Here is a 71388-nt window from a genome sequence, read left to right on the forward strand (position 1 = left end):
ATAATTGCATTCCTTTCCACTCCCCGCAAGAGGCACTTTGTGAGGAGGGTGGGGCTGAGAGAACTGTGACTAGCCCAAGGTCACTTAGCAGGCTTCATGTGGAGGACTGGGGCATCAAACCCAGTTCTCCAGATTAGAGTCAAGCACTACACTATGCTGACTTCTTTACAATCCTAAGCATGAATGAGTCTGTGTGTTGTTTTCCTGCATACTACCACCACCACTGGGGGGTGGTGGGGGGTGGGCTCCCTCTGGGAATCCTACCCCCCCAGGGAAAGTGCATGCGCAATACATAGCCTCTCCTCTCCCGGTGTAGTGAACGCCGCGTGGTCACTGTCTGGCTATGCCTGGCAGATGGTCACTGCAATGGCCTCTCCTGCATTACTGCATCCGTAGCAACACCTTCTCGCTGGTCCCCCCCCGTTTTCACAGAGTTTGCTACGTCATGGTGCGACCGAATTGTCCGGCGGTATAACCGGATGGGCAGGCTGGGCCCACCAACCTCGTCAGCCTAAGAGAAGGAAAACTCTAACATCAAACCCGGGCAGATAGAGCTCGTTAATGTAACACCTACCACCTGGAGGACTCACTGCCGGCGTCCCGGCTTACTGGGCCATGGCAGATGACCCCCAGGTGAAAGGGTGGAGCCAGTACCGCGCACACTGCGCTTCACCTAAAAAATTCCTCTGCGCAGGCCTGAAGGGCATATCCACACACACAACTCACAACGCATCAAGTCCTGCAGCGATAGGCAAGGGGCGAAACGGCAGGTGGAAGGTGCCACTGGAAGCCGCAGTCCCGATCCTGCATGTAGGCGGTTCAGGATATTGGTCGCCTGATGCTAACCCGGAGACGAAAGCATCGTTCGGCAGCACCCTGAACGACCAAGCAGCCTTATCTAGGGACAGCACTGCTTGCTCCACACGGAGAGGGGCCTAGAAAAGGTGGCCTAAACAAAGCTCGTCTCCCCCACCCCAGTTGGCTAGCCGCGGTCAATGGGCATCCTTACTTGCGGTCGAAAAATAACAACAAAGAAAAGGCATGCACCTGCCTCACAAAGTGTGCAAAGACTAAAGCTTGCGTGTTGGAACATCAGAACCATGCTTGACACAGTAGGCAGTGGTCGCCCTGAACGACGCTCTGCTCTAGTTGCCCACGAACTTCTCAGGTTGAATATCGACATAGCAGCTCTCAGTGAGGTCCGTTTCCCTGAGGAAGGTAGTCTTCAAGAACACGGTGCTGGCTATACCCTCTACTGGTCGGGTAAGTCAAAGGCTGAGAGCCGCCTTTCTGGCGTTGGCTTCATGGTCAGGAACTCCATTGCCTCCAAACTCGAAAACCTTCCAACAGGTCATTCAGATCGCATCATGTCCATGCGCCTCCCACTTCAAAACAAGCAGCATGCAACACTCTTCAGTGTGTATGCCCCAACCCTTCAAGCAGATCCTGCAGAAAAGAACAAGTTCTATGCTGATCTACGCAACCTCGTACGGAAAACCCCTACAGAGGACAAGGTGATCATCCTTGGCGACTTCAATGCCAGAGTAGGTAAAGACTCGGAAGCCTGGAAAGGAGTACTTGGCAAACACGGCATTGGCAACTGCAATGACAACGGGCGCCTCCTGCTAGAATTCTGCATGGAGCACCAGCTCACCATCACCAACACTATCTTCCAGCAGAAGAACAGTCTGAAGACAACCTGGATGCACCCATGGTCCAAGCATTGGCACCTTATCGACTACATTCTGGTGCGCCAGAGAGACCTTCGAGATGTCTTACACACCCGAGTAATGCCCAGCGCAGAATGTCATACGGATCATCGTCTTGTACGCTGCAATCTCCGTCTTCACTTTAAACCCACACCCAGGAGAGGAGGTATCCCTCGGAGGAAGTTTCAGGTTGGCAGCCTCCAGTCAGCCGAAGTTAAAGCTGCCTTCCAGGCAAAACTCCAGTCAAGAACTGAGGACCTCAGTTGCCCCACAGACCCTTCTCCAGAAGCACTCTGGGAACACCTAAAAACTACCGTCCTGCAGATCTCTGAAGAAGTCCTCAGGTTCTCCACAAGGAAGAACAAGGACTGGTTTGATGAGAACAATCAAGAGATCCAAGAATTACTGGCAAAAAAGAGATCTGCCTACCAAGCACATCTTGCTCAGCCCTCCTGTCCTGGGAAAAAAGCAACCTTTCGCGCTGTATGTAGCAACCTCCAGCGCAAGCTTCGAGACATTCAGAACGAGTGGTGGACCAAGCTTGCAGAGAGAACCCAGCTGTGTGCAGACATTGGTGATTTAAGAGGGTTCTACGAAGCCCTGAAGGCAGTATATGGTCCATCATATCAGGCTCAGAGTCCCTTGCATAGTGCAGACGGCCAAGTGCTCCTCACGGACAAGGCATCCATACTGAACCGGTGGTCAGAGTATTTTCAGGTTCTCTTCAGTGCCAACCGCGTAGTTCAAGATTCAGCAATCCACCTCACCCCACTTCAACCGGTGAAAACAGAGTTGGATGAGATCCCCACCCTAGAAGAGACTGTTAAAGCCATCAAGCAACTGAAAAGTGGCAAGGCAGCAGGAGTTGATGGAATTCCACCAGAGATCTGGAAGCATGGGGGCACAGTACTACATAGCTCACTTCACAAAGTACTTGTCACCTGCTGGGAACAAGGCAAATTACCACAGGACTTTCGCGATGCAATCATCATCACCCTATACAAGAACAAAGGGGAAAAGTCAGACTGCTCCAACTACCGGGGGATAACCCTGCTCTCCATCGCAGGCAAAATCCTTGCCAGAATACTCCTGAACAGACTGGTGCCCACCATTGCAGAAGAACTCCTCCCAGAGAGCCAGTGCGGCTTCAGAGCTAACAGGAGCACCACCGACATGGTATTTGTTCTCAGGCAGCTCCAAGAGAAATGCAGGGAACAGAACAAGGGTCTGTATGTGACTTTTGTCGACCTTACCAAAGCTTTCGATACCGTTAGCAGGAAAGGCCTGTGGCAAATCTTGGAACGTTTAGGATGTCCCCCAAGGTTCCTCAGCATGATCATCCAGCTACACGAAGACCAGCGAGGCCAAGTCAGACACTGCAACGACCTCTCGGAGCCCTTCCCAATAGGCACAGGTGTAAAGCAAGGCTGCGTTCTCGCGCCAACTCTCTTTACGATCTTCTTTAGCATGATGCTTCAAAGAGCCGCAGTAGATCTAGATGAGGACGATGGTGTCTACATCCGCTATCGCACCGATGGCAGCCTGTTCAACCTGAGGCGACTAAAGGCACACTCCAAGACAATGGAAAAACTCATCCGAGAGCTACTGTTTGCTGATGATGCTGCACTCGTCTCCCACTCGGTATCAGCTCTGCAGCATATGACGTCCTGCTTTGCAGAGGCTGCCAAGCTATTCGGCCTAGAAGTTAGTCTGAAGAAGACAGAAGTTCTCCACCAGCCTGCACCCCAGGAAGATTATCACCCTCCCTGCATCACTGTGGGTGAATCAGTTCTGAAGACAGTCCAGCAGTTCAGCTACCTGGGGTGCATCATCTCCTCAGATGCCAAGATCGACAAGGAGATTGACAACAGGCTGGCAAAGGCAAACCGTGCATTTGGCCGACTGCACAAAAGAGTGTGGAGCAACAAGCATCTGAAAAAAGGCACAAAGATCAATGTTTACAAAGCGGTTGTGATGACAACCCTCATCTATGGCTCCGAATCGTGGGTTTTATACCGTCATCACCTGCGACTCCTTGAGCGCTTTCATCAGCGCTGCCTTCGCACCATCCTCAACATCCACTGGAGTGACTTTGTGACCAACACTGAAGTCCTCAAGCGGGCAGAGGTTACCAGCATCGAGGTACTGCTGTTGAAGACGCAGCTGCGCTGGGCAGGGCATATTTCTAGGATGGAAAACCACCGCCTTCCCAAGATTGCCCTGTATAGTGAACTCTCCACCGGCCATCGAAATAGAGGGGCACCAAAGAAGAGGTACAAGGACTCCTTGAAGAAATCCCTTAGCACCTGTCACATCAACCATCACCAGTGGTCTGACCTAGCCTCAGATCGCAAAGCATGGAGGCACACCATCCACCAGGCTGTCTCTTCCTTTGAGAACACACGCATAGCTGGTCTTGAGGACAAAAGGAGATTGAGGAAGAATCGCACTGCTACAGGACCAACCCTAAATCAGACTTTTCCCTGCAGCCGCTGTGGCCGGACCTGCCTGTCCCACATTGGTCTTGTCAGCCACCAGCGAGCCTGCAGCAAACGTGGACTATTGCACCCTTCTTAAATCTTCGTTCGCGAAGCCAAGCCGAGAGAGAGAGACCACTAGAAAAATATTCCTGAAGACAAAGTTGTAAAAGTGATTTCAGACTCACAGTCTTCTCTTCCAAAGGACCAATGGAGCTTCATCTACACTTAACTAACAAGGCATACAGGTAACAGAACATCCCACTAGATTGTGCCTTTGGGTGATTAAGCTCTTGATACACTCATAAACACTGACCAAATTAGACAGTACAAGAGATATGAGACATGTGACACAACATCATCAGACTTTCCCTGACCAAGCCTAATTTCATTGACCACTGCTTGCAGGTGAAGGCAGGAAAGTTCTGAGCACAATAATATCATATATAGGCATCTTCTTTCAAGAGATGTTACTAGGTAGGTTCAGGGATAAAATGAAGGGCTACTGCTCTTAGTGCCAACAACATATCCCTTGTAATGTGTAGTTTGCCCCTTAAACTTCCATATGTTCTGCAATGGAGGATCCCCATGCCTACCCATGAGTTAAGGACGTCTCAAGTAAGAGCAGAAATACTTTTCTTGCTAAGCAGTTAGGCAATAGTGTCAGATTGTGGAATAAGGGGGGGGGGGGGAACCAGGTCAGAGAGGCCAATGCAGTCAATTCCAGAAAGGCAAAAGAATCAGGTGCAGAGAAAGAAGTGTCATGGAGCTAATGAGACCCACCGGAAGAAAGGTTGCAGGCTTAGAGGTAGAAGAACCAATAAGGGAGCAGAGCTTACCAGTGTATTTGAGACTTGCACAAAGCAGATTTTGTTGTTGTTCAGTCACACAGTCAAGTCTGACTTTTTGTGACCCCATGGACAAAGTCACGCCAGGCCCTCCTGTCTTCCACCATCCTCCAAAGTCTGCTCAAATTCGTGTTTGTTACATCCAGCCATCTCATCTTTTGCTGTCCCCTTCTTCTTTTGCCTTCTGGCACAAAGCACATACTCAGTGGTAAGGATGAAAGTCTGCTAACAAAAATAAGCTTGTATAGCAGGGCAGCCAGCTTTGGGCTGGGAAATGCCTGGAGATTTGGGGGTGCAGCTTGAGGACATTGGGGAGGGACCTCAATGGGGTAGAATGCTATACAGCCATTTTCTCCAGGGGGACTCATCTCTGTTGTCTAAAGATCAGTTGTAATTCTGGGAGCTCTCCAGGCTCCACCTGGAGGTTGGCAACCATATGATAAGGGAAGGGCAGTGGCTAGCCACACTGCAGAGTGGAGTAAGGTAAGATACCTGGATCCCCAGGAGGCCTATCATTATAGAAACTAACCAGCTCAGGGGAAAGGATTCTCAAGTATTACCCTGGTATTATATCAATTATGAGTTTTTAGTAATTGGTTTTCAGAAAATAAATGGTGATAATTATTAGTAATAAGTTAGTGTTCCGCTGCTTTCTAGCCTGAATATACTTATTCAGTATCCATATTAGTCTTCAGTGACTAGTTAGATTTTCTTTTATTATTCCAGTCATGCAGTGTGTAAAATAGTTCCTGGCCATTGGCAGCTTAAATGAAACTGTTACTTTACAGTTGGCAGCAACGTATGGTAAACTGTTTTGTGTAAGGCAGCTGCACATGGAACTGCTGTACTGAGGACAACTCTATTCAGAGAGGCAAGAGAAAGGATAAGTGGATTTACAATGTTTGGGGGAAAGTATTAGAAGACATTTCTCACGCTGCCACCAAACCCTGAAAACAAACACATCAATGCGCTCTCTTATCCATAGCCATCAAGCTGCATTTTTAAGACCATTTCAAAGCCCAGAGCATTCTGCAGAAATCTTTCCATCAACCACAGATGGCTATTGGACCAGACCTATATTAGCTACAGGTTCAGAATTGGAGGGATCTGGATTGTGTGTATGTACTTAGTTTAATTGAAAATAGGATCCAGTCTTCTGTGTGGGCATGTAGGACATTATACTTCACAAACAACTAATCACATATAGTTCCAAAATTGGGTTTTTTTGAATAATCAGTTACACAACCAGTTCAGCATGAATTCAGGGCTCAACTCCTAGTGCTTAGGCTGCAATCCTAAGAACATTTTCTTGGGAGTAAGTCACATTGAATATAATGGGACTTACTTCTGAGTAGATCTGGTTAGGCTTGCTTCCTTAATAACCTTCATGACAATATACAGAGTTGTATGAAAACAGTCCTGAGAAGGAGGCGGGTTATGTCCCCAAGGTTCAGTTTTGCATGGTAGAATGACAGGAGAGTGGGAGCTTTCCTGAGCTCCTCAACCAGACAAGATACATGTATGAGCACTTGTTCATCTTGCCCATTTGCAGTATGGCAACTGCAGACACTGTTGTGGCAGAACATAGGCGGGGGGAGACCAGTGAGAAACCTATGTACAGGGGGATGGCGGTAGTCTAGTCTTGATGTTACCATGGCATGAATCCAGGTGGCCAGATCAGCTGAGTCAAGGTAGGAAGCCATCTTCCAGGCCAAGCCAAGTTGGAACAATCAGGGTTTTTTTCCAGTTGTGCTAACTTGCTTCTCCAGCAGTAATGCTGGATCCAGTATAACCCCTAGGCTCTTAACTGAGTCAGGAAGGGTCAGCTGAACCTCACTTTCTTTGTGGGATATAAGAACTCTGAGATCTCCATTCCAACCCCTCTTGAAAGTTTATTGGTCTCTAAGGTGCTACTAGAATTGAATCTCAACATTTCCACCTTCCTAACCAGCCGTACCTCTGTCTTGTCAGGGTTTAGTGTCAATTTGTTCTCCCTTTAATCACAGCAGACAGGCAGCAATTTTGTGGTAACATATGAACCTGCACCGAGAACAAGAAGAAGAAAAAACTCCTCATAAGGAACATTAGCAAAAAAAAAACCCAGATGCTTGTATATTGACCACAGACCAACCATGTAGATTCTGCAACATTTGAAGGATACTTTTGCCTCTTGACAAAACAGGCAATAAACAGTCCAAGACTGTCAGCAATTCACATTGTTTACTACCTGGTTTCAATCATACTATTCTTGTTCAAATGTTACTAGTTAAGATGCAATCTTCCAGGTCAGTTCTCTGGCTGAAAAGTAACTTTATTTCCAGGCTGGCATTCTGTCTAACCTCCCTAAAAGAAAACTAGACTTCTAGACCAGAGGTGGCCAATGGTAGCTCTCCAGATGTTTTTGCCTACAACTCCCATCAGCCCCAGCCTTTGGCCATGCTGATGGGAGTTGTAGGCAAAAACATCTGGAGAGCTACCATTGGCCACCCCTGTTCTAGACTAAAAGTTCTGAACTTTTGTCATTCTCCCCAAATCCAACCTTTTAAAAATAACATAAGTAAGTCCACATGTGTAGATTTGTGAGTGACTGGGGCTCAGACTTGGTATGTAAGTGCATGCTGTCAAGTTGCAACAGACTTACAGTGACCCCAGCAAGGCAAGTGAGAAGCAGAGGTGGTTTGCCATTGCCTTCCTCTGCAAAGGTTATCTGCAGAGGTTGTCTTCCTTGGTTGTCTCCCATCCAAGCATCAATCCTCTTCTTCCGAGACTTCTGAGATCTGAGGAAATCAGGCTACACCATGCTACCTTCCCTCTGCTCTGACTTTAAGGGTGACATTTATTTTATTTATTTGTTTAATACATTTTAATTCTGCCATTCCTACAAAGAGTTCTCTCCCCTCCTCCCTCTGAGTTGGTTTAGTTTGACAGAGGGCTCCAGTGAATTTTATGTTAAGTAGAGATTTGATCCTGGATATTTCTGGTCCTAAACTAACACTCTAACCACTACATCACATTGGCTAGCCACACACTAAAGGAAGCATCCTCCATTCTGATGGCCCGTATGGATTAGCACAAACATCTATTGAATGTATAGCACACATGAAATGCCTGAATGCTCCCATCATGCATCACATTTCTGTATCTGCCTGCCCTGCACATTCACCATGCTTTGCTACTTTACAGCTCCTTGAAATATTGGTGCACAAGAATCTGACAAGCATGTGGAAAAGATTGTTTCAAAGACACTGAGCTCCCTTTCAGGTAGGCACAACTTTGCCCAACAGCCAACTTCAACTTCTGCTATAAACTGACCATTTTAATGGAATTTTTGCCTTCTCAATTTTATTTATTTCCTTATTTAGAACATTTTAATACCACCTTTCCAGCAACTTAGAGTCTACAAGATGGTAAACAATCAGAACCATTAAACAAGTTTTTTTTAAAAAAATACACCTTATAAAACAAGTATAACAACAATTTTAAAAACACATAAACAAAATGCACACTAGTGGGTGAAATTATTATTCTAATCCATAGCAGTGACTATAAAAATAAGGTAGCTATTCTAAGTAACACAGAATTCAGGGGGTTTATGTGATATATGAGTTTGTCAATCAGTGAAAATAGCAGCTGAACATTTGTGTCTCTGTATGTGATAAGCAATAAATAGATGAGTGTATATGTTAACAGAATGGCTTCATGCATGCGATTCTCATGCCTGGGTGAATCTGCACTCCCCAGGTTTGTAGTGAGACTTAGCGAATTTACTGGTGGACATGCATGCGGTAAGTGTACCGGGATGAGTGCACTCTGCTGGCGTGTGTCAAGAAAAGGACAGGAGGGCCCAGACAGGGTCAGGGGCTAGGGTGCACACAGAGGCCAGGCAGCTCTGCTGCTCCAAAGAGAAGATCAGATTGCAAGAAAGACATGGAGCCAGGGGGCTGCAGGGGGACAGGAGGTGGTCTCTACTGGGCTGTTTGCATTTCCTCAGCAGGCAGCAGAAGTCAGGTTTAAAAGAATATCCTTCCATTTAGGAGGTTGTTTATTGTTCTTAACTAAGCAGCTCAGACAGGCAGCCTGGCAGACCTGCATCCACATGGATTTCCCAGGGAGGGGATCAGAAGGGAGGCAGCTTTCCAAGCTGGGGCACAAAGCAATTTCTGTGCAGGCTGTGCCTGGAAAGGGGGAGGGGTGTAAAATGTCCATAAAACCTCTTCCAGAAGAGATGGATGAAAGGAAGCTCTACACCTCAGATGTGAGAAGGCACAGCTAATAAATTTGTCATCCTTTTAAAAGAAAAATTCCCCTGAGAACATTAATCTTCAAACCACTGCTCAGCATGGAGTTCCACTGGTTAACTGAAGGCTGCCAGCCAGGTAATTCTACCTGCTGATATCCAACATCCTGGATTTAGTTTTGCTCTTGAACTGTCGGGACAGATAAATCTCATGGGTCTTATATGTCCCTATTAAATTCTCTTTCAGCTGTCCTTGCACCATGCATGTATAGACATATAAATATATCACATTTATCCACGTCACATATAATAATAACGAGTGTGGCATTTGCATAGTGTCCTCCAAGCACTTCACAAACATTATCTCTGTAACCCTTACAACAGCCTGTCAAGGTAGGCTACTATTGATATCTTCATTTTACAGGTGGGGATTGAAGCTTGCCTAAGGCTGCCAAGCGACTTCATGTCAGAGATAAGATCTAAAGTTCTAAACCAAGAATGTATTGATTCAAAGCTCAATGGTGTAGTAATACATATTGTAGTAACCCTGATATGCCTAATTCCCTTGTTTCTATAAACTCATATGTCCTATATTATTCTTTACATCAAACAAGAGTACTATTCAGACATTACATCTGGTTATGTTATCCAGCCATGCATTCCAGAAGTGTACCCTACCCATAATCCTCCTAATCCGCATGGTTGCCATTTTGTCTAAATAGAGCAACAAACGTATTTTCCAGCTTCAATTAATTATAGAACCTGCCTCCCCCTTTTTAAGGGTTTGTATTCACACATACCAAGGCAGATACATTCAGACACAATGGCGATCACACACAACAGGAGAATTGCAGGAAGTGTGCACTCTTGGTATGCACAGTTGTTGGATATCCTGGAATGTAACATCTGAAAAAGACTTAGGTCATTGTGTAATCACAATCTTACCATATTTTATATACATCAACCAGCTAGCATCTCAGAAGCAATGTGTTAGGATGTGCCATTGTAACAGAGCAGGCACATCCATTCAAAAGTGTAAAAGCGTTTTCTATACATATAAATGCACTTCTTAGTGTGACTGGCAGGGTTTCCAATCATGAGGAGAAAGCCCTGGGTGCATGCATCCTATACACCTCTTCCACTGAATGTGCTTATGCTGAGGTGGATCTTCCTGCTACTATGCTGTTTCCCTCTGCCCTGTGCTTATTTGGTATCCCCAGACTGTTATATGAATGTGTCCAAACTGGGGCATATGTTTAATTAAAGACAAATACATTAGAAATCCCATAGGAACCAGCCAACAGCTAGGTGCCAGTACACATGTAAGTGGCAGACAGATAAAGTTATCCACCTTCTGCATACATGTGTACTGGCACCTAGCTGTTGGCAGGTTCCTATGAGATGTCTCCCCCCAATTGTCTCTATGTTGGAAAAAGTGCTTATACCATTGTGTGTGAAATGATGCACAAGAGTTTACTTGTATACCATTGTGCATGAAATGATGCATGAGAGTTTACTTTGCCACAATTACGCAAATTGAGCAGCAGATGTCTGAAGCAATTTATGATAGTCCTGATAAACACACACACCCTGGCATACATGAAAGTGTGTGCATCCTCCTCACAGTTGTACATGTGTGCTCATGCTGTCATGAAAATGAGGTTAAGAAGGGTCATTCTGCTCAACAGTATTAATCAAGTTGAGAAGGAGAACACTGGGGAGATGAAGCCTCCAGAGAGCTCACCAGTGGGTAGGCAAAGAAGGGTGGGCTGTGGGGAAAAGGAGAACCTTTAATGAGATGGAAAGAGCCGCGTGAAGGGAGAAAGAAAATAACGGTAAATGAAACCAGCCAGATTGCGGCAGCCAAAACAGGAGACAGGAAACACTGGCTTTTGGATTATTTATCCTAAACTCTAACCTATGGGCCACACGCTGGCTCTCTAAATAGGGGAAGGCTGGTCCACACCCAGCCTGCTACAGCCAACCTCACCCTCACTTGATTAGAGCACAACAATTCTCACTTCTGTTAGCAATTTGTTGCCAATAATAAACATCCTGCTGCCGAGTGGCCGGCGGGAAGAGCCGCCTCATTCCTGCATGCAGGGCGCTCCCACTTGGAGACCTGGTAAATAACACTGTAGAGCAGACAGGCCTCATTTCACCATCTCAGCTTCTTTCTTTCACCACCTCTGTCCCTCACTGCTCCTTCTCTATCTAATATTCCCCACCTCCATATTTTCCTCTTTAGTCTCCTTAAGCACCATTTCTTGACAAAGGAGATTTTTGTCTTTCTAATTTTCACAAACGTGCACGTGCACACACACAATATGTCTAAATTTATCCCAAGTCTTTGGAAGTATGTACGATGGAAATAGTCCTTTTCACACAAAGACACCTCTGAGTGTCTCACACACAATCAGTATCAATCTGTTGTTCAGCTGCCACAGATGACTCAAGTGTGCGTCTCCACTAATATTGCTTTTACATTCCTGTTTCAGGCTGATTTAAGGAAAAGCGGATTGGAGCCTTACATACATCCTTATTCCCTGGTAAATGTGACAACTGGGCTGTAAACTCATCATATTTGTAATCTCTCCCTCACAGAGCAGGAGGAATTGGTCTCAGTGTATGCCTTTTAGTCTCAGATCCAATTGGTTCTGAGATTCTAGGGCTATTTAGAATAAACACCTCCCCTGTTTAGGGAGAAGACTCTTTTTCCTGCTTCCTAATGTTTTCCATATGAAGAAGCTTTTCTGAAGCTGCACACTGCCCTGCCGGTGAGTCTTAGGCGGGTTAGAGAGACCCTGGGAGCTTTTAATCCTCTCTTTCTCTTTCATCCTCAGCCACAGCTGGACGCCCCATTGATGTGGAACAGACCAAACACCAGGCCTCTCACTAAGCTGCTGCTGACTGCTCTGGGGCCTCTCTTGCTTTACAATACAGCCAAGACCACTGTTCACATATCTTTGCATGCTCACTGTCCTGTATACCCAGAGCCCCACCACACACCCAGCCTATGCTGCAACCATAACCCCTGAAAACACACACAGCTTGTTCCCCACTCCTACTTCATGCTTGTCCGTTCTGAATAATTTTCCAGATATAGGCCCATTATGCACAGGTGTTTTGCCTCACTTTTACTGTGCATTTCCATCAGGTTTTCTTTTTCATTCTGCATTTTGTTTCTGCCCTTCAGTGCTCAGTTCTCTTTGCTTCCAAACCAAGGTGAGCTAAGAGCATACAGATTCCCTTGGATTCCCCACCCACCCTGTCCCCACCCCTCATATGCCACTCCCCTGCCTGCATTTTAAATTTTTGTTTTCAAGCATAAGCCTACTGAAAAGAGACCATTGCTAGTCTCATGCCACTTGTAAAAAAAATCAATTACTCCCCGCTGGGCTGCCCTCTTCTGTTGCCCAGTTTAAACTGGATGGCACAAGAAGGCAGTGACAAGCTGCACCAGCTGGGAGCCATCAGCTCCCTGCACATACAGTGAGCCTGGCTGGGCTATCCTCTCCTGCTGCCCGATTTCAACCAGGCAGCAGGAGGAGGCAGCACCAAGGTGCACTAACCAAGAGCCATCAGCTCTCTGTGTGCATTCTTCCCCATTCCTGGTAAGTGTACCACCCACCCCCACTGGCTGCTCCAACCCTATCACTATTTTTCACATCACTGTTTTTTCACAAAAGATACAAACTTCTGCATGATATAGTTTCCTTGTATTTGTTACATTTTTGCATTCATTCCTTGGATGATAAAGTGTGTGCTCTCTGCATGTCCTGCAATTAGAGAGTTTCCTGGCCTTATTCTAGGCATTCCTGTTAATTCTGCCACTCTCCCATAATGCCAAGGGGCTGATCTGTGAGTCTGAAGAGACCCAGTTTTGTGTAGTGGTTAAGTGCATGGACTCTTATCTGGGAGAACTGGGTTTGATTCTCCACACCTCCACGTGCAGCTGTTGGAGTGACCTTGAGTTAGTCATAATAACTCTCTCAGAGCTGTTCCTCTCAAGAGCAGTTTCTGTCAAAGCTCTCTCAGTCCCACCTACCTCACAGGGCATCTGTTGTGGGAAGTGGACGGGAAAGGAGATTGTAAAATGCTCTGAGACTCTGAAAGAAGGGCAGAGTATAAATTCAGTCTTCTCCTTCTCCTCCTCCTCTTCTTCTTCAGTCTGCAGCTCACTCAGTATCACTCTGATTCACCTTCCTCTGGGTAGGTGAAGAGGAGTTATGGAAGAAACAGTTGTCTTGGCAAGTATGACTTGAAGCTTTCTCAATATAATATTAATTAGTAGACATTGTAAAGAGGGTAATGACTGAGTGCCATCTAGTGTTCATGGGTTGTATTATAGGCCTCTTACTCTCTTGACAGTACATTAAGACCATCAGTGTTTCTCACCAACAAAGTACACATAATACGTCTCAAACCTAACATACGATTCGGAGTAAATGTTGATGATGAATTAAAAGGATCATGCTTAAAACTGAAAGAATCCAGCTCTGATTCTAAAAGGAAAAATCATCCCCTTCCATTACTGCCCTAATTGAGGCTTTGTTAATCACCTGCCAATTATATTAATTCCTGGTCCTTGCCTGCCCTCTAGCGGCTTCCAAGATATGCTCCAGTTGATTTTGGGAACATTCCCAAGCAGGTGTGCTCAAAAGTAAGTCTCCTTTTATTTGGTGAGGCTTGCTCCCAGGAAAGCAGGATTACAGCCTCTGTGTGTGTGTTAAGTGCTGCCATAAGTGACATGGCAACACTTACCAAACACACACATGTGAATAACCTCCCAAACGTCTTATTGTTAACAACCTTGTTCAGGTCTTGTGAACTGAGAGCTGTGGTTTCCTGGATTGAGTCAATCCATCTCACGTTGGGTCTTCCTCTTTTCCTGCTGCCTTCAACTCTTCATAGCACTCGTGTCTTTTCCAGTGACTTTTGTCTTCTTATAGGGTGCTTTCACATGGTGTTTGCGGTAGATTTTGATGTTCTTAGTGTGTGTGAACGCACCCATAGTGTGATCAAAATACAATGGCCTCAGTTTAGTCATTTTATCAGATAGACATTTCAGCAGCAGCCGTCCAGCAGTTTTCTCTTTAAACTAGAAACTAAAAAGGTTTTAAATTTCTCCAGATTAAGGGCAAGGACAGGAGCCAGATGATATCATACACATCATCTGAATACTCCCATTTACTTGGGGGGGGGGGCTGTTACTTCCTTCCAGGGAAAACCTCTTGCATGGAAACAGCCACAGTCCAGCATCATCCTTAAGAAGAATAAACAGATGATATGACTTTTTGGCTTCACCCAAGTCAAATTTCATTGTTCATCTCAAGGTGCCCTGTAATTAGCAGAGGAGTTTAGAGCCCTGCTAGATACTTTTCAAGGAGACAGGTTGGGATGCTCAGCTTTATTAAAGACAGGAAGAGCTAGAGCAAACTGTTCTAGATTTATCAAGCAAAGAAGAATGCTGTGTTATGTAAGACAAGATGGGTTTTGTTTTGTTTGTAGAGTAATGATGCCTGCAATTTTCTCCAGTTTGGTGTAGTGGTTAAGTGTGCGGACTCTTATCTGGGAGAACCGGGTTTGATTCCCCACTCCTCCACTTGCACCTGCTGCCATGGCCTTGGGTCAGCCATAGCTCTGGCAGAGGTTGTCCTTGAAAGGGCAGCTGCTGTGAGAGTCCTCTCAGCCCCACCCACCTCACAGGGTGTCTGTTGTGGGGAGGGAGATAAAGGAGATTGTGAGACGCTCTGAGACTCTTGAGTGGAGGGCAGAATATAAATCCAATGTCTTCTTCTTCTCCCTCATGTAGTTTTGCTATATGCCTGTTAAAATTAGAGCATGTTACCGTACTGGACATTATAAGCAGGAAACAGTCATAGATCATCCATGGGCTGGGGAGGGGTTTGAGCAGGGTTATCCAAACATTAGAAAATGTCTGGGTGCTTCCTGTTAACCCCATGTCATGTTATCTGAAAACTTTTAGGGTTAATTCTAGGTGTGTATGCAAAACAGGCTCTAACTAGTACCTTAACGACTAACAACATGTATGCTAGCATAAGCTTTTGTGAGTCAGCACTCACTTAACAGATACACTGAAGATTGCTTAATTTATTTTGTATGGTATCAGTGCAAGACAATTCAATAACTTGGCCGAAAATTGCAAAATTGTATTTTGAAGGAACAAATGCTTTTCATTTGGGAAGGAAGAAAGAAGGGCCCTATATTAAACTTGTATGAAAGCCTTGATTATGAGGTTTGATACTTGAGCAAGAAAAGCTACTTGTATAAGAAAAGAACAACGTTAAGTGCTATTATTATAACATTTATTTATTTAAAACAACTCAGTGCTGCCTTTCTCCCCAGCATAGATTCCCCAAGACATGAACAATAAAAAAAGTAAAACAAGCTTTTGGAAAACAATTAAATAAACTTTATTGAGTATAAATCTTCAAAGCAATTCAGGCTAATGAATGTTATGAACAGTTGTCAACATCTTTTTTTTTTTTACTGGTACTTTAAGAATTTATATTCAGTAAAGTTGGTGTCCGTGATTAGTGTCTAATAAAGAGTGCTGATCAAAACTTTGACAAGCTTTGACAAGCAACGTCTGTACAGTCGTCAAGCGGATGGTGTTCTTGGACAGTCTTCAAATGGACGGCATTCATGGGCTGATCAGTATGTCTTCATTGATCACCTGAATGCACTCGTGCACAGTCTCAGACTCTTCCTCAAAGGGAAATAAAGTTGCAGGGGGTAAATGGGCACTATTTTAAATGTCAAGTCTCTTCACCCCTGCAACAGGGCTTCATATTTGGCCAATCAATAATTTGTTAGTCCCTGGACCTCCCTTTGCTACAACAAAATGTCTGTACTGTGAGGGCAGAGCACATGTAAAGGCTATCCCAAAGTAAATTTCCTAGCCTCTTCTATAACTACATTCGCTCTGCCAGATCCATCAAAGACATGTGAACTGTATGTCCACAAACAGGTGGAATAGCCTCAGGAGTTCTTACTCAAAAATTGGGCTCATCCCCCAGCCCAGAAGTTCTCATTTGTAGGGTCGTGACCCGGTACCAGGCCATGGAAGCCTCAATACCAGGTCATGAGAAAAGCCAAAGTTAGCCCCGCCCCCAGCAAAGCATGAGCTCTGCTCTGCTTCCTTCCTTTCCCGTCTCTCTGTTATGCAGAGAAAAGCTTGAAGACTGACACAGGCTGCAAAGCCTGAGCCCCATTTTCCTTCCTTCCGTCCCCCAGCATCTCTGTGTTGTACAGAAAGGGGCTGGGCTGCCTCTCCTTCCTTCTCCCCTCCCCTCCCAGTGTTTGAGAGAAAAGCTGGAGTCCACTGGCACTTTAGATCCATGAACTGTTCTTCAAGCTTTCATGTTCCTTGCAGTATCTTTTGGGAAGATTTCCCCAGGAGGCCTGAGCGGAAAAGAAGGGGGGAGGTTTTTTTCAGCCCGGAGGGGTGGGGAGTCAGCATTCCAGTAGTTTTGGGGGGGTTTTATCAAATGACCCCTGGGCAGAATTGTTGCTTGCTGGGGTCATCTGATGGTGAGTAAGGCTTTTTTTTTTCTTTGTTCTCCCCCCTCCCCTTCATTCTTTCTTTCTTTCCCTGCAAAGGATGCTCTGTCTGTATTCTTGGTGCTGGGGGGGGGGGCAGGGTGAAGCAACAGTGGGAGGGCTTCTAGTGCCTTGGCCCCACTGGTGGACATTCTGGTGCTTTTTGGCACTATGTGCAGTCTCTTGTTCAGAGAAAGGTCCTGCTTTTCCTTCTCTTCCAGCTTTCCATCTCCAAAATGGCCCCTTCACAGGGTAAGGGATCTTAATATTGATTTTTGTCTTTGCAGGGTCAAAATTCTTTGGGATCAGTTAGAGATGGAAAGCTGGTTGGAAAGAAAAACCTAGAATTCCCACCCACCCCCCCCCCAAAAAAAAACATCCACTGGAGATTGCTCCTATGCAGCTGTTTCAAATAAAAAAATCTTTAGGAAGAAAGCTATATGTGGTTAACATTATGTGTCCCAAAGCAGGAAATAAGCCTTAGAGCAAATGTGCCAAATTTGTCTGTTGGTTATACTGCAGCAGTGAAAAGACTAATTCACTGTTAGGGATGGTTAGGAAAAGGGCTACAGTAACAGCTATTACACAGAAGACTATTAATAGTAGTAATATACTTTGGGAAACTACAGGTTGGATCCAGACTAAGTTTTCCACTAATTGAAGGGGAGGTGTCATTTCTGCCATTTCCCCTTCCAACTGCAGACCTCCAGTTTGCTGTGTCTGAGAGTCCTCCCTCTCTGCACACACAGCATTTCAGGAAGATCAGTGGATTGAAGCAGGGAGGCAGGAAATTCCTGTTCTTCCAGAAGTTCCTTCTATTAGTGGAAAATTTAGTTTGGATCCAAATACCCAGCTCTGAATTCCCACCCTGCCCTTGAAGTGCACTGGGTGACCCTGGGCCAGTCACTCTTCCAGCATAACTTAGGGTGGCTTTTAGGATACTGTTATGTATGTGGACACAAGGGAAGACTTTGGGTGTTCCTGCCTGGCTCATTGGTGTCCTGAACCAATCACAAGCCCCAACCGGTTTGAATGACCCAATAACGTGCTTGCATGGGAACACAGAGATGTATATAAGTTTGACTCCGTTGGCCCCGGCCCAGTCATGCAATGTAGCCTTATACTATGCTACTTCTATTAAAGAGCTTGTTATCACTCATCCTGCGACTCCTCCATGCATAAAACCAACTATACAATAGATACATTGGTGGAGACAATATTGCAAGAAACTTCAGATCCCAAGCAGTGTTCCCTCTAAACTGAGTTAGCATGACCTAGCTCACAGATTTTTAGCCTCCAGCTCACACATTTTTGTCTTAGCTCAGGAAGGATGACCCCAGAGCACACTTATTTATGCAGTAGCTCACTACTTTAATACCAGTAGCTCCCAAAGTAGAATTTTTGCTCACAAGACTCTGCAGTTTAGCAGGATCATTAATCCCAAGTAAGGATTATAAATATCTAAATACTTGATTCAAAGTGGATGAATGTGTGCAGCTTCAAGCCATCCCAAAGAGAGCCGACCACAAATGGAGCACCCCAGAACTTCTGGATGGCGCTCAGAAAAGGGGTGGGCCATCTGGAACGCTCCCCAGGCACTCTCCAGGCACTTCCTGGCTTTCCAGATGGCTGGGGAGGTGCCTCAGAGGCACCACAGCAAAAAGGGACCACTTTGAAAGTGGTGCCTTTTTGAGCTGGCTCCCGACAAGCCGGGACCAGGGTGGGACAGGGGGCAGATGTGCGCACATGGATGCGCTTTTTTGGTCCGCCTGCCTCCCATCCCCCGGGTGGCTTTAAACACCCATCTGGTATCACCCTTGGGGAGGTTTATTTTAAAAGGAATTAATGTACTGAATAAAACAAGAACTACATGACTATACATTTATTCTGCAGCCACATCCACACTATGTACTGTTTTAGTCATTCTGAGATGCAGGAGAAAACATCTGATGTGATGTGTTTGTGGTTTTTGCAAAGAAAGAATATATAGATCAGTGCCTTAGCTGTTACATGATCCCAAGGAAAACTCTGTCTCAAAAGCATATGAAAGGCCTTGCTGGATCAGATGATGATTCACCCAGTACACATCTGGCTATAAGAATCCCAGCAGTCAGCTGGCACTGTGTGATTCAACAGGGGTTGGCCATTGAACTGTGGTTATAACAATCCTGGAGGAAAATGTCCTGTCCCTTTTTATTTTTAGTTCATCTTTCTGACTGGTACCTGCTTTAATGTGTAGAAATGGGCTGTTTAAATGTTTTGTTTTGTGGCATGGAGGCAAATAGCCTTTGTAAACAACAACCCATAAAACCTGTTTTAAAGAGGCAGGACTGTTAGCAATCCTAATCTCAGTCTGCCTTTCACCTGCTGCTGGTTTAGAGCATGTTCAGTGAGGGCAGGGTTTTAAATTTAAGGGGGAAAGATTATTAAAAACTATAAAATGATGAAGAGAGTGGAGAAACTTGATGTTCTTTGTTCTATCCTAAGTTACAGCTGAATCAATGATCAGCAGTCAGCTCCAGAGATTCCATTGGTAGTACTTCTTCAACCAATGTACAGTTAATGGTATTTCCTATCTTATGACAGCCTCCAGTTTATACCCATTTTTGTAGGCATGATGAGGAAGAGTGATGTCAGTGGCAGGCCTTGCCTTTGCCCACCTTGCATGTATGAGTTGGAATGTCCACCTATGGGTTCTGTGTGTGTGAACTTCTCATGAAGGCAACACCTGTGCAGATATTCTCATCAATACATGGAGGTAAAACATGCAGAGAAAGAAGGACCTGGTACTATAATTCCCTTCAGGCATATACATAGTTTTGAAAAAGATCAAACAAGCTGATGAAGCACACATATCTCTCATTAATTTGTAGCTACTGCAATTAAACAGAATCTTAGATTCAGAAGCAGTATACCTCAGGCCGCCAGATGTTGGGTATAAGAAATGGAGTGTGGTTATTGTCTTCCAGTTGACTTGTGAGATTCCATGACCCACTGGGCTCACCCACTGTTAGAGATGGGGTGCTGGGCTAATATGTAGAAGAAGCTAGACAGGTTCAAAAGGAAACAGGTACGGTAAATTGTCTGAAGGAGGCTCCAATCTTTGCAGGACTATTAGAAGAAGGAGGCGGTATTGCAGTGAGAGCCAGCTGTAGTTTAAATATTAAAGTAGCTGTTCCTTAAACCCAAGAAGGTGAGAGAAAGTGGAACAGGAGGTAGTTAAGACAGGAAAAGAATTCAAACAGGGTTGCTGTGAAATGGGAGGAATACTTAAACTTTCCAAAGGAAACAAAAAGGAGGGAGGAAAGGGGTCCTCAACCAACCCAAAGCAGAGAAAGAAACAGAGATTGAGGAGGAAAAAACTACTATCAGCTAGCTATAAAGACATAACAAATTGGTTACTACATCATTTTTTTCAACTAGAACTGCAGAATACAAATTGCAATTTGACCCTAATTTAGCAAAGCCTTTTCAAATCTAACATTTAACAAAGCTAAGATCTATTAAAATTCAGTACAAACAAGTCAAATGTGTTTTGACCAATGGATCTTAAGCAGCGACAACAGCATTTGAGAAAAATGCATACATGGAGTATGAAACTATCTACATCTCTAAGAATTATTACAAAAAATAATCAAAAAATAAAAATGACTAACACTTTTTTCATTTTCTCCCCCACATTTCTATTTCTTTTGCTGTGTTAAAAACTTTCCACTCTGAGCAGCTGTGAAAACAGCTAGCCAAGAAGAAGTAGCAAGAATGCAGAGAATATTTACAGATAGAAGCAGACAGGAGGAATTGCTAAGCTAAGCAAATAGACAGTGAAGTCAAGAGGAGGAGAGAGAGGAACTAGAAGTACAGTGTGCTGAGGGTGTGTTTCAAGATCAGTTGGGCAGACCAAAATATTCAAAGGAAAGAGCTGTTGCCAAGAATATAGGGATGCTGGGTGTCATGAAGCATGAGCCAAAGGTGTGATGGGGTTTTTAAAGGGAAGGAAACCACTGGACTGGTGATATAGACACAGGCAGCATTCATTCTGTGTGCTTAGTTAATAGAGGCTGAAATATGAAGAACACTTTCCTTGGAGCAAGTCCCATTGAATAGCTTTGGACAGGTTGGGATTGCTCCCCCTGTTACTATGGTTAACCAATCTCACATAAAGTGAGAAATTTCTTCATGTTAGTTTCCTACATGAAACCCTCTGCTTCCCTGTTCCAGAGATTTAAGGCAGATTACAGTGTAAATCAATATAATCAACAGACTGGGACATACACTAAATAATGCATTATGATTAGGATTACAGAAATCTGAAACCAAACTGAAATCTGAAACAGAGCTGAAATAAATCTTAAGACATGTTAAATGATATAGCAACAGTATGTACTATACATTGCAGTAAAGTCCGCAGTCCCTATCCCTTGATTAAAGCACTTTTTTTTAACCATTCTTATAGCTCTATTACCTGTGTAAAAATGTTCTCCAGAATATGTATGATAAACTGGCTTATTTCCAAAAAGCCCACACATTCAGCTACACATAGCTAAGTTTTGTTATTGATTTTAATGATAGCATTAAAGAGCATGTTGATGCCTTATTCTTTTTTAAAAAATAATTGCTAGATGTCAGGATCTCATAAATGAAATGCCACTCGGCATCTCAGCATAAGTCATTTTGGGGTTCACTACTTAGACACTGACTTGCTCTTCACTGCAGAATTAACTAAAATATATTGGGATGTACTCATATCAACTCCCTGTTATGTGAGAAATGGTATATTTGCTATATAGTCTGTCCCTCCTTTCCAAGCGTACAAACCATGTGTCCCATAAGTGGACCAAGCATGATGACTATGGCATACATCATATGTTACATTTTTGTAATCTATGAAGGACCTTTCTGAAACCAATGTAAGCCAAAATGCCCTCAAAAGAGGTTGGGGAATTGACAGGTGGGCACCTTTGGCTTAAAAAGGATCTAGAATATGTATACAGGATTCCACTTCCAGAAATTATTGCTAAATTTACCAAGGACACTAATTAAGTAAAACAATCATAAATTTATTACAGAAAAATATAGAACACACACATACAAGATATACATACAGACCTAATAAAAATAGAGAGAAATGCATAGAGGTAACATAAGGATGGACAAACAGGGTGATAATTACCGATCGTAGTCTTCAAGGAAGGCTCCAATGGTGACAAACGAGGACGATGGGGAAGGGGACCCTCAACTGGCCAAGAATCGAGGATGTATCTAAGCAGCAGGAATGGAGTACTGCTAGATGCACACCTGTGGGGAGTTGGGAGTGTGGTTATAAGGACTACCTTGAGCCCTTAGGGAATGGGAGGTACAGGGGTGGATGACAGGTGGTCAGCTGGTACAAGACCTCAGAAAAAGGGGAGGCTCTGCAATGACCATAAGGGCTGGACTTATGTGGTAGCCAATAGCCAGTTTATTGGGGGCACCTGATTGGATGCCCATACCTGGCCAATGAGCAAACCTTGTCCTGGTTACCTGATTAGACTTTCAGGTAACAATGGGCCAAAGGTGGAGCCTCCAGGATGACCATTAAGGAAAAGAATGGGTGAAATTATTGGGGTGGAGGTGATTAAAGGCTATCAAAACTTATCTAAAAGGTGACAATAGATGGCCAAATTGCTACCTAAGGTAACACTTGATCTATACAAAGAAACTTGGCTCTGGGTGAAGATGTTCTTCCTCTTCTTCATTCCTCTACTGGCACCATCCTTTGTCTTGGGTTGCATTTAGGCAGTCTGACAGGATCCACGCCTAAGATAAGCTTGATTGCCTTATGCATAGGTGACTTCTGTTGAGTACGTGAGCCTCCCACTTCGCTGTAATGAAGTCTGGCGTTGCAGGAAGATAGTTGCTGGTGATGTTAGCCTTCCCATATGGATTCTATGGTCAAGACTGGAATCCGCTTGCCTGGATAGTTCCTGGCAGCGCAACTTCTTCAGCTGCAACGGCTGAGATGGTGAGCGCACAGAGCGACTGGAAACCCATCTTTCCTCCTGGTTAGTACTCTTCCAGAGACACGGAGTGCTGCTGCAATGTTGTGGCTGTTAGTACTCACATAAGTCCCTTACAGTCTGGTAGACAAAACCCACGTTTTCCTGGCAGATGTGTGTGAGCTTAGTCTCCAGGTACCCTGGCAACCAAACGGGTGACTACGATGTTCTGAAATTAGGGGTCTTTTTCTCACACCAGAGATAGAGGTAGCTTAATAGGACTAGTCTGGGGTGCATAGGTAATGCTTGCTCATCAGCACCTAATTTCACTAGTTCCATTTCTGATATAGCAGTTCCCCTTCCCTTTCATGGGTTAGACCCAGGCTTGTGAAACATGTCACTGCTGATGCCCACTTTTTCCAGCCAGTGTGAGACTTTACTGGTGTGTTGCTTAACCCAAAACAGAGAACAGCAGAAGTTCCTGTTCTGATTCGTTACGCACAGTAAGGCAAAAGTTCTGTCCTTGTGCAGACCAGCTTTTCCTTTTCCATTGGAAACATTCTTTTTTGATCTGCTAGAGCCAGATGGAGAGGTTTGTACAACTTGTCATCTTAGTGTCCTTGTCAGGTAAGAAATTAAAGCCCCTTTGGGTTAGATGACTGGGAGCTTCAGATGTTCAGAAGAGATTATGATGCCATATACAGTATGAATAGTCTGGACTGACCTGTATGCATGATTCTAAGGACAGGAGACAGTTGATCCTGCCCAAGCATAGCCATCTGGATGTAAAGTTTTTTCCAAGCTTATTTCTTACCTTTCCAAGCACTTCCGGTGTGGTATATCTTGCTTATTTCTGCTGTATGCTTGTGGCACTATGTAAACTGCATGCCATTAAACAGGATAACCTGCTAGTGATATTATGCATGGGGAGTTATGTCTCAGCTTCAGGGACTGAGTAGATGACCACCAAAACCATTCCAGCTGTGCAGTCCTAGCATTCTGTATTTCTGCACATAGATCTAAGTGGGCAGCCATGTTGGTCTGAAGTAGTTGGACAAAGCAGGAGTCAAATATATACTTAACCCATTTTCATTTTATGTATTCTTGTATGTTTTCTAACGGCAGACTAAAATGATGTTTATAATGTATAGATTGATGTTGATAAGTAAATTAGGTGGACTACAACTAAGAAATACACGTCCTTTTGTGATTCACCTAGATTTACAGAAACACCAATTGGCAGAGGACTTTATTACCTTTTATGGCTATCCAGACCAAATAGCCAAGCCACATGGTTTACCATGTGATCAGTCTGCATACTTAATCAACAAACTGCTTGTATTTCAGCCCACAATACCTGATTGCCTCGTCTGATGAAGTGTGCTTAGAGAGCACACAAAAGCTTACATTCCGAATAAAACTAGGTTGGTTTTAAAGGTGCAACTTAACTCCTGCTTTGTTCATATATTTCTGTATATAAGATGAAAGGTTATGAACCTCAGATCCTGCAGAAGCAGTCATCGCTGGGCTTTTCTCTGTGCCAGTTCATTCATGCATGCCCATCAGGTGATAACTTGCATGTGTGAATGAGACACCACTGATTAAACACATCAAATCAACTCAAATACAATATTTTCAAGGCAAACAACCCAATACACAGCTGATTTCCAGGCCAAGTATTAAGAGCTGGGTTGCCACCACAACTCATACACACATACTTACACAGAGAGAGAGAGAGAAAGAGAGGGAGAGAGAGAGAGAGAGAGAAAGAGAGAGAGAGAGAGGCTGAAGCTATCTAAAGTGCAGTATCAGTTATAAGTAGAACTGCTCCCCTTGCTTGTTCCCTCCCCCAAACAGATTAAAGGGGAAAGCCATCAGTGGTAGAGGGTGCATCAAACTGCCCTTCCTGCCTGCTAATAATAATTGTGTGATCAAGTTCCAACCAAAATCAGAATGACTCCAGGACCATGAGATCTTCAAGGCAAGAGATGAGCAGAGGTGGTTTGTCATTGCCTTCCTATGCATAGCAAACCCACTCTTTATTGGAGGTCTTTCATCTAAATACTATGGCCAACCCCTGCTTAACTTCCAAGCTCTGACAAGAGAGGGCTATTCAGGCTGTTGCTAGCCCTCTGATATAGTGCATTAAATAGCCCCCCCCAACCCCCTGCTTGTATTCAGCACACTGAGTTGGACCATGCTACTGTAAAATCAGGTTTGTTCTTGAGTCATCAAGTCCTGAATAAACCCAAGGTATCTTCTCATCTTAGTTTCTTGTCCCAGAAAGAGCTCAGATGAGGTTATCTTGGGAGGCAGAAGAGGAGATACCCTGGATGAGAAAGTCCTTTAGTAATGGCATAATCCTCACTACCTTCAAGTTGCTCGCAGTCAACAGGTCTGCTGTATGGGCTTTAGATGGGAAAGAAGCCTTGAGAACACATTTCTGGTTTCCGCTACACAAAGCAGCATACATCTCTAGTGAATTTGCAAAGTCCATATATATCAGTATGGAGGATTCAGATTTTGCCTAAACTTGGCCTCTGTAGCAGGTCGGAGCAGGAGCAGGATACATAATATATCAAAATGTCAGCAGAATTGGTTAGAAAGTTTTAGAAAGCATTCTGTAGGATGGAAGTGTGATTAATGTTAAATCATTGGCCAAGGTGTTCTGTTTCCTGCCCCAGACTAGACATGACCACACAGTCATCTATAGCTTTCTCATAAAAAGAAAAAATCAGCATGAGGCTGTGAATTTAAAAGGAAGAATTGTGGAGGATGGTCTCCCTATGGGCTCTGACCGCTTTATTCCTCAGTGCCACCTTGTTTTTCTTATGTATGACTGCATAGTCCATTACTGGCCTGACTTTAGAAAGTTTTGTACTTGGCACTAGGCTAACTGCAGGCAGGAAAATGGAATCTGCAGCCTGAAGCAACTGTTTTCAGGTTGCTTTGTCTCTCACCACTCCTGTGGTGTTTATTAAAGCTGTGATCACTAGTGCATCTTCCTTCACGTTTTAGCAATCAGTCTGAAGCTTAAGCTGCTCCTACCCAGCCTCAACAGAGGTAATATACATGATCAAGGTAAGTTCTAATATAAGCCAATTCTGTCAATAATGCCTATGATGCAACTGATTGATCCTCTACACCAGGAGTCATTTTGTAGAAAAATAGGTGGTGGAGCTTATCCAGGGATTGTTATGCAGCTGCACCTACTATTCAATGGACAAGGTAGGTAAGTGGGGAGGAAGAGGGGGAACCCTCAGAAAGGTTCAGGAGCTGTGCTCCTGTGAGCTCCTGCTGAATTCAAGGACTGCTCCATGCTAATGAGATTTTGGGGGATTCAGGTCTGATACAAGATGAACTCTCATAAGAACAATGCATATGCAAATTAAATGGCTTGGATCTATACCCTGCATGTAAGGTATCATCTCCCAAAGTGTGTGTATAAACTGTGCAGGACATTTTGAGGGAAAAATAAATCGTACAAACAACAGATGATGTTGGTCATGGACTATACTCTGGTCAATTCCTCCATTTTGTAATTACAACTGTTCTCTATTTCCTAGATGCCTATGCAGCATATCATGTTGCAATCATGTATGGGATTGAAGGGGAGTCCATCTCTATCAACTGCAGCTATAATCCAAAGGAGAATCAGTGGAGAGAAAAGAGTTGGTGCAGGCACATCAGCATGACTGTATGTCAGCATGTTGTCAGTGCCAAGCGCTTCTGGATGCCATTCCTCAAGAGGAGGAACGGCACCACTTCCATTGCTGATGACATCCAAAATGGGATCCTCACAGTGACCATCAACCCACTGAAGAAGGAGGATGCCGGATTGTATCAGTATAAGGCAGACTTCTTGGGGAGCATGAGTATCCTGTGCAAGGTGAAGCTGAAGGTTCTGCAAGGTAAGTCTATTTGTTTTGCTTGAGTGCTGTCTTTTTAAATACTGAGATCTGTGTTACGATACACTTCAAGAGCATTGTTCTTACTATACTGCAACTAAAATCATAGCACCATTGGACAGAGATGTAATGACAGGGAGAAAGTGTGCATATCATAAGACATAAAAGCTGAGCAAGTGTGTTTTTCCCTCTTGGATAGTCATTCCTATTTCCACAAAAATTATAAACTTCAGGCTACAGATCAGGGACTGTTAATCCCATTGTCATGTTTTCTCTCCATCTTTCTATTACTATTTGTGATAATGGACTGCCTCTTACAATGTCAAAGTGTAATAATTTTTGACCACTAAAGTGCTGTATTTCTGCCAGCAGACAAATGGGAGACTGAGGCACCAGAGGAGCCCAGAGCAGTACACAGCATCTCCAGGTAAAACTGTACATTCATTTGCATCTTGTTCTTTGCACCAGTGCCTGTGGGATGTACCCTACTAAGTTTAGGTACTCTGGCCTATCAGCACGGATAGCTGTATTCCTAATGAGACCCAGACAGAACACAACAGATAGAAAAGAGAGTCTGGCAGCTCTCACTACAGCATCCAGATGTTGATAAGGCTGGGGCATATACATTGCAAATTATTAAAAACAGTGATTATGATTAAGGTTGATAGCTGCAGAAGCCTAACGAATGATAGTGGTGCTTATCTTTAACTTGACAATGAATCTGTAAGCAGAGTATACCCCTCAATGAACTTAGAGGGATGTGACTCTGCTTAGGATTGCTGCTGTTAGAGTCCATCTTGCCTTTGATCCACAGCTTTGTTGCCAGAGGAACCATGTGACGGAACCGGCCCGATTCTGCCTTCAGACCCGGTCCCGTCAACTCCCTATTGAGTCGCCAACTCCTGGAGGGAGCTATTTCTCCTCCGGCCACTTGGGCTCGCTGCCACCACCTGCTCAGTCTAGGGGTTCAGATTGAGAGGAACAGGACTCCCAATCCCCCTCTCCTGCTATGAGGCCAGGCCTCAAGGTCCTCTGCCACCCTGTACTTGGGTATCACAGAGACCTCAGCACTTCTTTGGGGAACCCCTGGAGGATTGGCACCTTATCCAACTGCATGCCTTAAGAACATAAGAACATAAGAACATAAGAGAAGCCATGTTGGATCAGGCCAACGGCCCATCAAGTCCAACACTCTGTGTCACACAGTGGCAAAAATGTTATATACACACATACACTGTGGCTAATAGCCACTGATGGACCTGTGCTCCATACACTGTGGCTAATAGCCACTGATGGACCTGTGCTCCATACACTGTGGCTAATAGCCACTGATGGACCTGTGCTCCATATTTTTATCTAAACCCCTCTTGAAGGTGGCTATACTTGTGGCCGCCACCACCTCCTGTGGCAGTGAATTCCACATGTTAATCACCCTTCCCCCTTCCCCCTTCCCCCTTCCCCGGGGCCCCCTTCATAAAGCAGCGTGGTCTAAACGGTCGGGATCTATGTGGTACAGAGTTTGACTGCCCGCATTCAAAACAGCAAAAATATTTATTTAAAAGAGAAAAAGAAAAGAAAAGCACAACGAAAACAGTTGCATGTAAAAGGTTAACACAGCACAGCACCCACACAGCAAACAGCATGACAAAGAAAATGTGGTTATAAACACATCCTACTTTCCCTGGTCTAAACTTGCCCTGCTTTGTGGATGACTTACTTGGTCTGACTGCCTGGGGGCCTCCTTTTCCTGAGTAGGCCTATCCCACAGTCAGGAGCCCCCATGCTCACAACCTCCTCCTTTGAGCACCAGCTGAGGACTGCTTCTCTTCCTCCCTAACTCACATACCAAGAACAAAAGAACTTCCTGCAGCTCTAGGAGGCTTTCCCCCTAGAGTTGTTGGTTTGGCTCTGGAAGGGAGGGGGGGTTGGAGGGAGGCTAGGCTAAAGCCTGCTTAGCAGTTTCATGTTCACTCCCAACTAAGATGGCATTTCTCCACAAACCATAATAGGAAACACATTCCCAGCACTGTGGCTCAGTTTCAGTAGTAGCTACCAGGTATATGAAACATTGCTAAAGTTTTCACATTCTATCCCAAAAGACAGGGACACTTGACAAATAGAGCACCTGACATCTCTGGAAAGGAATCAGGTAGCAGACTGGAGACCATTTTTGCCTGAAATCTTGAACAGTCACTGACAGGAAGAGTACTAATGAAGTTGATGGACCAGTAAGGGTAGATGGATCAGTAAGAGTACTACCGGAGTAGATGAACTAATAATGATCTAATCAAACTCAGTTTAAAGTAGCTTCATATATTCATATTAGATGGGTTGTATAAGTGGATTATAAGGGTTTCTGGTGGAATAGGCCTATCAGTGGGTATCAGCAATGACAACTATACAGTACTTTTATGTCTTGGTGGTATTACATTTCTGAATACCATCTTCAGGAGATCTACAGTCCTCATGCCCTGTTTGTGGATTTCTCAGGAGCATCCGATTGGACACTTTTGAAAACAGGATGTTGGTCTATATAAAGCCTTGGTCTCATCTAACACAGTGTTTTTCTTATGTTGTTACAATGACTAAAAACTGTACTATCAAAATGTATCCTGTGTATGGGACTGAGATGTTGAGAAGTTCATGAACAAGGCTGGAATTTAATATCCAGCACAGAGAGTTATATTCATTCTACATACCTACAGTTTAAGAGCTGAAAGCTGGGGGTTATACGTAGCATGTCCAGACAATAGCTTTATACATAAGTGAAAGCATGAAAATTGACCCAGACAAAGGCAGGTACATAAGAAAAGAAGCGCTCAGCTGGATCAGAGTTGTGGTCCATATAGTCCAGCATCCTATTGCACACAAAGGTCAATATTGCCTACTCTGACTGGCAGCAGCTCTCCAGGGTTTTAGGCAGAGGTCTTTTGCATAACTTAGGAGCAGATCATTTCCATTGGAGATGCTGTGGATTGGACTTGTGACCTTCTTTATGCAAAGCATATTTTCTACCACTGAGCTGTGGGCTATCCACCTTTAAAGCCAGTTAAGTTAGTTCAAGATGCGTAGCCATGTTAGTCTGTCCATAGCAGTAGAAAAGAGCAAGAATCCAGTAGCACCTTAAAGGCTTACAAAATTGGTGGCAGGGTATGAGCTTTCATGAGTCACTGTTCATTGTGACCCATGAAAGCTCATACCTGTGAGACACTTACCCTGCCACAAATTTTGTTAGTCTCTAAGGTGCTACTGGACTCTTGCTCTTTTATGTAGTCAATTTAGTGACTGCTATAGCCTCAGTTTTCACAAGTTAATTTTTGCCCATGACACATACATGCAAACTATGGAAGCCAAGAAAGCAGACTACATGCCACACCATGCTAAGCCTGTGCCAGTTCTGTCACTGCCTCTCTGAAGAGGAACTATCAAAGGATTTTTTTAAAAACCCACATGACTGGATTGGAACAGACTGTGGAGGTATTTGAAAACTTCCTATCACTGAAATTAAATTTCTAGCCACACTCTGAGAAACTTATAAATTCACATCCCAGAGTCACCTGATCATCATCCTTTTTTGTGCTGCAGAAGGGGGAAAATGAATTCTGGGTCCTGTTGAATTTGATACCTCCTTAGAGACTTTCATCTCAGCTTCAGTTCTTCTTAACTGCAGCATTTCACCAGGGATATATACAAGATTGTTCTGGCAGAAATTACCAAATTTTATCGCAGCTCCCACAGGTGCTATCAAATCACAATGAGTGGGTACAAGTCTAACTGCTACAATAGGATTTAATAGATTGCCCCTCTAGGGTTCTCTAGCTGTGCCATTGTGGAGGGTAATACAATTTAAATTTGCATTGTCAAGCATACAAATAGACAGGATAGCAACACAACACAAACTAGGTATTGCTGAAGCCTTATAAAGCAAAAGAGCAGAAAAGAAAATGGCACAGGAGGTTAAATATGAATTCATCCTATGCCTCTTTGGTTTTGTCCTGGGCCAGGGTTGCCAACCTTCAAGTGGAGTCTGGAGATCTCCAGGAATTCCAGCTGATCTCCAGATGACAGAGATCTATTTCCCTGGACAAAATGTTTGATTTGGAGGGTGGACTCTGATGATTATACCTTACTTAGGACCCTCTCCTCCCCAAACCCCACCTTCTCCAGGAATCTCCAAAAATTTTCCAAGAGATGATAACCCTAGCAGAAATTATTTCTGGCCACAGGCCTCCACTAGGAGGGCAAAAGCGTTAAAATGTATTTTCAGGATAAAAATCATGGATGGGGAAGGCTTTAACTTTTCTAAGAATTTGGCAGTAATCCATTCTAACATTCAAATATGGATCAGACACACCAGTATATTTCATATTTGAAATAGTAGATTGGAATGCAACTAATATAATATAATTTGGAATGGTAGATTAGAATGTATTTCTCTGGTCTCAGGACAGAGAAGATACACTGCACAGCCAATTGCCCCACCTCAAAGAAGAGGATGCTGTAAGGTTACCTCCAAACTTGAGAGGAGCAGAGGTGGAATTCTAGCAAAGCTCCTTTGCATATTAGGCCACACACTCCTGATGTAGCCAATCCTCCAAGAGCTTACAAGACTCTTTTTTGTAAGCTCCAGGAGGATTGGCTACATCAGGAGTATGTGGTCTAATATGCAAAGGAGCTCCTGCTAGAATTCCACCCCTGGAGAGGAGACAGAGCGTGATAGCAGGGTCTCAGTTCATTACTCTCAGCATTCCACAGTTCCACAAGGGTACATCTGCCTATCAGTCTCCAAGCTTGATATATTTATTTCATTCACTATGTTTCCCCCCAGAATTAGACCCAGACAAAGGGTAACTATATAAACTAAGCTTGTTATTCCAGTTTAGTCCTTGCATCTGTCAAACAACTTTAATATGCTGTATGTTAATTTGCTGCTCACACTCTACCTATATGTATGGACTGGTAACTTCGATTTCAATGTATCTGAAGAAGTGGGTGTGCACACAAAACTAATGCTCAAACATTAGCAACCATAAATAAACCTTCGTTGGTCTTAATGGTGCTGCTGGACTCAGACTTTGTTCTGCTGCTTCAGACCAACATGGCTACCCACATGAATCAGCCTATTTATAGTTTCTGTAGGGAGATTTTGAACTCTTTGCCATACTCCAGTATGGACTGCAAATTCTTGGCAGCAAAAGGGATTTTACTCTTGCCACGAATAATGTTGAGCAAGAGCAAATATAATATGACAAGAGCAAAATTTCAAAATACAATGAACTGTGAAAGAAGGAAGAGCTGCAACTCTTTTCAGGACTGATTCCACATTAGCCTTTATCCCAGTCTCATTCTGTATCAAGCAAACTCAGGACTCATTCTTCGCTCCTGAATTTGCACATGGCAGGGAGCAAGCATAGCCCTGCTCCAGAGACACCGATGCAGAATCTGGGAAAAAGAGCCACCATAAGAAGCCCCACACAGAAGGGAGACAAGTGCTAAATGCAGAATCAGTGGGATTATTGTGTATGTAAAAACCTGGATTTTTCTTGTTCTGGTATTTCTACAGTTATTTATCATATTTCATGTATGTTTGTGTTTTGTACAAAGACCCATGTCACCCACATGTCTGAAATAGCCCCAAGGAATCCCTGTTGGCCCCATTAAGGACACTTAATTGTAGTTCATCAATACAGATAAATTTCCCCAACAGGGCTAACAGTGGCTCCCTGGTAGAAAAACAGGCTGTTCTAAAGTCTGTTAGCTTTTAGAATGGAACAGGACCAGATCTACATGTTTTTTGGGGGGGGAGGGCAAAATTAAAAAATGATACCCCCTTATGGGCCCATTCTATCTTATGAGCCCATAGAATAGAATGGATTCCATACCCAATTTGGCACATACCCCCACCGTCAGCGCCCGGAGCAAGCACCCCCCTCTGCCCCTCCCCCAAGATCCAGCCCAGGAATGGAGTGTAAGCATATAAAATGGCAGCAGCTGAATCAAGCAAACTCAGGGCTATCTATTGAAAACTAATTCCCATCTTCATTTTAAAATACCTTTCCACACTTCTCTGCTTAATACTCTCCTGCATTATATGCCTTTCCAAAGCACCATAGGAAATGCTGGAGTCAACCTGCACTTCATTGTGGCTGGATTCCTGGGTTTCAAATGTCTAGCTGTTATATTCCTCTTGATCGTTGCTTGGAGGCAGAAGATCAAAAGACTGGAAGATGGCAGCAGAAGAGAAAATGAGCACTAGCTCTTCTCAGCCCCAGGTGACATCACTGGTACAGGTGGGGTCAGTAGAAGTTTGGGTTTGCAACCTTAGATAAAGCAGGCCTGGTGCTAGGTAGACAGTGTTTTATATCAGTGTAGGAAAAACAAGGTAAGGGCATCCCCTCCCAACCTAAGAATATCTCCGTTCCGCAGGGCCTGCAAGACCGCCCTTTTTAGGCAAGCTTATAACGACACTGACTGCTGAGTTGCCTGGTGTAAGAACCGCCATCTATAAGACTACCTAAACTGGCAGAACCAGCGCCATAACAGCTCAATCGCTGCCAGATACACTCATATATATCTAGGCTAACGGAAATCATGTATTTTAACTTAACTGACTGGTTTTTATGCTTAATTTTAATTGTTAAATTTAAAGTTTTATCATTTATGTTAATGTCTAAGTTGTTGTTAGCCGCCCTGAGCCGCCTAGGCGGGGAGGGCGGGATAGAAATAAAAGTTATTATTATTATTATTATTATTATATACACCACAGGTCATTCTGGTGTCCATATTTAGTTTTCACCAGGACAGAAAATAATAAAAGTACCATGGGAGCACAGATGGCATATTGCTTTCAGCCTCAACTGTAATACTGGTACCTGGAGGAGTCCCTGAATTTAGTGTGGCACAGGGCCACTGCTATAGGATTCTGGGTTACATTATCAGTCACTTTAAGGACAGGGCATGCTTGATGCAGTCTGCACACAGATTACTGTACTGCTTTCATAATCATTGACCTCTCTTTGCATTGTGCTGGTGTATGCAGCCATTTACTCTGTCTTCATTGTGGAGCCAGCCCTGAATGAGGGATAATTGGTAAAATAATTTTATGGCATTTCTCACATAATTCTACACATTTTAATCTTGTAAACAGAATTGCAGCTTCAGGTTGGGAAATATCAGGAGATTTTTTTGAAGAGGGAAGCCTGGGGAGGACAGAGTTTGTGGAGAGGAAGGACCTCAGTGGCATCTAATGCCATACAGTCCATCCTCCAAAGCAGCCATTTTTCCAGAGGAGCTAATCTCTGCAGCCTGGAGATCATTTGTGATTCTGGGAGATGTGGACCCATTCACAGGTTGGCAACCCTACTTTCAGGGGGGTTTTTTAGTAGGAACACACAGGAATGCAATTCCATCTGGGTTGGCATCAGGGAGTGTGTGGCCTAATATGCAAATGAGTTCCTGCTGGGCTTTTTCTACCCAAAAAAAGTCCTGCCTACTTGTAAAAATGCTCAAAATGCTTGTGAGACAGGCTGTCCCCCAGTCTCAGGTTAGAAGAATGGGAAGAGATAATGTTTCACATCATGAGGGATGTGGTTTTCTTTTGTTTTGTTTCTAACCCTTTAGGATATATTGCTATTTGATTTTTCAAATTTTGTCCATAATCATGTTAGAAACTCACTTTGCTTAAAAAGAAAAGTTCAGCCACTGCCAAGAACAAAAGAGAACTCAAGCTGCAGCAGTGGCCAAAGGCTGTATTTATTTCATGACTTCGTTTCATTTTATAATTTGAATGCTTCTTCCTGTTTCCAGCCTAACAAGAAAAGTTTGTTGTAACTAGATGTGATGGAAAGAAGGCAAAGAACAAGTAAGAACTCTCTGATAGGAGCCTGGCACAGCTCCTGCAGATACAGACAACGTAAGAAAGACCTGCTTGCTTTATCCTTTCACCTCATGCCCAGCACAAGGACTGCTGTGGTTTCACTTGCAAAGCCAACAAGACAGACAGAGACAACTGCTTTGCTATCACACATAAAAGAGATATGGCCTGGAGAGTATAATAACTGTAAGGGATCTTCTCTTTAACACTTTGCAAAATGTAGCTAATAATAGTTGTTAAAAAACAAAAATAAAATTTTGTTGTGATACAAATCAACGGAAATGCTTGTTGGAATGAAGAGATCCCTGTGGATGGACTGGAGAGAAGACCATAATACACAGTAAGAAGTTATCTTGGAGAGAAGGCATGCACTGATTATTTCTATATAATTAAAGTACTATATAAAATGTGTATAAAGTGACTTTTTCACCTAAATAACACAGGAACCACACAGAATGCTTTCATAGGGTAAGCATAATAACTCACACACATGTCTTAGAGCCTGATTGCTTGGGTTGCTCCCTCTTGTCTTGGACACCAGGCATTACTCTTTAAGTCTGCAGATGATGAAGAAGAAAAGGCAGATCCCCTGCAGCTCATCTTACTATTCCCCTTGCAGACCTATCATCTTCTCTTTATTCTATAGGTGATGTAGCAACAGGTCTCCAGCTGTGCCACACAACAGGTAAGAATTGCAGCTGGAATGTGGAAAAAATGTGGAACCACAGCTGTCTTTTTTTTTTAACTTCAGCTGTAGATTTAAGGGGGCAAGACCTCCAATGCCTGGGGTAAGAAGCGAAAACCATAATTATTAATGTGAAGTGGTAATTTAGGTAAAAGATGATGCTCTTATGTTTCTGTGCATGCATGTTCACATTTTTTGTATGAAAGGCAAGATGTATCCTTGCTGAAGACTGGGGATTTGGAATAATGTTGTTAACTCTTGCAACTTTCACTACTTTTTGAAACACAGCATTCCCAAAATGTAAAAATAGGGCTGATTTACCAGGGGAACATAACAGAAAGGCAGACCTATCCCTGGTAAGTTGGAAAAGTTGTAGCACATGGTCTGCATAATAATTTTGCAGAACTGCTGAAACCCTTCAATAAATGTTATAAAATAAACAGCCCTTGTGCACAGTCTAAGAAGCCTAGAATGCAAACCTCTATCAACAGTGTCAAATTCAAGGAGACTGAAAGTTCAAGTCCATTTCACAGGGTAGACAGAATTATTGCTGAGGAATGCTTGGAAAGATATTATTAACTGAATGTAAATAAAACTGCTGAACAAGCATAAGGCCTCTGGAAGTCAGATCTCAATTCAGATTCTATTGTGCAACCAGGAAATCAGCATGCTACAAAAATAGGGCAACCAAGATGGCACCCTTTACTGTGGTTTATCACTTCCCATTTTTCAATATCATCTCTCTAGCACGTGACTCCTATATCCCACAAGCACTGGAACTGATTTTTCTAGGTTAAAGAGCTATCTGCACAATGGAAAATCTTGGTCATTGGATATTTTTTGTTGATACAGCAAAGCAACAAGAAAGCCTAATGGAAATATCATGTTCCAGATGTTTGCTAAATTCTAAAGCTGGATTTTGATAGGGATTTACTACAGCCAAACTTTAGGATTTTTTCAATACCACTATCTAAGTGAGGTTCACTTGATCAGACTGATTGTAGCATAAACTTCCACATTCATCAATCAGCCCAAAGTGCTGGCATCAATAATATGATACCATGTTCATTTAAAAACTTTTGCTATCCTAAAGGATTCCTACAATGATGGAAGAGTCTTCACCCATCAGATGTTTAAATACCCCACATCCACACATTATCCTGTTTTCTAAATGCAACAGTGAATGAAGACTTAGATAAAAAGACAATGTCTCTAATTCTCAATGTGTCCCCATCTATGAATACTTAAATCTTGAGACTGAGGCCATGAACAGACTAGTCAGATTTCTGACAAACCTGATAAAAGCTTCATGTTCACAAAAAAAAAATTCTGAAACTTAAACAAAAAATACACTAGAGATTTTAAAAACCTCAAAATAATAGAAGCAGGGCCTATAACTTTAAGAAACAAATGCCTTTTGAGACATCAATAGCTATTGCTAGGTATCTATTACATTATTGTTGTGGTGGTAGATGGAGAACCCATGTCAAGGCTGTGTTGCGGAATTTTGGGTTGGGTCTCTTATGAAAGACACTAACACCTTAAGTTTCTATATTTCTATTTGAGTTGGCTTTCATAATTATTTTAGATGCAGTTATGAAATTTGGCCACCAGAGGTCTCAGTCTTTCAGAACCATAGAACTGAGCTGTCTAAAGGCTTAAGTAGGTTACTGGGTGAGAGTTTATTCAGGATAGGGGGAAAACAAGATGGAAGGAGGCAGCCATTTGCAAAAACCCAGAAACTGGGTTAAAGGTAATGGTTGCCTGAGGACGCACTCGGCCATGATTGTTTTGGTTAGCTCTGATTGTTGATAGTTGGCCGTGAAAATGTTTACAGCTGAGTGACACAAGTAGCTGTGTGTATGAGGTCACTAGAGTCTATATAAGCTGTGGATTTTTTGGCTCACGTTGTTGATCTGGACCAGAGTGCAGCTAGACTGCCTCTTTGTCAGATTACACCACACTAACTGGGACTTAGCTTCTGGGGCTGCTCTGCAGAGACAATTCTTCTGCTGAACAGCCTTTGCTGATTTAAACCATCTTATGTTTGGGGCCTCAAACAATAGCTTACTGCTCAACCTTAGATTCCGGGTTATGACTTAGGTTTTCGTTGAATTAACTCTCTTTAACAGGTGTTAGATTATATTACAAGGGTAAGCGTAGCTGTGGGAGAGTGTGTAGAGTTCATTTGATTATTACCATGCATAATCGTCTAACCAAACTGCTGATATTTTGTTATGCCTTCTGAATGTCCTTAAGCCTTCTGTCTGTCTGGAGTCGAGTGAAATAAAGTTTATCTGCATTGTTTTTCTGTGACTGAGTTATTGGGTACCAGGGAAGGTATAATTCCCGCGTCAGGCTGTTGTGATCTTTGAAGGAGGACTCACTGGGGCCTTTGAAGGAGGCTGCTTGTCAGAACTGGGATGAACTTCAGACGATTCCAAGACTTGTTGCAAAGTATAGAATCTTTATTAGAGAACTGCAGTGCTAGAGCTACGAGATAACAGTAATGCCGAGCCCGGCATTTGGTTACATTTTATGCCTTCAGCAAAAGTATAATAAAACGATTATTCACACGGGTTACAGACAAGCGTCTCCTTTCCCAGCCTTGTTATCAGGAGGGAGGATGCTCTCCCATCTCGAAGGCCAAACGGCCCGGCTTCAAAGGGCACCTGGGGTTGTTGACCAGAGCCTATCTGTTCCCCTTCAGTGAGCACAGAGTATTTGGAATATTTGCAAGGCACTTGTGTTAATTGCTTAGGCTATATATTCTGGGTTAGGGTTAGGTTACAATATGGAGTCAGTTTGGCTAACAATAGGCAGAGAAAGTTACAAGTTCTGACACTACTCATTACTGTTAAACAACCACCAAAAGAATGCCAATGTAATACAGTGGTTAGAGTTTGAGATGTGTTCAAATCTTTGCTCTGTCATGGAAATTCGCTGGATGACTTTAAGGCAGTTATTCTCTCTCAACCTAACCTACCTCACAGGGTTGTTGTGAAGGTAAAATGGAAGAGAATTATATAAGCTGCTTTTGGTCCTCACTGTGGGAAAAGATGGGGTATAAATTTAAATGAATAATAAATGTAGCAAACCATGGAAGGACATAAAAGCCTTGCTGGCTGGTGAATGGGAAGAAAAGAAGGAAGCAGGGAAAGGGGACAGGATATGAGGACTGCCAGCATTAGTGAAAGAGAAAATAGGGTGGGGAGGAGATACAAGGGAAAGAAAGGTCCCTTCCCCCCACAAAGAAGTCCTTATGGCCACTGTGCAACTGGGCCAAGCCTAGCAGTCAGCACCACACAACTGGACTTGATAGCTGGCACCATGCAACTCAAACAAACACTGTCCTAGGCAGTGAAGGAGGGAAAGCTGAAGACGTTGGTTGGTGAGTAGAAAAGGTATGTTAGTGGGTGGGTGGGTGAGTGGGTGTGAAGGAAAGAAACAAGCAGGAAAAGGAAGAATGCTATGAGGACTTTCAGGGAAAGAATAAGTAGTGAGGGAGAGAAAAATCAGACATCTCACAACTCCTTGTAGATTCCATGCTTGTTTGAATCTAGAATGTAATTAATATATTAGTACAATAGCTTCCAATCTTTCTCTAATAATTCAATAGGCTATATTATTTTGATATTCTTACCAACATTCAGATACTTTACTTCCTTATTTTAAAAAGCAACCCTGTTAGAAATGAACAGTAAGCTTCATTTACTAATAACAGGGTAAAATTAAGATGAAGAAACAAACTGGTGTAGAGGGAAATAGAATCTTTAATATTTGTACAACCCCTATGCATTCTGCATGCAGCTTCATCAGGGGGAATCTACTGAAATATTTTAAAATGTAAGGTCATATTTGATATGTCATATTAGACAAACTAATAAAACACTGGACAATTTCATAGACATGTACAGAGTGCAATTCATACTTAGTTGTTAATATTAAGACAACCAGCATTAACATACACTACATATTACATGTTTATAAAGGAATCACAATTTAAATTATTTGTTATACAATTTAAATTGTTTGTTAAAAACCATACTAACCTTTCAGATTCTTCTTGGTTCTGTTCCCATACATACACTTAAACAGAGTGAGCTGTCCAGGCTAATCCTGCCTGGTTCAATTTTCTTAATATTAACAACTAATTATTAATTGCACTCTGTACATGCTCTGTAAAATTGTCCTGTGTTTTATTAATTTTTTTTAAATGATGTGTCAAATATGTCCTTACACTTTTATTATTTCAGTAAATTCCCCCAAAAGAAGCTATATGCAAAATGCATAAAGGTTGTGCAGTTATTAATGAGTCTTTTTCCCTCTGTACCAATTTGTTTCTTCATCTTCATTTTGCCTTTGTATGGCCCCCTTTTCTCCTCACTAATAACACTCTCTTACAGCTTTGTGCCTTTCCTATGTATAGCTTCTTTAGTTCCAAGCCAATCTGGTGATCCTAGAGCTTACCATGTGGAGTCACTGACTGCCTGGGGGATTAATTCTTTGTTAACACTAAAAGTTATGTCACAATCACCAAATGCCACATGTGCACCATGGCCATAGCACAGCCTAATCATACCAAGATGGGATGTTGCCATTGCCAGTGACAGCACAGCCAGTGCCTTATCACTTAAGGACACATGCCCACAGCAGCTTCCTACACTTACAAAATGACATTAAGATCTTGTTTAAACATCTTCCCACAATGTCAAACCAACGCTAGTGATCTTCAACACCAAATGACAGATGATGATAATGGGTATTTTGGTTCCTTCCTGCAAAGCCAAACTGACATTCTCACTACTCTGCTCTACTCTCTAAGCAATATTTGGTTGCAGAATGAAGCAACTCTCCAGTTTCCTTCTCATGTTGGTTCTAACAGGTAAGGCACAAAGAAATGTTCTTGATTTGTGGTCATCAACATCTGTTTGTTTGTTTGTTTATTAAAGCATTAATATCCCATCTCTCTGTTATAAATAATACCATACTCAGTGTAAAACACACCAGAATGGTATTGAATTAATTACATAATTAGACTCTAGTTGTTTGCTTTTGCAATTATCATGTCTGAAAGCTACAAACAGGCAGCAGCCTCCTCTTTCGAAAGGAGGAAACAATTCTAGCTACCATTGAGAAAGCTAAACAAATGATGAATGCCAGCTTTATATCCTGTGTTTTGCAAGAGGTTAATTGCAATCACACTGTTTTGAGCCCCAAAAGTCCAGTTTATCTCTCTTCTATCACTCCATTTGTTTATATAATATGAATCAAGGCTAGATACTATGAATGGCATAGAGTATGAATGAGTGAATAAATATTTATTTACAGTCAAATACCATTATTTACAAGCCACAGGTGATTAACTATAATACATCCTCGCAGACAGAGTATGTGTTAAAGTGAATAGAAAGGAAGCTGTTGCAATTATGAAGGGAAAACACTTCATTGTGGCTGCAGATCTATGCAACACTTACTTGGGAGTACATTCAATTGGTTAAGTGGTACTTCTCAGTAAGCATAGGATAGCAGCCACTTGTGCCATCTGTGGATCAAGTAGTCCAGACATGGTTAGGATCTGCACCCCTTGTGCCAATTCTTTATCATTTTCTTTTATGGTGCTGGATTCACCACAATAACCATTCAGCAGATGGTTCTTTACATCCTGGATCAGGCATGCTTTCTTCTAAATTTCCAGTGAGGGTGTCACTTGAATGCTACACCAGAAGCTTCAGAACTTATCAAAGTAGGGCTCCTACCTCATGCATTTACTGCCATGTGGACTTTGCACAATGCCATAGCAGGAATTTTATTCTTGGGAGGCAGGCAGTGGGTAGTTTAACATGGTGGAGCTTACTTCTGAGGAAACCAGCTAAGCGGATCATGCTGTACAAAGTAATGGAGAAGCTGCTCTTGTTTTGTTTTGACTGAGAAGCCAGTGTGTCTATTCCAGGACAGGGCTCACAAACAAACATTTATAGCAAACTTCATATTAACTTTACTTGTGGAGTATTTTTGGAGGTCTATATTGTTCAAAATTGTCACCTTCATTTAAAAAAATAGTTTTCTCATAGTCTCCAGTCTCACCCAGGTAGTGAATTCTTTTCAGCCCAACAACATTTTAGAAATGCTAATGACTTCCCTGGCTAGTCTATTCACCCACAAAAGAGGGGGTTTTTTATCTGTCTTTACCAGAGCAGACCAGGCACAATCAATCTTCTAGCTGGACTGGACAAATTGGGGAGGGGGCTTTGCCTGGTGAGAGCCCTCTTGTAGCTACGGGCCAGATTTCACAGTTCTTGCAAGTCCCATGTGTGCTGCCACCTGAAGTGTGGGCAGGACGTTAGGATATGTAGGAACTGCAGGAAAAGTTGAGCCGTGAATGTACCTTAGCCTCCTTTCAATGTCCCATTTTGGACCTGCTCAGATTCTCCTACTTCACACTGGATGAGCATTCAGCCCATTTTAGGCAAGAGGAAGTTTTGTGCCTCCCCATTTTCAGCTGCTAGTTTGAGAACAGAGATCATATATTTGGTGATAGATCAAGATATTTAGCTGCATTAATTTGTCTGTAGCAGTATAAAAGAGTAAGAGTAGTCCTTTAAAGACTAACAAAATTTGTGGCAGAATATGAGCTTTCATGAGTCACTGCTCACTTCTTCAGACACAGCTAGAATGCGAGTTCATCTGTCCTATATATTGGAAAGTGGAGTGATTTCAGATGCTGAATGAAATTTGCAGGCAAATGACAATAGAGAGTGTAATTGAATTAGGTATGGTATGCAGAGATTTAATAGGTGTGGAGAAATCAGCACTGGTAATGAGACAGGAAACTTAGGTTTTGATTCAGTCCAGGTGGATGCATTGTCTGGAGCTTTGTTATCAGTTGCAATTCAGCAGTCTCTCTTTCTAATCCCTCTTTGAAATTCCTTTATAAGATAATAGCTTTATCTGAAGAAAAGGGCAGTAACTCACATATTTGGTGAAGCCCTTAACCTAAAAGGTCAAATAAGTTTCGCTTGTAAGTTATCTACAATTGCACTTTTACTGTTTTTGCCCAAGGTTCTTTTGTGCTGAGTAAGACTCATTCACCTACAACACCTATAATTCCTTTCTTTGAGAGACCAAATGAAGCAGGAAGGAATCAAGAGCTGAATATATTACAAGGGGAATCCCTCCGCATATATCTCTTCTGTGACCAGGAACATTTAAACACAGCGAAAGTATGGTGCAAAGAAGAACCGCTGAAAGGATGTCTCCTCCGTACAAATCCTGTGATCTTCTCAGAGCCAGAATGGAAGGTTCTAACTATGGCATCAAATCAAAAAGTCAAACTGGGGGATTCAAGGAAAAGCTGTGCTTCTGTACACATGACAACTGTTGAAGTAGAGGATTCAGGGCTTTTCTGGTTTGGACTACTGCATGGCCAGAAAATTAACTATTTGTCTCCAATTAAAATAGTGGTTCATAAAGGTGAGCAGGAGAACTACAATGGGAAGGTTCTGAGGTAACTCTATGAGTGCATAAAAATTACAAAAAGCCCAGCAGGAACTTATTTGCATGTTAGGCCGCGCCCCTGATGCTAAGCCAGCTGGAACTGTATTCCCGTGCTCAAAAAAAGCCGTTTAGATGTATCAGAAAGGTATGTTTTTGTAAACATATTAATTTTATACCAACTTAACTGTCATTACTTTCCCCAAGACAGCCTTGGAAACTGAAGATGGTTAGAGTAATACAAATTATTTAGGCTAGATCATTGGACTTTCCCTGCTAACAGAATTGCAGTTTCCAGGACTATTAAATCCATGTTTAATAGCAGTTATCTGTCCCATGGCACAGAGTGCTAAAGCTGCAGTACTGCAGTCTGAGCTTTCTGCTCACAACCTGAATTCTATCCCAGCGGAAGCTGGGTTCAGGTAGTCGGCTCAAGGTTGACTCAGCTTTCCATCCTTCCAAGGTCGGTAAAATGAGTACCCAGCTTGCTGGTGGGAAAGTGTAGATGACTGGGGAAGGCAATGGCAAACCACCCCATAAAAAGTCTGCTGTGAAAGTGTTGTAATGCGACACGGAAACTATTGGTGCTTGCACAGGGGACTACCCTTACCTTTATCTTCTTGTTAAGAACAGAATTCAGCCACCTGAGTAGTGCTCTAGGGTTTATACTACTGCCTAGGCCAGCAGAGGCAGGATTAGCAGGAATCAGGAAGTAAAAGAAGAAGCAACTAAATAGAGATTGGCATCCATATGATCACTTCAGAGCATCTTAACATTTGCAAAATCTGATACCTTCAATCCTGATTCAAAGGCAGTGACTTAGCATTCACTCCATGCATCATGGAGACTGGTTGTGTTGCAAATTGGTATATTTGATGAGAAAGGCAAACTCAGTCATGCTGAAATTTCTTTCCTTTTTAAAGCAGACTGAATGAAGTGTGCAAAAAAGAAAACGTTTATCTAGCAAAGACAGTAATATTTGGCATTACCGAGAAAGAGCTTGTATGGGACTGATGTTAACTAGCCTTGATTTAGGGAAATTTGGAGAAAGATATGATAGTAATGCTTCAAAAGCAAATACTAGTACAATCTCAAAGAGACAATATTTCATCATGAACAACAACAAATATGATTGCCAGTTAGATATTGTTTTAATACAATGTATAAAGTCAAGAAGTATTTCAGAATGGGGCATTCTTCATCAAGGGATATCTGAAGAATGAAAATGGAGATATAGCTTTAAATGATGACACAAAAATTAGACCTACTTAAAGAGGTACACAAAATAATAATGACAAGAATGTTTAAAATTAGATACACACAAATAATAAGCTTTTTTGTAGCAGGAACTCCTTTGCCTATTAGGCCACATCCCCCTGATGTAGCCAATCCTCGAAGAGCTTACAGGGCCCTTAGTACACGGCCTACTGTAAGCTCCAGTAGGATTGGCTACATCAGAGGAATGTGGCCTAATATGCAAAGGAGTTCCTGCTACAAAAAAAAGCCCTGTATAAAATAATTTTTAAAAACCCTTTATGTGAGCATCTGAGTGACTGGAAGGAATCTTATAGCCTACCCAACTACTTCTAAAATTCTATTGCTGAGAAGACAAAACTTTTTCTCCATCAGTTCTAAGTAAGTATTGAGTAAGTACTAGGGGCCATACTATTGTTGCTTATTTTTAAAACCTCGAGGCAAAGCATAAAGCCTTTCTGCATGTTAGGTGAACTTGAAAAGGGGCTTTGCCAATCATGACATTTTGCAGCCTCCTTAAGTTTTTACAAGCTGAGCAATGGAGTCATAACTTTGAGGGACTCATGCCCTGATTATCAGTGAGTTTACACTTAATAACATGCTTTGCAACTGGATTTTTACTATGTAAGAAAATAGCAAGATCCACTTGCAAACAGTCGCCATGTGAAAGCACCCAGTGATGTTATGGACTCTTTCTAATAGGGTACAATCGCATCCGCATTCCAGGCAGTATTTAGGACAGCGGTGGTCTTGAGCCAATGTGTATTTTTTTTGTTCTAAAATGTGATCTTCAGATAAATGTATCGTACATGAGGCTAGAGCAGCCCTGGCAGCTAATTTCTTTAGGATGGTGCTCCTCATTCTGGCATGAGTATGTATGAGCTTCCCACCACAATGGACAAAGGAAAAAATCAAATAGCCTCCTCCTCTGCTTGGGAATGAGGGGTGGAGCACGTCTTCAGCCAGAACACAAATACAGGGAACTTTTGGGTTTTTCTCTGCTTCTGAGTTTCTCTCATGTTTTTAAAATAAACTATAGTTCACACAGTGGGGTGGACACACAGAGGATGTGATTCAGAGCAGGCAGGAAGAACTCAGGAAAAAGAAAGGGAACGCTTACATACTGGGTTGGATCTAACCAGTTTCTCCACTTGTGAAAAAGGGAGGAAAGGGTCCTCTTTAACCACTAAAAGGGTTCTATTGAGCAACATGGGATCTGCCTGGGCAAAATGGGGGATGTAGTAAGGAGGAGAATTAGGTGAGTGAAAAGTTGGCTGGATCCAACTTCAGCTGAAAGAGATACTTTTATGATATAGATATAGATCTATATGCCACTTTTAAAACAATAGTTAACCTGTCCTCAAAGGAAACTTGCTGATGAGCTCTTAGAGAGCCCTTGGTGTCTCCCAACTTTGTATGATAGCTCAGTGATAGAGACCATGACTTGCATGAAGAAGGTCCTAGATTCCAAGTCTCCATGTAAAAAAGCAGGAAAAGATCTCAGAGACCCACTGTTCTGAGCAAGAGGGATCAATGATCTGATTCACTGTATAAGGCAGGTTACAAACACTTGTCTTGAAAACTATGTGTTTTTTACTGTTTCCCCACCACTGCAGGTCTTTCAGTACCTAGTACAACAGACTCATCTCCTACATTTAGAACACCTTCCTTTGAAAGTTCAAGCAAAATAGAATGGAAACCAGTAAAGGTGACAGTAACACAAGGTGAGCCCCTCAGCATAGTGGGCTTCTGTGGACAGCAGCATCTGAAAACAAAGAAAGTCTGGTGCAAAGAAGAACTGCTAAAAGAATGTAATCTCAAAACCCATGGACAGCTCTTGGGACCAGGGTAGAAGTACCTAACAACTGAATCGAATCAAAGGTTCATAATAAGAGGTTCTACGAATGGCTGCATTTCTTTATTCGTGACAGATCTGCAGTGGGAAGAGTGCTGAGTTGAGTTTCATTATAACAGTCGTAGACCAGATAAAAAGCACAAATCTATCAGAAATAAAAAGTAAAATGTGCAAATCTATCAGAGGTTTACTACTCCTTCCTTGTGTCAAGCATGCTATTTCTGGGCTTTGAACCATACAGTTATTAAAGTTAGTTTCCTTTCTTCTTACTGTACGGAGGGACGGTGGCTCAGTGGTAGAGCATCTGCTTGGGAAGCAGAAGGTCCCAGGTTCAATCCCTGGCATCTCCAAAAAAGGGTCCAGGCAAATAGGTGTGAAAAACCTCAGCTTGAGACCCTGGAGAGCCGCTGCCAGTCTGAGAAAACAATACTGACTTTGATGGACCGAGGGTCTGATTCAGTATAAGGCAGCTTCATATGTTCATATGTTCAAACCGTTCCCTTCTCCCTTAGTTACATTTCAAAGAGTACTGTCACCTCACCCCCCTCTGTCTTTTCGCGCCTGGCTATACTTTCCCACCTTAGGGTAGAATTGTAGGGATTGCAAGTAACTTTGATGATAGAAGAAAGGAGGCGCCTCCCCCAACTAATTCCCATTCATCCTGCTTGTCAAAGAATGTCTGGGAACCAGGGAAGACTTAACCGCATGATAGTATTCTTTGCATATTTGTAGCAATTCACAGGCACGTGTTATGACCTATAGCTATCTCAAGTGTTACCTTTGAAGTATCCTTTAAAACACTATGCTTTCTAACTCTTTGTATCATTCTCAAGGTGCCGTACCTTGAGACAGTACTGGATTATCAATAAAATGAGCAATTGTATCAACTTTGAATCGTTTGATTGAAATACCAATGCTTGACACCTTGAAGGTTTTGGCTGTCCTTCCTTGGAGGTTTTTAAACAGAGGCTAGATGGCCATCTGACAGCAATGAAGATCCTGTGAATTTAGGGAAAGGTGTTTGTGAGGTTTCCTGCATTGTGCAGGGGGTTGGCCTAGATGACCCTGAAGGTTCCTTCCAACTCTATGATTCTATGATTGTACTAAAAACATGTCCATATAATACAGCAGTGTTAAAATGTAGATAAATTTTAGTATATAGCTGTAGTCATTTGTAATAGATCCACAAAGTCTACACCAAAAGTAAAAGCTCCTATTATTTAAAATTATTCCTCTTTTTGATCACTTGCGCGCAAAACCTAGCTGTCACTCTAGTGACTGCAAGGATATACTGGTTTGGGTTTCTTGATGGTTGGAATATTGTACCTTTTTTAAAAAATCACAGTGATAATTCAAGAAGGTGAGTAGTTCCTAGTAATGTTGTTAATGCCTGTTGTATACAAAAGGAGTTCCTAAAGACAGTCTACAGATGCAGAAAAATCACATAGGCCTTTCTGGAATTGTACCAGTTTAGACAGCAAATGTGACATCTCTCATGTTCAAAGGGCATATCAGGAATAAGGGCCATAGCCTAGCTTTTTCAGCTTTTGCTACCCATTTTTATATCTGGGGGGGGGGGGGGGGGAGGAGCTAACCTGGAAAAACTTACAGCCAAAAACCTATAACATGAATGATCCGAGAAATATTCAAAATCATTGTCCTCAAAATGGAATTTATTTATATTTTCAGTCTCTCTAATATTAGATAAAAGATCACCTAGATTAACTTGTAGATAGTATTTGAATTTTTTGAAGTGTCCATCCATTAATTTTTTTTTAAAGTTATTGGTTAGAAATGAGAACCAGTGGAATACCCACTTTTCCTAAAGTGTTCTAAACACTTTTCACAGAGTATTCTAAAGATCTATGATGGGGCCAATGTTACTTAACACAGTCTTGATAGTAGGGTGATAAAGCAATCAGAATAGCTACATCCAGAGAAGACTGTGAAGAGTGACAGAAACACGATCAAACGTCTAATTCTTTATTTTCTTTATTTTTAATTTTCAGAACAGAAAAACAATGGCAATATGACAGTAACTAACAAGAATAAACCAAGGTACCAAAATTAAATATATAATTAGAATAATTGGAATGAGGGATTTCTGTTTGCTAGCAGATCTGCTTTTTCTATCTTCCTATCTGTTTTCCTGCTTTGTAGTTCAAATTTGATGCAAGCAGATTACTTAAGCAAAAGTGCAGCTATAGACTTTAGCTTTTAAAGTCCTTCCAAATTTCCATTTGAAGAACCATAAATGCCATGGTTTGCTGAATTTAACAATTTGGCTTAACATACATTCTTCATGTTGCAAAAGCATGCTGCTAATCAAATTACCTTAATCATCTGATGAAGATGTTAAGCCTTCAGATTCACCAACAGAATAATCTGAAGTGACTATGGCAATACCAGCTTTTCTCATCTGGGAAATAAGACTCTGAGACTAGACAGTCTTTTTCCTGAATTTTATCAAAATTATGCTAACATTCTGGGTTTTGTAAGGATACAACATTAACTACTTCTGATAAAACAGTTAGTCTATACTATAAAATACTGTCACATATCAGATTTTAGATTCATAATTCATAAATATGTTAATCCAGATCAATCTGCCTTTATTACAAGACCTCAGATCACATTAAACCTAAGCACGATTTTGAATTTATTAGAATATATAAAAAAACATAAAACCCCATCTGGGTTTTTTGTCTTTACAAGTAGAAAAAAGCAGTTGACAGATTAGAGCATAGTTATTTGGTATCTGGGGATAATTAAATAATAAATACTACAGTGAGTATATGGCAGAAGTTCAACAGTAGAACTGTACCAGTAATCTCCTCTTTTTCTTCAGTTATAAGAGGTGTACAGTTAAAGTCTGATATTGTTAGTTTTAAAGAACTGCGGGGATATGGTTGTTTTAAGCTGATAAATAATAATTAGGTTATGCATTATGAAAAAAATCACTGTATTGCAAATAAGAATTTTTTTTATCTGTACAAATGAGGAAAGGAAATACTGAGAAAAAAGACATTTTAGGAAACTATTGATAGGTAGATGGGAAACTCTTCTCCAATATTTACTTTCTGATAACAGAAATAGCAAGACTGTTGAAAATAGAGAGAGAGATGGTCAAAGAAGTTAGAATGTAAAGTAACATATCAGCCTAAAATTTTTTTTTGTTTTGCAAATGGCTCCACCTTTTCTATCAATCTAAGTATATGAGAAAATATTGTAAAAATGGCCAATCAATGGCATTTATCCACTACTGGACTGACAAAAATAGATGAGAAAAGATAGTATTGTCATGCAGAAAATGCAACATCTTTTCATTTGTGGTGGAAACACAGTGGAAATGCCTGAGAGTTGTTCAATTTGGAAAATAGGAACATTGTCATTTGGTATAATTGTCAACTTTCTTGCATACAAAAAATATGTTTATTGAATTATCTAGGAAAAATCCCTTACAAGATTTTGTACTAAACACAATCACTACAGTACATTTAGTTTTTGTACATTTCTGAAAAAAAGATTTTTGTCCCAAGTAAAAAGGAGTGGATAGTGGATAGATCAATTAAAAGATTTATTTCTCATGATGAAAATGACTATCCTGATAAAGAAAGAAAAATGATTTTTTTTCCTATATGGGAATCAATGTCATTTAATATTGAAAATCTTGATTAAGCTGTAATATGGATTTAAAATGAATAATAATTTTAAAAATCTTGAGCTATTTGTATGCCTGTAACTTCGAATGAAAATGGGTGAAGGTCAAGTTTGAAGTCTAATTGTGTCCTTTCAAATATACCAGGTAATCAGTAGTTTTAAGAGCAGGACTAATAAATGTGTTATATATTCTTACAGCATTTACCATGTTGTCCTGGTTGTGGGCTCCACTGTGACTGGCATATTAATTATTACATTCATCACTATTCTGCTTGTCATGATGTTCATTAACTGTAATGTGAGAGGTATGTTTCATCTCTTCTTTTTAAAAAATTGTTTTAAAAAAAAAAACACCTATCTTCAGCCTTAGAAAGCACTTGATCAATACATTAATTAATGGATATGGATGTAGTAAACTCTGCTCTTGAATTCTTTGCAACTTGGAATCATTTTAGCAACCTGTGTGTTCTTAAATCCTGTTCGTTTGTTTGCTTATTGGATTTTTGGCCGCCCTTCCTGATAACCAGGTTCTGAGTGGTTAACAACAAAAGTACATTTTACAAACAATAAAATCAAAATAAATAGCCATAAGACATTTCAGTTTCCAAAAGAGATGGCATCAGAATCCTGATGCTGGTGCTATCTTGCAGGGAGGGAGTGAACAGGGGAGTGCCAAAATGGAACTGTCACTGCCCACAATCAAATACCTGGCAGAATATCTTTCCTTATAGGCCCTGCAGAATAGTAATAAATTCCACAGGAATTTGGCAGAGAGTTCCACAAGGTTGGGGCCAGGGCAGAAAAGGCCTTGGCCCTGGTCAAGGACAGACAGGTTTTTTTTGCTTTTTGTCATTAACTTCTTGATATTCCTGCAGAATAGTAATAAATCCCACAGAGTCAGATGGAATTTGGCAGAGAGTTCCATAAGGTTGGGGCCAGGGCAGAAAAGGCTTTGGCCCTGGTCAAGGACGGACAGATTTTTCTGCTTTTTGTCATTAACTTCTTGATATTTTAAGAAAAGTCAGTCAAGTTAAAAAAAATGTTCACAAGTATCAATGGGCTGTTAGTATAGTCAATGTATCATGAGCGGGTACTACACTGTATTATACAGTATTTTTGCTCTAGCATGTTGTCAGTCCCTATTAATAAATAACCAGCTGAAAGCCAGTATCTCCTGCCAATACTTGGTAGGTCAGTATTTGGCCTCTCCTCCTCTGTTGGGGTTTTGGCCTGCTCATTATAGTTTATTATTGTCAAAAGGGTGGTGTGTTTGAGGAGCAGAAGAGTTGGGGATGGGGGGAAGATGGTGAGCTATGTGCAGTGATTCTGAAGATATGCAGTACAAGAAAAAAGGCAATGGTATTAGAGCATGCCACTACAGGGAAGGAAAGTAGAAACACTCAGGGCTATGTTATCCCCCTTCTCCCCCATCATCTCCACAACAGAAGTTATATGGGTAGAAATAGTGGGCCCTAAGGGTTACTTAAAAGTGGGGGTGTACTATCACCCACCTGATCTAACAGTTGAGGGTGATCTTGAGATGGAGGAGATAAGGGAGGTGACTAAAGTGGATGATATTGTGATACTGGGAGACTTCAACTAGTCTCATGTTGACTGGGTAAACATGTGCTCAAGTCATGCTGTAGAAATAAGATTCCTAGACATCATAAATGACTGTGCAGTGGAACAGCTGGTCACAGAGCCAACCAGAGGGATAGTGATCTTGGACTTTGTTTTGAGTAGGGCTCAAGACCTGGTGAGAGATGTTCAGGTTGTTGCACCAACTGGGAAAAGTGACCGCAATGCTATTAGTTCAGCATTCAGGTCAATGGAAAGTTACCCCAAAGTCTAAAACTGTAACATTTGATTTTAAAAGAGGGAACTGTACAAAAATGAGGGGACTAGTGAAAAGGAAGCTGAAGGGGAAAAACAAGAAAGTCAAACCCCTAGAGGATGCTTGGACTGTTTAAAAACACCCTAATTGAAGTCCAAATAGAATTCATTCCACAGGTTAGGAAGGCACTGCCAAGTCTAAAAGAAGGCCTGAGTGGTTAACAATGCAAGTCAAGGAACAATAAAAAGAAGTGTCTTTTACAAAGTGAAAGGTCTGTGCCCCATTGATTTGAACAGTAGGGACCAAAGGGTCTGGCAAAAGAAATGGAAGTCAATACTTAGGCATGCAAAAAGAGATTTTTGGGATCAGGTTGCTACAAACAACAAGAAAAATAATGTTTAAAAAAATATATATCTAGAGCAGGGGTCCCACCGGGCTGTGGACCGGTACCGGTCCATGGCCTGCTAGCAACCGGGCCACGGAGCAAGGCAGAGGTGTCACACCTCCCCCACCCATCCAAGACCCAGGCAGACGAAAGAGGCAGAGCGGCCTTGCTCCGAGGCAGGGAGGCAGCCTCAGAGCAAGGCAGAGCAGCCCCACCACCCCTTCCACCCTCCTGGAACCCAATCAGCTGACCAGCGGGGGTCTTTAAATGGGAAGGGGAGGCAGATTGGCCTCCTGCTGCCTGGCCACCTAGTGGGGAGGTGGCAGTAATAGCCCCAGTCTCTCCCCCCCCATTCAAAGACTCCCATGGGGGCAGGGATGGGGTGAGGGCTGGGAGGCAGCCTGGGGTGGCAAAAACCCCAGTGCTGCCCCCCCCCATCCCCAGTCCATGGAAAAATTGTCTTCCATGAAACTGGTCCCTGGTGCCAAAAAGATTGGGAGCCACTGATCTAGAGCACTTAACCACCCAGAGAAACTGATACCTTTGGATGATAAAGGCATAAAGGGATTGCTAAAGGAAGATGAAAAGATGCCAGAGAAGCTCAATTAATTTTTTGCTTCTGTATTCACTGCAGAAAGTGTGGGGCATGTACTCATACCACAGTCCCTATTTTCAGGAAGGAAGTCTGAAGAACTGAGCCAAACAAAGGTGACCAAGGATGAAGTTCTAGACCAGTGAAGTCAAATGTCCAGCCCACAGGCCAGAACCAGCCTGCCCAGGGCTTTAATTAAGCCATAGCTCCTTTCTCGTCCCTCCTCCCCCTCCTGTCCTCACCCTTTGAAGCTCCAAGTCTGCCGAAGTTTGCAGTTACTTTTGCCTTTGCCAGCTGCAGCAGGAAGCTCTTCTGAGCTTGCAAAGCTGCAAAGAAAATGTGGAATGGATTTTCCATTACATCTCTGTGCCCAGATAATTTATCTGGGTGCATAGACCTTAATACAAAAATCCATTTCACATTTTCTTTGCAACTTTGTCTGTGCTGCAATGTGTTTCAATGGAGTGGAGCTCAGTTTCACTTTCCAGTGTTCCTATGGCCAGCTGAAACTATTGCTTCCTAGAGTTGTGTCCTTGCAAATAAAGGCTTGATGCTTTGAACCAGTTTGTCTCTGCTCAATGGACCTGAGAATTGGTGCCTACTGAGTACTCTAACCTGGCAACCCCAGCCACAGGGGGGATATTACACTGGAGAGCCATTGCCAATCTGAGTAGACCAGTGTAGGTATAAGTTTGAAGTTCCCAGCCATTTCATGTTTTCCTAGGTTCAGAGCACTTTATATTTTTAGTTTCTGCTGTGATTCTTGTGCTTTTTCTTGATGTTTTGTTTTTAAAATTGCATTGCTAAATCCCACTATTCCCCCACCTTTCCATTTAAAACAAAATACTGCAATACTTTTAAGCATGTTTGTATTTTAAGTAAAAAACTATCTTTAATTGTGTTTGTCTGTGCCCTTTATAAAGTCTGTATCTCCACTGCCTGGCATTACGTTTTATGACATACATGGCCCGGCCCCACAGAGTCCCATTTCTGTCAGAGCTGGTCCTCATAACAAATGAGTTTGACATCCCTGCTCTACACCTATTGTGGAATTGGGGAAATTAAAAATTAATGTTTCCAGGTCCTGATGGCATACTCCTGAGAGTTCTTAAAGAACTCAGAGGCAGCCCAAGAGCGAAGAGGAGGTCCCACGCCGGCTCTTTCCCCCGCCAAAGACTCAGGCGGAGGAAAGAGGTGCCTGAAGGTTGGAGGGGAGCTTGCATAGAGGGCTCCTCTCCCTGCAAACAGCACTGGGGCCCCTCCCCCACTGGAGGGGGGTGGAGTCTGCTGCCCTTCCAGACTTTGCCGGGGTCTCCTGAGGCTCGGGAGTCCTCGGCAAAGGGGGGGACAGTGATGTAATTGTGATGTCACTGGTGCGCACACTTCAGGCACGCTAAGATAACAGGGGGGGGGGGCGGAGGATTGCAGTCCAGCCTAGGGGCGCAGGTATCCCTAGCACCGGGCCTGTGAGTGGATGACAATGTGGCAAATGAAATTCAATGTTGGTATGTGTGATACACACTGGGACAAAAAATCCCAACTTCAAGTATAGGCTAATATGGTCTAAAATTGCTGATACTGAGGGGGAAAAGATCTGGAGGTCATAGTGGATAGCTCAATGGAAGAGTCAACCTAGTGTGCTGCAGTAGAGAAAAAGGCAAACTCAGTGTTAGGGATTACTAGGAAAGGGATTTGGAATAAAATGGCCGATATTATACTGCCCCTGTATAGCTCTATGGTGCCACATTTGAAATGCTGTGTACAGTTCTGGTCATCATATCTCCAAAATGCATTGCGGAGCTGGAAAAGGTACACAGGAGAGCAACCAAGATGATTAGGGGTTGGAGTACCTTCCCTATGAGGAAAAGCTGAAGAGTCTGGGACTTCTCTATTTAGAAAAGAGACAACTAAGGGGAAATATTATAGAGGTTTATAAAATTATACATGGAGTGAAGACAGTTGACAAAGAGAATTTTTTCTCCCTTTCCCAAAATTCTAAAACTTAAGGGCATCCAATGAAGCTGATAGGCAGCAGGATTCAGGACAGAATAAATGAAATATTTACTTTACACAGAAAGTGATTAAAATGTGGAGTTTGCTGCCAGAGGATGTTTGTTTGTTTATATCCTGCCCTACCCCACAGATGGGCTCAGGAAAGCTCACAGCACACTAGCAACAATAAAAACCAATGATAAAAATAGTTAAACAATTTAAACAAGATGGCTTTACAATACAAGTAATCAAAGGTCTCCTGTAACATTTTGACAGGCAATGGTAGATGGTCTGAATTATAAGTTTGTGATCAGATGGCAGGATGTAGTGATGGCCACAGGAACAAACATCTTTAAAAGTGGATCATGGAATATAAATATATATATATTTAAAGTTCCTTAAATCATGTCTGCTGCAATTGTATCCCGCTTTCCAGATGTTCTATCCAACAATCATGATTTCAAATGTATTCCCTGATGGTAGGTCTGTGAGACAGGCTGGGGATTCCAGTCTGTCCTAACTCAAAGTCAGGAAACCAACAGATTCTCATCCTATACAACCTGAATTCCAAGACTTTACAATTATTTATATTTTGTAGGAGGCCCCATATCACAAAATCATGCAGTCAAACCCCTCTGCTGGTTCAGAGGCTGCCCACTCCACTCTTCTGGAACCAGCAGACCTTCCTATTATTTCCTTGATACCTTTGGAAACTCTGTATAGTCTCCCACCCTGAATCTCTGGATTGTCAACAATGTACCCTACCCATCTCAGCAGACTGAGGATTGTAGACTCCTTTTCCATTCACTCATTTTTTTCTTAAAAGCTCTTTCCCCTTCTTTAAGTCCTTCCTTCTCCTTGTGGCCATTCCTGGTGTAGAATTCCCTCTCTGCCAGAAGCTTGGCTATTTCTTACTTTATCTCCTCTTATGTAACTCTTCACATGTCCCTCTGAAATTGCACTGTTCTTATGCCTGAGAACCTTTTTAATTCTTGTACCACTGTATTTCCTTCAATACATTCTAAACCTTACTTTGGAAAGATTTGGTTGTTAGTCACTGGTAGCCTATTAGAGGCACTGTGAGCTTGCTTGTTCCACAATCCAGGTAAAGTTCCTTAAATCATGTTCTTCTTCCCCTTAATTGGTGTATCCTTTTCTAAGCTAGTCAGGCTGTGGAAACAAAAAGAGGTTTTTCTCTGACACTGAGTTTAATTTGTATGGGTGTGAATACTCAACAGTGTAATTAGTAAGACATCAGCAGAGAATGGCATTAAATGTCTGACATCACAACTTGTTCTAGAAATTTTTAGTCCAACTTCAAGATCTCAAAGTATGTAGAGCCTTTAGGGTTGGGATGCCAAACGGTTGGGTCAGGGGATGGAACTAGCTGTCCAGGGCTCTTATCCAGCCCATGAGCAACTGGTGTGAGGGAAGAAGGCTCAGGAGGGCACATGGCGAGGTGTATGGCGTTGAAGCTATCAAGAAAGGGAATGAAATGGCTAGGGGGATGGGTATGGTATCCCTTGGGGGGGGACTAGTCTTGTATATGATTTAATACATTTACGGGGGCTTTTGTGGATTCCCCAGTAAAGCAATTCCTTTCACTCCTGGGAAACAACTGTTTTTGCTTGTATTTCGAATAAAACAATACTATTAACTGGGTTTGCATCTGTCATTTACAAAGTTTGTATCTCCGGTACTCAGTATTACATTTTATGGCAGACATGGCCTGGCCTGACAAAGTGACATCTATGTGAGATCCAGCCCTTGTAACAAAAGAGTTTGACACCACTGCTTTAGGGCATAGGAAACTAGTGAAAAGGCAACTGGAGCAAAATTATAAGATCGTCTCTGAGGAGATGGATTGCAGACATGGAGAAGAGAGGCAGAAAACTAATAAATGGGTTTTGAAATGTATTTTCAGAATTACAGAACACCTATTTAAGAATCTGCAGTGTACAGATACAGAGGGGCTCCAGTTGAAAGAAGATTAATTCAGAGAAACCCTACATAAAACACAAAGCTATACAGACTGAACAAAGCAAAACTAAGCCTGTAAACCAAGTAATCAGTATTTTATTATTAGTAAAGCCTCTGGGGCTTCCCCATGGTGCTCTTGATATACAAGGCACGTACATTCTGCCAGTTTTTCTTGAGCAATGACACAAGGAAATTGATAGCCAAGTGAATGTTGTACACTAATTCATCTTCTGCCATTTTCACATGACCAACAGCTACAGCCAGGCACAGCACCTGAAAAGAGAAAATTGCATACTAATTTAATCTAGCTTTCTAATATTACAAATGATCACAAATAATAATATATCAAGTTATTTGTTGTATCAACAAGGGAAGACTAAGCAGCTGATTCTAGACAGGCAAGTCAATGGCACCATTCTTTTGTTGCATAGGTACAGCATTTCTCAAACTGGGGGCCATAAACCCCTTAGGGAGCCACAAGTCATTTGCAAGGATAGAGGTTGAGCCTTTCCAACACCCATACAGCTAACATGAAAACAAAACCTTCTAAGCTTTATAGGAATGTGGGCAAGTACTCTCTGCCTCATAAGACAGAATTGGAAAGGAAGCATTTTGCTATCTCTATGAGAACGGGTTTTGAGTGTGGCCCTATGAAAATATGCTATCCTCTGAGAAACAACCTTGTAGGTAATAAAATACACTCTACATGTCTCTCCCCACATGTTCCCCAGAGAGTACTGAGATCGGAATCTCAAAATCTGCTTGTTATCCCTGGGCCAAAGGAGGCCCACCTGAAATCCACCCGGGACAGGGCCTTCTCTGTAACGGCTCCTTTCTGGTGGAACCAGCTGCCGGAAGAGGTGAGGGCCCTGCGGGACCTTGGCCAGTTCTGCAGGGCCTGTAGGACAGCCTCTTCCGGCTGGCCTATAACTAACTGTCATTGGAAACTGAATGTAGTTTTGATAGACCGCTGTTATATGTTTTATTATTTTACTGTTTTAACTGTGTAAGATGTTTTAAATTCAAAATTTATGTTAGATGTTATATGCTGTGAGCCGCCCTGAGCCACTTCGGTGGGAATGGCGGAATATAAATTGAAATAAACTTAAACTCTATGTAAACTTGCTTTCAAAGCGCAGCTGATGTGGTTCTCACTGTATCTTTGGAGGACTCTAGAGGACAGAGCTCTCCATGTCAACTCATTACCATGCCATGCACTTTGAAAGGGACTGTCCAGCACATGGCAAACTTCTCTGAAGGAGGAGGGCTGACTCTGAGATTCATATTTTAAAATCAAAATTGGGGTTGTCTAGTAGTCTACATAATTAGATATGGATCACATCTGCAGCCATAATTCCCTCAATTAACACCTTTAGTCATGGCTATTAAGATATAAATATTTCATGCAAGTTCCATCACTGGCATCTTTATCAATTTTGTTTACCTTTTTCATTTGAAACTTGATAGTGGACTTGACCTCATCAACTTTGGCCACCATGTTCTCATTGTGAGTGAGAAGAGAAGGAAACTTGCCAGCTTTGTTCAACCCTGGGCCCAGGATTCGAGGAATCTGCTTGATCAGGGACTCTGAGGCCAGGAAAGCATCATACTTCTTTGCTGTAGAAAATAATCATGTGTTTTTATTTATTTGATTTGATTTTTAGCCCGCCTTTCCCATAAAACAGGTTCAGGGCAGATTACATAATAAAAACAATCAACAGTTAAAACAATTAAAATATATAAAATCTAAAGTTACAGAATAACAATGATGAATAAAAGGGGGGCGATAACAAGTGACATATAAAACAAGTTTTATATATATTTGTACATCCTCAAATCTAGGGCAGAGCTTAACTGTTTCCATAAATAAGTTTTCCCTTTCTTTCTCACAATAAGCCAACACAAGTAGTATAAAGCAGGGATACCATGCAACTGCAAAATGATGCATATGTAGAAATGAAACATGGAAATTTCAGGAAGATGAGATAACATGCAACTATTTTATATGAAGGTTTTCTCATTGCCAACACATGTGCTCAAAAGTCACAGTCAAATTTAGCTTATTGGCACATGTACAACCAATCAAAATTAAAACCTTAAGTTGCAAGCTATACAAAAAGGTGAGAACCAAGGTCTGCCAAATTATACACACTGAATGTGAACCAGAAAGTATGTGACTTTCGACAGTCTATGTCACCAAATCCTGGCTTGCATGCCAAATTTCTACACTGCTCGATTCCAGAATAAACTAAACACTAAAAAAGTATACCTTGAGAAGGCGGTAGACCCCAAAGTGCTTTTATTTATACTTTTATTTATATAGTATAAATACTATATACTTTTATTTATATAGAAGCCATGTCTCATGATCCGTTATAATCATTAGATCTTTAATATTTAACCTCATAAGTAGCTACAAGGAAGAATATTTACTTTTTTATAACAGCTCATCACATTCTTATGTTTGAGAGGCGGGCAACAATTTTAAAATATACTAAATCAGAACAGATTAAAGTTACCCAATCTGTTTAACTATGGTCATTAAGAGCAAGCACACCAAATGTCCTAAGATAAGACTGCAATTAGTAAGTCTGAAAACTATATTTCTGAGTAAATAGAATTAGACTGTTAATTAACTATCAAGCACACTCCAAGCATCTTTTGTTCTTTTATACTGGCACTGTAGCCTTTCCCAACTTTGCTCACCCAGTTTCTTCACCAGTTTCTTGTTCTTATTGAGTTTCTTCAGAGCCTCTATGTCCATGTGAGGGATGTCCACTGCTTTGGCCTCATCACAGTGCTGCTGGTCCCCCAGCAAACAGACTGAGAATTTAGGTCGGGGAGCAGACTTTAGCCTGAGAAGGAAGAGGTAAAAATCAAATATGTACTAAACATCCGAAGCAATACAAATATGCAAGGAAAACTCAAACCATGATGGAAACCTCTTACTAGTAACACTGTTCATCACTGCCAAACCCTGGGTTATTAACGTGGTTGGTGGGATTCAAAGGAGCAATTTACCACAACTCCCCATCTAGTCACGCCCACGTTCAAATGGGGAAGCCTGAACTATTGAAAACATTCAGCACCCAGTTTATAAGCTGCATTGGTAGGCATATTACATTTAGGATATCTAATTGGCAGAAAAACGAAGGCTGAAGACTCAGCTGGATTAGAATAGCTCCAGACCTGACAGTGCCAGAAAAACGCTTGTCCTTCTGTGGGTCATAGTTTTTCAGACTTATCTGCAGCTCCACAGTTTCCAAGAACCTAACGAGACAGAGAAAGTTTTATTTTATTTTGCAGCAAAACTCAAAGTTGAGAGAACAAATACCACAGGACAAACAACTGGAAAAATATGGCATTTGGCACTCAGCACAAAATCTCCCATTTGTAGTGAACCCCATAGACACAAAGATGTCAAAGTACTCATACTTGCGTGGTTTTGTTTGACTTCCCTGAAGGACTTCTCGCACTGCTTCATACAGTGTGTCACGAGAAACTTTGCTGCTGTGGATTCAAAGAGCACATACATTAGTCAGGCATGCTGTTTCCCTATGCAGCAATACATCTGCTGGATATTTTAAAAGACCGATATTTGACATTACTTTCCCCGCAAACTACATGGTCATGAACTTTTATCCCAGTTACTGAAAAATACTTCTTTTAATTTGTAGGTAGTAGCTAAAGCCCATTTCACCCAGAATGAGATGTATGCAGCCACACAGCAAGGATCTTACCGAGGGATGCAGCAAAATGTTATACATGACAGGGGCTTAAACAACTTGCTCTAATTCTGGTCTATAATTCTATTATGGAATTTAATATGTAGTGGTTAGGCTGCCAGACTAGGATCTGAGAGCCCAAATTTAAATGAAGCTTGCTGATGTCCTTGGGTCAATCATTGTCTCTCAGACTAACTTACTTTACAGGGTTGTTGTGAAAACAATATGATATAAGAGAAAACAATGTATGTTGTCCTGAGCTCATTGGAGGAGAAGTGGGATTAAAAATGTATTGAATTTCATCCAGAAAACTGCTTTATAGAGTGTCAGACTACTGGTTTAGCTAGCTTAGTAGCATCTACTCTGACTGGCAGCTATTCTTCAGAACCTCAGATAGAGAACATTCTCTCAACTCCAGTACCAAGATCCTTTAACTGGAAGTATCAGGAATTGAACCTAAGATCTTCTGCATGCAAAACCATGAATGTACCACTGAATTATTATGACAGCATATTCAGTTCTTTGGTTATACCAGTACAGGAAATATACAGAAACAACAAGAGACGCTGCAGATCAGTATCACTTTGGCATGTTGACTTCAACATGCTTTTGTTCTCTTGCTTTATAGTTAATATTTATATTTAATATTAAGATAAAATATTTGCCATGTCTCTTTTTAAGGAACAGTCAGCATGTAGAATCATAGAATTGGAAGGGACTTTCAAGTTCATCTGGTTCAACCCCCTGCACAATGCAGGAAATTCCTAAATGCTTCCACCCACACACCCAATGAGCCCTGTTCCATTCCATTCTGGATAGGGGGGAAACCTCCAGGATCCCTGACCAAACTGGAAGATTATGAGAAGGATGGTGGGAGGGGTTGTATCAAATGTTTAGTTCTTGTGACCCTTTCTTACATGCCCAGAAAAATGCTGATTGCCACTTTGGGGTTAATCAGAATTTTTTCTCCAGGCTAGTTTGGCAAGGGATTCTAGAGGTTTTTGCAATGTTCCGTCACGGAGCAGGGGTCAGGAATGTGGGGGGAGGAGTATTTGTGAAGTTCCTGCATTGTGCAGGGGGTTGGACTAGCTGACCCTGGATGTCCCTTCCAACTCTATATTTTATGTTAAATTAATCCAACAGCCTTGTTAACAGCTTCCTACATCTATTATAGTCTCTGGGATCTCATTCTATTTCAAACATCAAGGAACTCATTCCTGTATGACAAAACCCCCACAGAATCAGAAATACCTTTTTAGTGAACATTTAGTATTCCAAAAGCCATGTTAATACGTTTTATTTTTAAAAACACACACAAAAAATATTGTGCATATATTCTCAAGAACTTTGCATCAGATCGGATGTTTAAAGGGGTGGAGAGAGAAGTGATTTTGTCCATTATCTTGGTCCTTTGCTTTCTGGGTAGATGGCCATGTGAGTGTGAGGAACTGGTATCAGTCTGCTCCTTTGACCGGTGGGGGGAGAGAAATAAAGCTGTTTATGACAGAAAATGTGAAAAAACTGTTCTTGAGCATATGGCTATCACTAAATGAAGTGATTCCTTAGAAGACTGAAATCATCAATAGCGTCATCGAGAATTTTAAATGATGTTCCAGGCTGAGTTATTAGAAACTGAAGTCGGTAACGTTACCTAAGGCTCTTGGGGGAGGGCGCAATAAACCCTGTAAACACATTATAGAAAATACCGGGCTTCGTTTCACACAAAAAGCCATCTGGGTTGCCAGTCCAGCTTGCTTCATGAAACTTTTTTAAAAAGGGGGGGGGGGGTTAAAATATGGGAAAGAGCTTGAACAGACAGGCACTGGGGGAAATAAATATGCACTCCAGAAGCAGACAGAACGGTATGGGACGGTATAGGACTCCGGGACAGAACGGTATGTACAGGAGGCCACCAGATCAGAAGCCGGACCTTAAAAAGTCTCTTATTTTTGACCGGCTTACAACGAAAGGCCATCCATACCGCTCCTCCCTCATGATTACTTAATGAAATTAATTTCGCAAGAAAGAACAGACGGAAAACAAACACTGATACTTCCCATCCATTAGACAGCACATACCTCATGTTGGCTTTTCTTCAGCCACACCGGAAAAAGAGAGTTCTGTTCCGGTCACGCGAAAAAGGAAGTCCCTAAGCTCGCGATAAATGTGACGTCCTACAGAGGGCGTTATCTTAGAGGAGGAACAATTGAGCGGTGAAAGAAAACGAGATGCTAATAGGGTTAAAAATAATCAGGGTGGAGATTTGTGCTACTTAAATAGCAGGTGAGATTTGAAGTGAATCAAACTGCTGAAAAACACGTAAATTGTAAAGTGACAGCTATGTTCAGTAACATTGCCTTAACTTGTGAGATCTCAAGTGAGTACATACGTGCTCTTGAAAATAAATGTGCATTCTTCAGTGCTTAATACTCAGAAAAGATCTAGAAAAGATCAAGTAAATTCATGCCATAGTATTCCCTGTTACTATGTATGAGTATGAAAGTTTGGACAATTAAGACATCTGACAGGAAGAAAGTGGATTCCTTTGAAATGTGGTGTTGGAGGAGAGTTTTGTGGATACCACAAAGACTACCAAAAAGACAAGTGGATCCTAAACCAAATCAAGCCTGAACTCTCCCTAGAAGCTAAAAAAAATGAACAGGCTATTGTGCTTTGGTCGCATTATGACAAGATAAAAGTCACTGGAAGAGAAAATAATGCTAAAAAAAGTTGAAGGCAGGAGGAAAAGAAGACCCAACATTTTCAAGCTGATCTTTACATTAACGTTTAATATTATATTATTACTGCTTTTGTAAATATTAGAAGCAATTCATATCCTCAGAACAATCCTAAAAGGCAGATGGGTTGAATGACTGGACTGAGACTATCCAGCAAGCAGTGGGAATTTGAACCTGTGACTCTCCAAGATTCTAGGCAGCCATTTTTAACCACTGCATCAGGCTGGTCAATGTATTTTTTTTTAAGTATCTCATTGTCCCTTTGTATTATAGTTGGCTGAAATGTGCAGTTTTGAAGATGATGATATTGGATTTATATCCCCCCTCCACTCTGAATCTCAAGAGTCTCAGAGCAGCTCACAATCTCCTTTATCTTCCTCCCCCACAACAGACATCCTGTGAGGTGGGTGGGGCTGAGAGGACTCTCACAGCAGCTGCCCTTTCAAGTACAGCCTCTGCCAGAGCTATGGCTAACCCAAGGCCATTCCAGCAGGTGCAAGTGGAGGAGTGGGGAATCAAGCACAGTTCTCCCAGATAAGACTCTGCACACTTAACCACTACACCGAACTGGCTCTTTTGGTGCTTAATAACTTGTTTTTAGTGCTATAGCTAAACAACACACTCAGTAACAACAGAATTTTGAACATTTAGTGTTATGTTTTTATCCTACTAGTAAACTAATGGTGTATGATTAGAGCAGGGATGGCCAAACTATGGTTTGGGAGTCACATGCAGCTATTTTACACATTCTGTGCCTGTGCAGCTCCTGGAGGTCGAAGAGGAACATAATGCAAGCATAGCATTGGGACCTGTCAGCCTCTGAACACTGACCCATAGGTAGATGACTATTTCCACTGTGTGTGAAGCAGGGAAGGAGGAAATAAGCAGGTTTGCAAGCTCTTTTGCTGTACCAGAGGTCACCCAGAGACCTAGAGCAGGGAGAGTGTGCAACAGCCAAGGGAACCACTGGAAGAAGGGACAGAATGAAGAGGATGGCACAGTTCCCCCTTGGTTTCATAGCTCTTGTAGGAGCTGTACTTAGTAACCTTGGTGTCAAGTCAAAAAGAAACGCAATGGTCAGTGATTTATATGGTACGTTTCTGGCTAGTGCCCAAAAAAATAATTTCCTTTCCCCATGCTGGTCTTATGGGAACTATTATTACCAGGCTTTTTTAAAAAAAGTCTCCTAGCATGGTCATGTTGTGAAGTGCATACATATGTACATTACCTCTCAGTGCAAAAAAAGTATTAAAAGTTTTAAAAACATGTAATATTTGTTCGTGTCTTGTGGCTCTCAAACATCTTGTTTATTCTATTTGGCTCTTGTGTTAAAGTAAGTTTGGACACTTGTGGATTAGAGGGTCTCCAAGATAAGGAAGGACACTAGTTTTGGAAACAGTTATGTTCTAGGGTTGCCAGCCTCCAGGTGAGGCCTGAAGATCTCCCACTTTTACAATTGATCTCCAGCTGGCAGAGATCAGCTCCCCTGGAGAAAATGGCTGCTTTGGAGGGTGGACTCTGGCATTGTGCTATTCTGAGGCCCCTCTCTTCCCTAAATCCTGCCCTCTCCCAGATCAACCCCCAAAGTCTCCACGTATTTTTTAACACAGACCTGGCAGTGGCACCCTTACCTCTTGTCCAGAGCACAGGTTGCACATCAAAACAATCAGATTCTGTGGCATATCCATTTATTTGAAATCCATAGTTTTTCAAGATCCAATCTAAAGCTCTACTGAAATCTATGAAAGAAGCGGATTTTCTTCTGAAATTCTCGTGTGCTCCAGTAACATAAATTTGCAGTATGATCTCAAGTACCTTTTCCTTTTCTGAATCAAGCTTGAACATCTGGCATTTCTTATGACTTATTCCATATATAGTAACATTCTTTATTATAAGATTTTGAGTATCATTTTACTTATGTGAGAAAGTAATGCAATGGCCCAATAGTTGCTGCAGTCTTTGGCATTTTTTTTTTTTAATTGGAAAAATTATTTCCAGTCTGTTGACCATTGTTTTGTTTTCTGTATTCGTAGCCACAATCTTACTAAGATTTTGATGAACTGTTTCTGTGGCTTGGAATAGCTCTATTGATATCCCATCTACTCCTAGTGACTTGCTTCTCCCAATTGATCTCAATGTATATACATCCAGCATATAAACGATCTCCTACCCCATTTGTTCAAAAAAACATTAAACTCACACAGGATTAAGTGAACAGTCATACACCAGAAGTGTTCAGACATGAAACTCAGGCTAACAGTGCCTTCCGAAACAGTGTCATAGCCTTCTAGGTCGACTTAAGTCAGTGGACTTAAAGAAGGTTGTAACTCTGGTTAGGTTGGAAGTGACAATGTTGTTGAATGACTTTCCCAGAACAGCCACTGTTATACCATTGGTGTGAAAATAAAATTGTATACTATAACCTGGCCTAAAAGACTAAAATGGGTTACGGAACAATAATGCATTTAAATATACCAGTATTTTCTTATCTCTTATTGTACTTCATAGCACTTACTGCACTTCACAGGACTTCAATAGAGCTTGATCTTACAGAGGACTACTATTTCTTGACAACACTGTAGAACAATATTCTACTTAAGCAAAAGGCCCTGTTGCGGATATGTAACATGTAAGCTCATCAGGACACATGCCACCTCAGCAGGGCAAACTTTGTTGTCCAACAGCCCTTCCAGATCAGGGGGGAAGTCTAAGCCACCTCTTTTTATAAATCCAATCCAAATGTTCTTGGGCATGCTGGAAAGTAGGGTTGGCAAATTCCTGGAGATTTGGGAGTGGAGCCTGGGGAGATATAATACCAAAGATTCCACACTCCAAAGCTGCCATTTTCTTTAGAGGAACTGATCTCTTTCATCTGGAAATAGGGTTGCCAGCTCTGGTTGGGAAATACCTGGAGATTTGGGAAGGGGGGTAGAGAGCCCAGGGAGGAAGTGGTTTGGGGAAGGGGCAGGACTTCAGTGGGATATAATGCCATAAAGTCCACTCTCCAAAGCATTCTCTCCAGGGGAAGAACTGATCTCAGTTCTAATTCTGGGAGATCTCCAGGCCCCACCTGGAGGCTGGCAACCCTAGCACTGGAACGGCAGGATATAAATATTTCAAACAAAGTTGGGCCCATGGGCATCTGAGAAGCACAGAACTTCAAAAAATGCTAGGGCCAATTGGCAGAGATCAGCTCCCCTGAAGAAAATGAACACTGAGGTCCCTCCCCTCTCCCAGATCCACCTCCAAAGTCTCCAGCTATTTTCCAGCACAGACATGGCAATTCTGCTATCCACCCAGCCTGGATATATTCCTGGAGAAAAGATAACACATATCTAGCCCCTAAAGAGTTAGCAATCAAGTTTCAGCTAAAGAAATCATGCTGGCCCCTTGCACTTTTCAACATTCCCCACATTTACAAATTGTTGAGGGGATTTAATAGCCTTGAAAACTTATGTCATATACCTGTGATTAGTCTGTTGGGATCTTGTTTTCCAAGAAAAAGGACTAATGTGCTGGTTAGCAGTTTTTTTCACAAAATCACATACCAAATTATGTCTTACTCAGTGTTCTAGACTGATCCTGATCTGTGATCAAAAGCTTCAGGTCTTTCAAGCTGCACCACTGGGACGTCACTGATATTCAAATTACCCCTTTTAATGCTCTTTTCCTTGAATAGGCATCTACTCTGCTAGCCTTCTATTTTCAGCACCGCAAGCTGCAATGATCGGAACTTACTGGGATAGTTCTCACTATGAAATGAAGGGGATAGGCAGTTGTCTGCTATTCTTCTTCTCTTTTATACACTTCAAGTAAAAACGATCACATTTCCTGTCCCAACCCCTTTCCCACAATCAATTGATGCTAAGCACAATCCTCTGAATGCATAACCATCATTTCAGCAAACCTTGGAGGAAGATGAGTCCAAATTACAAATAAAACCATGTTTAAAAATATACCCTGGATTACAGCAATCCAAGAAAATACTGACATCTGGTTTGAACTGTAAAAATACTAAACATCTTCCAGGTATCAATTTTACTAGATCATACAAGTTCAAGAGGCAAGTCAAAGGTCCAAAGATACAGGTCGCATTTCATTGCTCAGCCTTTGAAAGCATCTTTTGTTGTTCTGCCTCATGGTCACCAGCACTGAAGAAGGCTATCTTCTTGTATTTCCTACATAAGAACGGCATTCAGGTCTATTTCTCATCTGGGAGTTATTTGTTTTAGTGCAATTTGGAGAGATTTCTTGAAGATTGTTTCATTGAGGTCCAGAACACCAGATAAGCGATACTGGTGTAACAATGTAATCTAAAAAGAAAAATAGAGTGTAAACTATTTAATTCCTGTTTGTCCAACCACAACCTTTCGTCATTGTGACTTAAGCTGGTTTCAGGGCTACAGTTTACACAGAGCTTGAAGGCCAACGCCTGTTGTTTTTTATTTGAACAAGTACTCTATTACATTTTCAGTACATTCTTATGCAGTTACTCTAATCTAAATCCACTGAAGTTAATGGGCTGAGACTAGAGTAATTTTGCATAGGATTACAGTCTTCTAATGCATGTATGGTGCTATTTTGTAAATTTTCGTGCACTCTTGGGTTGTTAAAAAGCATATTAAGAAATATTCTTTCATGAATTTTTCAGTTTTTTAAAAAAGTATCAACTGATCATGCACAAAAAACCCCACCGTATTTTATATCACCAGCCTATCTGGGCCATTTCTGCTCTACTGATCTCTCCAACAAAGCTGGTGATTCAGCTTTAATATTCAGTAAAGTGGGACTGGGACACAACACAAAGACACATACACAAACAGCAATATAATATGGTGGAACCAATTCTTGGGAACTGTGCCTAAGAATGTCCAGATTTCATATTCAGAGCTATCTGAATATCTGCATCCTGCCACAGATATTAACAGGAACTGAGAATGCTTAGCACTTCTAATAGTAATTGGGATCTCACAGACATAGAAGGGCTCCATTTAAAAATAATTCAAAAATAAATGAAGGAAACACCACAGCATATTATAAGGAAACAGATCAATGATATAGAAGGGGTCTGTGGAGGCATACAAGGGTGTGACAGCCAGGTTCACTTCCACCTCTCTCTGCAAGCAGTCAAAGAGAGCTGATGGAATGGTAGGAGAAGTGCTGGCAAACTGCGGCTGCCTGACCTATCTCTGTTCCTGAACCTGTATGACAGGGGCTGTGGTGAGCGGTACTGTCTGTAAGTGAGGAGTCACAAAGGGATTGTTACCAGCCCCTCACTAAAGGTGCAGTTATATTTACTCACACTGGTTTGGTATTTGGTGAGCAGAGCAAGAACCAGTTTTGCATAATGCATTGACTTGGCAAACTCTTGTGCCATCTGGCAAACATTTGAGACCAACAAGTTGAAGAGCTCAGCAGACAACTCCACCTGACAAGAGAAGTAAACAAAAGAGATTAAGAAGAGTTACCTGAAACACTAATTGCTCCAGTGTTCATTCCAGTTCCTCAAATAGTGAAAGCTAAACTGGCAAACAGTCAAATTAGCACCAGGTGAAGAAAATGGTACTCAGCCAAAGGCCTCATTGTACACAAAAGGAAGACCACAATTCAGCCTGTAACATGTTTTGTACTGTTTTATGAAGATGCTGGCCTTGATACATTACACCTTCAGCAAGGCTCTGATTGTGTTGTCAGGGGAAGAGGCAAGAAATTGCTTTTACCAGACCTGATGACACACACGTTTTTGGAGAACAAGCTTTAGTGTTGATGGTTTATAATTCATCCAATTACTGAAGCAAAGTAAAACTTAAGCGCCCACCTGTCTTTCCAGCAATGAATGCACAACTATGAGGAGATCTTCAGACCATGGCATTTCTACAATCTGGCTGTGGAATATAATAGCAAACAGCAGAACAAAAGAAAGGAGAGAGGTCAAAATTATGTTAAAGACAGACTTATGCCAGTCACCCAGTCTCTACATGATTCATGAATACCGATGCTGAAAAAAATTCAAGGTCCCCTTTCTATGGAGAAATTTCTACAGAAGATACAAGAAACTTTATCAATTTCAAGAAGTTATCACATTTTTAATATTTTAGTGCATTGTTTTGGGATAAAAGAGAAGAAAGGATATGAAAATGTTTTGTTCATTTAATACAGAGTTTTGACATAGGTACAATAACAATAAAGGTAACAATAAAGACAAAATATAACTAACAAGGATTATGTGACATGGAGGAGGTTATGATTCAGCCTGTAATTAACATTTATAAGGACACACAAAAAGGGTCTCTCTTACTACAGTTCAGATTGTAAGAAGGAAGCAAATGAGATTCCAAAATAGCCTGATACTAGCTAGGCTGCAAGTCTATCAAATGTGTTCCAGATTGTTGGCCAAATACACTTTTATGCAATTTCTATATTACATTTAATTTTATACATATTTACCTGAACACCAGTCGCACATACTCAGGCTCCAAACACTCCTCAATTATCTTGCACACTAGTTTCATTTGCTCAAGGCCTGAAAAAAGCAAAAACAAGAAACATCAAATTTGCTTTAATAAAAGGACATACAAGGACACTACTACAAGAAATAATAATTCAAATAATTAAAGTAATAAATAACACATACAAGAGACTGAACTGTATTAGCAAAACTAATGAACATGCCTTTCCCTGAAGCCTGCACAATTGAAGGAATCAAAGTACAACAGACCGCGCGAGCATATTTCGAGCAGAACATCATGAGGGCCATTGTGAGAGGCCATGAGGCTGGCTCAGTCAGCGTGAGAATCTGTAGGCCAGAAAGAGCAGAAAAAGAATATTGTGTGATATGTTGTCAGACCAAGTCCTGTGACCCCAGCACATATTCTTAAAAATGAACTTTTGACCATCTTAAGAATACATTAAAAGCTGGATGTTTTTCTTTTTAAAAAAACAGAACTGCGGAAAACATCAGTCATCAGAAGGCACAATAGTTCACATATTATGACATAATACTTAAGGGTAGAGACTGGCAAGCCTCACACAGCCTCACTGATTGATCTGAGTGATCTTACATTGCTGTTTTAAGCCACCTGTCATTTGAGGTCTTAAGTATTTAAATAATGAAATGTATCATGTCATTTTCAAAAACAGTAAAGGTATTGTTACTTTTTTAAAAAACTGCACCCTCTGAGGTTTCATAAAGGATTTACTCAGTTTTAAATGATTTCTTTTATCAATATGACAACTAATTTGCAATACTTATTTAAGAATTAATTTAAATGCTAATGGAAATGTTTATTTAATTCAGTGATATGGATAAGCCTTTTTCTCAGTGATTTAAATTAAGGTAATCTATCCTGCTCAATGTCACTCAGATAGATTCATGCCATGGGGATCGGAACCCCAGTCTAATACCGTAACCACTACAATGCACCAACTCTTACTGTTTCCTGTTATAGGTATGTAGCAGTGTCCCAATAGCTGTTTTAAAAATGAAAAACAGCTATAGAAGGCTTTAATCAGGAGTAGAGAAACAGGGGTGGGATTGGAGGGGGCTTCCTTATTCTTGTTGCCTCTGACAATTTTTCATTAAAAATTATTCCCTCCCCAGTACAAATACCCATATATTTTCCCCCATGGGTATAAAAAGCAACAGAAGGTAGAAAGAGACAGGAACTATTTTTGACTGGAAAAACATTCCGAGAGCAAAAGGTTAAGGAGAATACCAAATACATCTCCCATGTAATATAATATTCCTTTTGGTCCTCACATCGGGGAGGGACGGTGGCTCAGTGGTAGAGCATCTGCTTGGGAAGCAGAAGGTCCCAGGTTCAATCCCTGGCATCTCCAAAAAAGGGTCCAGGCAAAGAGGTGTGAAAAACCTCAGCTTGAGACCCTGGAGAGCCGCTGCCAGTCTGAGAAGACAATACTGACTTTGATGGGCCAAAGGTCTGATTCAGTATAAGGCAGCTACATATGTTCATGTTCATATGTTCATCTTCAAATAAAAGTAATCATCCTTTCTCAGGATGATTATGACTTGAGATGAAACAAAATACATAAATTTCATGTAATAGTTACTTGAAGAAATTCATAGCCCCTGTTAAAGCAAGAGATCAAGCTAGATGTGAAAGGCAATTAAAAAAAATTAAGGTAGTAAGCCTGGAAGCCTTCACCACAGAAACAACTGGAGAAAGTTCTGCATCCATATACCAACAACAAACCTCAGGGGTTTCTGTCAACGTGGAGGATTTTTTAAAAATATATTTTAGGGGTGAGTATGTGTGTATCTGCACCTGGAAATCATGTCAATCTCTACTGGGGGCCTGGTGGATATTCAGAGGTGGCTGAAAGCCTGCCTCTGTCCTCTTGGATGTTTGTTTATTGTAAGGTTCAGATGCTCCATACGTACCCGAGGTAGAAAGAGCTTTCCAGCAAGTATTGTTGCATAACTGTAGCTAAGATCAGGTGACATCACCACCAACCAAGTACAGAGCTGCAGAAGCTCATTTTCTGGGCATTCTGAGAGTTGCAGTAATGAGCAGAGACCTTCTAGCTAAAGGGAAGAAAATAAGACATCTGCCTTACCAAATGTGGTCCATTTTTCAAACA

At 41.8% G+C, this 71388-nt stretch overlaps 4 protein-coding genes across 6 annotated transcripts in view; 2 read left to right on the plus strand and 2 right to left on the minus strand.

Moving 5' to 3' along the window:
• The first annotated feature begins 23249 nt into the window (after positions 1-23249).
• On the plus strand, positions 23250-32997 carry LOC132567598 (triggering receptor expressed on myeloid cells 2-like). 2 transcript variants are annotated; one of them, XM_060233276.1, is made up of 4 exons: positions 23250-23439; positions 26379-26723; positions 27093-27147; positions 32826-32997. In XM_060233276.1, exons 1-4 carry the CDS (start codon positions 23397-23399, stop codon positions 32974-32976), a joined length of 594 nt encoding a protein of 197 aa, XP_060089259.1. In that variant the 5' UTR covers positions 23250-23396; the 3' UTR covers positions 32977-32997. The 2 variants fall into 2 exon arrangements, with proteins under 2 accessions (XP_060089259.1, XP_060089258.1); XM_060233275.1 differs by having other exon boundaries at positions 23252-23439; positions 27090-27147.
• A 6932-nt stretch (positions 32998-39929) lies between these two features.
• LOC132567599 (uncharacterized) lies at positions 39930-45967 on the plus strand. The gene is made up of 3 exons (XM_060233277.1): positions 39930-40163; positions 42341-42751; positions 45643-45967. Exons 1-3 carry the CDS (start codon positions 40121-40123, stop codon positions 45876-45878), a joined length of 690 nt encoding a protein of 229 aa, XP_060089260.1. The 5' UTR covers positions 39930-40120; the 3' UTR covers positions 45879-45967.
• A 10433-nt stretch (positions 45968-56400) lies between these two features.
• LOC132566422 (large ribosomal subunit protein uL1) lies at positions 56401-69314 on the minus strand. 2 transcript variants are annotated; one of them, XM_060231441.1, is made up of 7 exons: positions 69235-69314; positions 68090-68215; positions 59760-59834; positions 59514-59594; positions 59031-59179; positions 57769-57941; positions 56401-56597 (listed from the first exon to the last, which is right to left on the minus strand). In XM_060231441.1, exons 1-7 carry the CDS (start codon positions 69297-69299, stop codon positions 56427-56429), a joined length of 840 nt encoding a protein of 279 aa, XP_060087424.1. In that variant the 5' UTR covers positions 69300-69314; the 3' UTR covers positions 56401-56426. The 2 variants fall into 2 exon arrangements, with proteins under 2 accessions (XP_060087424.1, XP_060087425.1); XM_060231442.1 differs by lacking the exons at positions 68090-68215; positions 69235-69314 and adding an exon at positions 62128-62264.
• Positions 69315-69373: 59 nt separating this feature from the next.
• The window catches only part of FANCE (FA complementation group E), a 5972-nt gene continuing 3957 nt past the window's right edge, over positions 69374-71388 (minus strand). Inside the window, exons 5-6 of the mRNA XM_060233001.1 lie at positions 71189-71332; positions 69374-69583 (exon numbers count right to left, since the gene is read on the minus strand). Of these exons, the coding sequence (XP_060088984.1) occupies positions 69374-69583; positions 71189-71332 (354 nt within the window). The remainder of the gene's footprint in view (positions 69584-71188; positions 71333-71388) is intronic.

This window comes from Heteronotia binoei, chromosome 2 (genome assembly GCF_032191835.1).
Source record: "Heteronotia binoei isolate CCM8104 ecotype False Entrance Well chromosome 2, APGP_CSIRO_Hbin_v1, whole genome shotgun sequence".
NCBI lineage: Eukaryota > Metazoa > Chordata > Lepidosauria > Squamata > Gekkonidae > Heteronotia > Heteronotia binoei.

Coding starts and splice junctions, on each gene's coding strand:
- LOC132567598 (XM_060233275.1), top strand. CDS start 23,397: ATGGAGAGGTTTGTACAACTTGTCATCTTAGTGTCCTTGTCAG. Junction 26,724..27,089: donor GAAGCTGAAGGTTCTGCAAG/GTAAGTCTATTT, acceptor TATTTCTGCCAG/CAGACAAATGGGAGACTGAG. Junction 27,148..32,825: donor GCAGTACACAGCATCTCCAG/GTAAAACTGTAC, acceptor GCCTTTCCAAAG/CACCATAGGAAATGCTGGAG.
- LOC132567599 (XM_060233277.1), top strand. CDS start 40,121: ATGAAGCAACTCTCCAGTTTCCTTCTCATGTTGGTTCTAACAG. Junction 40,164..42,340: donor TCTCATGTTGGTTCTAACAG/GTAAGGCACAAA, acceptor TTTTTGCCCAAG/GTTCTTTTGTGCTGAGTAAG. Junction 42,752..45,642: donor TAAAATAGTGGTTCATAAAG/GTGAGCAGGAGA, acceptor CCACCACTGCAG/GTCTTTCAGTACCTAGTACA.
- LOC132566422 (XM_060231441.1), bottom strand. CDS start 69,299: ATGAAACTAGTGTGCAAGATAATTGAGGAGTGTTTGGAGCCTGAGTAT. Junction 59,835..68,089: donor TCACCAAATACCAAACCAGT/GTGAGTAAATAT, acceptor TTGAATCCACAG/CAGCAAAGTTTCTCGTGACA. Junction 59,595..59,759: donor AGTCAAACAAAACCACGCAA/GTATGAGTACTT, acceptor CTGTCTCGTTAG/GTTCTTGGAAACTGTGGAGC.